The 71,514-nt window shown below is 42.7% G+C and overlaps 3 protein-coding genes and 1 non-coding gene across 7 annotated transcripts in view; 3 read left to right on the top strand and 1 right to left on the bottom strand.

Annotated features, from left to right (window-relative positions):
• The window catches only part of RAB40B (RAB40B, member RAS oncogene family), a 47,288-nt gene extending 33,571 nt beyond the window's left edge, over positions 1-13,717 (bottom strand). The window contains exon 1 of the mRNA XM_034789870.1: positions 12,705-13,717. Within this exon, the coding sequence (XP_034645761.1) occupies positions 12,705-12,846 (142 nt within the window). The 5' untranslated portion in view covers positions 12,847-13,717. The remainder of the gene's footprint in view (positions 1-12,704) is intronic.
• A 19,344-nt stretch (positions 13,718-33,061) lies between these two features.
• Positions 33,062-47,654, top strand: FN3KRP (fructosamine 3 kinase related protein). The gene is made up of 6 exons (XM_034790081.1): positions 33,062-33,303; positions 37,460-37,611; positions 42,951-43,042; positions 43,535-43,617; positions 44,432-44,554; positions 45,721-47,654. The coding sequence occupies exons 1-6, from the start codon at positions 33,163-33,165 to the stop codon at positions 46,057-46,059; spliced, it is 930 nt and encodes a 309-aa protein (XP_034645972.1). The 5' UTR covers positions 33,062-33,162; the 3' UTR covers positions 46,060-47,654.
• A 12,034-nt stretch (positions 47,655-59,688) lies between these two features.
• On the top strand, positions 59,689-70,089 carry FN3K (fructosamine 3 kinase). Of its 4 annotated transcripts, none has more exons than XM_034790244.1 (6): positions 59,689-60,079; positions 63,795-63,946; positions 64,469-64,485; positions 65,945-66,027; positions 67,383-67,505; positions 68,170-70,089. In XM_034790244.1, the coding sequence occupies exons 1-6, from the start codon at positions 59,939-59,941 to the stop codon at positions 68,506-68,508; spliced, it is 855 nt and encodes a 284-aa protein (XP_034646135.1). In that variant the 5' UTR covers positions 59,689-59,938; the 3' UTR covers positions 68,509-70,089. The 4 variants fall into 4 exon arrangements, with proteins under 4 accessions (XP_034646135.1, XP_034646137.1, XP_034646134.1 ...); XM_034790246.1 differs by having other exon boundaries at positions 59,693-60,079; positions 64,469-64,560; positions 68,134-68,268; XM_034790243.1 differs by having other exon boundaries at positions 59,695-60,079; positions 64,469-64,560.
• LOC117887835 lies at positions 60,820-60,942 on the top strand. Its single transcript, XR_004648217.1, has one exon. It is a non-coding gene; the product is annotated as a U6atac minor spliceosomal RNA (small nuclear RNA).
• Positions 70,090-71,514: the final 1,425 nt, after the last annotated feature.

Genomic DNA, 71,514 nt, shown 5'->3' with positions numbered 1-71,514 from the left:
ATACTATTTGCAACAACGGATGGAAATGTGATGTTCAAGTTTATAGTGTCCTTTTAGAACTACAGAAAATTAGTTTGGCTTTCCCCACAGCAATCATAACTGAGCCACATTGCATATATTTAATCACACCTACCCAGAAACCAATGTTGCTAAAGTGACGGTTGATACAATAAATAACAATGTTAGGAAAAATACTGCGAAACTTACTTAGAAGAAATAAGTTAAGACAGTATACGCAAAGATGTAAAAACCCTTTGTTCAGGCATTTGTCAACTAACATCTAGACATGCAAAGGTTAAGTATAGGGACTCTGGAAACCAAAGCCATTTTTTCAAGTATGCAAGGGGTTAGTTAATTTAACTACTAACTTCAAAACCATCTAATTACTTCCTTTTTTACGATATATTCCATCCTAATGGTAATCACAAACATTTTTAGCAGAGTCTTTTCCGTCTCCTACAATAAACAAAGTGAAAGATTGGATTTAGAATACAGGCTTGGTTTCATCCTTATGACAGACGGACAAGGTTGTCTCTCCACAGATTTAAAATTTTTATTAAAGCTAATGTTAAAATTATATAATACACAGGTTGAGAAAAGAGTGTCTGTACATCTGGGTATAGTGCTTAAATTATCCACAAATACAAAGTTTGTTTAAAAAACTCATAGGATACATATAGTACATAATCTGCAATAACCCCAATTTAGATAAATTTAACAATATACTTTGGATATTAGAAACTAAAAACTCAGGTACATCACTCATGAAAAGTTATACAGACAGTTAGTTGTAGAAAGCAAATATAGGAATGAGTGTAGTCCCTTAGTAATTGAACATTTAGGATTGGGTTGTCTCTTAGTAGATACAATACGTTAGAGAAGTATGTTAGTTACTTGCACTTCAAGAGTGCATGGCATTTTTACAGAAGCTACTGTGGTTAACAGGCAGATTTAAGGCATTGAAGTTCACACTATATGAATAGGAATATACTGCATATGTGAAGAGAGACCCTAGTTACTGGTGCTATGGGAAACATAACTTTGAATCTTCTGACTTTGGGGTATTCAAAATCTCAATATTGAAGCTGCATTAATGTAGTGTGCATTTATGAATTAGGATCACAGGAACGGCTACACAAACTAACCAGTCATCCACTTACTCTGGTCAATGCTGAATGCTCCAGAATAAGTAATCAAATTCTGTTTTGTATTAAAGAAACCAAAGTGGCTTTTTTATTTCATTATAATTTTATACTGCTCTTCCCTAAGAGAAAACAGACCTAGGTAAAACTTTCCAAAAGCACTTAAATTAATTAGGAGCCTAAGTCCACTTTCAAAAATGAACTAGCCACATAGTCACCCAAGTCCCATTGAAAGTCTATGAGGCTTAGAATCTCTAGTAATTTTTTACCCTGAGTCTTGTTACCCTCGTGTTGGATAGCAGCCCTCCCAACACAGGCACTCCATCCAACCCTAGTTGCTTGTTCGGAGAGCTTTTATATAAAATTTCTGCTAAAAGAATCACTCTGAGCTCACTCATTTCACCTCATGGCGTAGGTTACCAGCAGCCTTGAAACCAAAATTTCTTCACGCTCAGGCAAGATTTTGATGTTCACTTATGATTTTGAAGCAATATTATTTGTCCATCTAAACTGTGTACATTTTCTACCCTTGGCTCACCAATTATTGCTTAGTTACCATCCCCTTTTGAAATTGATTACATTTATTTCAAACTTCTGTCACATTTGTTAATTATATGTAGGGTGAGAGAATTTGCTTCTACCATGTATTTCAACATCAAAAGCTGTGAACAACTCAAGTTGCAGCAAAGTGTTAAAGTCATACTATAACCAGCAAGCCAATTTCTCATGAGAAATAAATAGCTCTCCCATTTCCCGGTCCGCCCCAACAACAAAACTCAACGCCCTTTATCACAGCTGTGTCTCTGCCTACACAGCAATCACAAATTACTGTGCTTGCAGAAGGTGCTTTTATATGGAAATTAGGGTATTTACATTTCTAAATCTTGCCCCTCCCTGTCACAGTTGCCAAAGACTCACCTTCTTCACCCTGCAGAGACTGCCCTACTGACCTCACCAATCTCCACATTACATGTACCTGAGAACTCACCAGTTCTCTAAGGATTTGCCTTTTTGGTTTAAAACCCATGTTTTAATGAAAGCGGCACAAATACGGTACTACTGGCTAAAGACAGCTGACAAATATAAGCCCATGACCAGTGTACAGACAGATTAACAGCCTAATTAACATGTCAGACAGGTATGTAATTATACCAAGAGTGGGTAGTACATGTTATAGCCCGGGGCCTTTATACTTCAGCACATTGGATCCAGCTTACATAGCCCCTCCAAATTCTGCTACCAACACAATTTTCTCTCTCCTCCCTATCCCAGTCCAGATGAGACACCATCTTCTTGTCCACTGCCACATGCTGTTGTAAAGTATTAAGACAGTTTAACTATGCATGAGATCTTAACTCTCCTCTCTTTCATGAGATATGGAAGAAAGGGAAAATTGTGACAGTGGGTGGGTGGAGCATTTTGTGAGTTAGCGTGTGTGGACCCTAGGTGAAAGTTTAAAGTCACTCATGTTTAAAGCCACAAGCCTCCAAATTAAAGGTGAGGCAGAGACTATGTCTACGCTAGCACTTGTGTCAGTAAAACTTTTGTTGGTCGGGGTGTAAAAAAAATAACACACCCCTGATCGACGTAAGTTTCACTGACAGATGCACCAGTGTAGACAGTGCTATGTCAGCAGGAGACATTCTCCCACCAATATAGTAACTGCCACGTGTTAGGGGTGGTTTAATTATGCCAGTGGGAGAGCTCTCTCCCGTCAGCACAGAGTGGCTACATGGGAGACCTTGCATCTGCAGCAGTACAGCTGTGCTGCTGTAAGGTCTCTAGTATAAACATAGCCAGAGATTGACTTTTTGTTCTGTGTTCATACACTGTTTAACCCAATGAGGTCCTGGTCCATTACTGAGGCTCCTAGGTACTATTATAATAAATAAAGGTTTAAAGGCTATCAATTCATATTCAAAACTATGCAGAGCCAATTTTGTAGATCTCATTTAAACAAGCCAAACATTAAAGTAGTATGTATTTGGTTATAATTTATGGCACTGAATTTAAGACTGGGCATTATGGGTTGTTGTATTATTACATTATACTACTTACAATTTTTCTTTCAATACTAATAAATAAGCCATAATTAAGATGTATGAATACGGGGCAAGTTAGTGTTAAACTTCAGTCTTAACTCTGGAACTGAGTGTTTTCTTCTCAGTCATAATTCTGCATTAACACTAGTTGGCTAGACTATGATACTTATGTATTACAACAGATGAAAACAGAAAAGAGAAAAAACTATTATTTACTTGTGTATAACCCACTTAATCACTAAACAGTTTTGGGTTCCCAATTGAAAAATTCAGCCACCTGGGTGGTTTTCACAATAGCCAACCAAAAAGAAACATGTTGGGGCTATTATATAAGGAGATTCTCCACACCAGGTAAAAGTGCAAACGTTCTTTAAAAAAAAAAAAAAAAACTAAGGCAAACACACCCAGCTCATATTGGGTAAATATTTAACCCAGTATTATTTCTTCCTCACAATTCTCAACCTGAGTTCAAGAAAACAAACAATCCAGAGAATCCGAGTAAGAGCCTGACACAAATAAAACATTCTAAGGCCTTGTCTACACTGCCACTTTACAGCGCTGCAACTTTCTCACTCAGGGGGGTGAAAAAACACACCCCTGAGCACTGCAAGTTTCAGCACTGTAAAGTGACAGTGTAGATAGCGCACCAGCGCTGGCAGCCATGCTCCCAGCGCTCGTAGCTACTCCCCTCGTGGAGCTCTCCCAGCGCTGGTAGCTACTCCCCTCGTGGAGCTCTCTCAGCGCTGGTGCTGTGACTACACAGCCACATTAAAGTGCAGTCACGTTGCTAGTGAAGACGTAACATTAGTAAGTTGATTTCTGCTTTTCAAGCCAATGATCTCAGATATTTTCCATTCAGAGTTCAAATCTGAAAAGAAATGGGCTCCAGCAACACATTAAAAATTAGCCAATACACTGGCCCACATTCAGCCTGACTCAGAGTTCAGTCCTGGTTGGTTTAATGGGACATGGTTAGATTGAAGTCTGATTATTTTTGTAAAAGTTCAAGATACTTTCAAATAGTGTACCTGTTCTAAGCCCCTTGCCAATTTTGTGTTTTTACAGCTGCTTTTCCCCCATGTTTTTCGCTGTCTTGCAGCTGTGAAAAACCTACACAAGCAACAGGGAGACTGATTGCACATGACAAAAGCTGAAATTGGCTACATGCAGAGAGATGTTGAATGCACAAAGTAAACTAGGGGAAAAAATAAAACTACTGTATTTTTCTTTAGTGTCTTTCAGTTAAAATAACCTTAGGTGCTACATGTAATAATAGCAAATGAAAGTCACTTGTGTGAATTTAGTAACAGAATCTGAGATAAGAAACACTACACCAGTGTCAGATTTTAGCACCTCATTATTCTTCTAAAATACTACATCATGTAGAATATATTTGATCAAAGACACATTTCATTTTGAAAAAGGTAAGTTAGGGGAAAAGTCAGTTAAGTCATAAAAACGATATTCGTGAAAATCAGGTATTTTAAAGGTTAATCGTTTAAATTAAATGATCCACTTAAACAAACTACCATGTTTTTGAAGGGGGCACAGACAATATAAGCCTACTGATCAATTTGATTGAGAAGCATTCGTCTAAAGATCCTGTCCTATGCTGAAATATGGTGCTGTGGCATACATCTAATGTATCGAGGAATAGATACTATCACACCGACGTACCTGAGCTACACCATGTCAGGCCAGACAGATGATCAACAGAAGAGTCAAAGTGGAAAGAACGTGGTGTGCAGTGAAGCAACAAAAAAAACTAGTCTCTGCACAAGGCTGGAAGAGATATGGGTCCCTGTGACTACCTGGCCTAAGTAGGATGAAGGTCTGTCTTCTATTTCCTTTAGTAATGAAAGCTGAAGATACAGACATGATTCCGTTACAAGGTCTGTAAAGTCTATTGACCTCCATAACAGCTATAGATTCTCTGCTAATTGAAGTCTCTAAACCACAGGATTTGGGGACTTCAACAGCAGAGTCAAGGGAAAGGGATGGGACGGCTTTGTGGCCTGCGTCATGCGGGAGGTCAGACTAGATGATCATAATGGTCCCTTCTGACCTTAAAGTCTATGAGTCTATGAGATTGTGTCATGTTGCTTGAAGCCTGGAATGAGGAAATGCCAAAGCCTTCTTTGCCACGTGGCTTAAGGAAGGTTCTGGGAATTGGGACATCTTGAGTTTTCTCTCTGTGTTGCTGCATATCAAATTTTGGAAAAGACCAATTAGGCTATATGCCTGAGAAATAAAAATTGAATTAGCAAAAAAGTCTGCAATCTTCAAAATATGACAAAAAAATTTCAAACTAGATTCCAGTCCTGTTTTGAGAGTAGAAAGAATTTGTAGCAACTAGTCTAGTTCCCCAACCCATGCAGGTGCCAACTGCTTGCACCCGATAATTTATTAATGGTAACGACACCTAAATGCTGGGCACTTTTCAAACATTTAGAAAGGATGGTCCCTGCTCCGAGGAGCCCATGATCTTAGGACAGATGGAGGTTATGGGAATAATAGACAGCGTGATATGAAATTAAGGAGAAAGGAGACAGTGACTGAGGGAACAGAGCAAGAGGGAGAGACAGTCAAAGCTCATAGATTTTAAATCTGATGTTCCATATAGAGAAGGATTTAGGAGGAACACAAGTTTCGATGAGAATTACATTAGCTTTTCATGCCAAGCAGTCTTAGTGCAAATTCAGTTTTCTCTTTTCTAGTATGAAAGCAAAACTAAAAATACAGTGGATAAAAACTAAATGCTAAACACCAAAATATTGGTCAACCCAATGACAGCAAATCTGAGATTTCATGTTTCAGTTTAAAGGCAATTCTCTCTCTTAAATTTAATTCTGAAGGATAATTTAATGACACTCAAAAGCAGATTTAAATTCCTATAAACCCAAATTTATAGAATTTCTCATAAGTTCTTTACTGGGTGAGACTGCTTTTTTGAATCTAGTTCAGAGTCAGTCTACTGGGAATTGCAATTCTGATTTCAAGGAGGATTTGGAAAATCTACCAGACATATATTACCCCAAGAATTAAACCTATTAACTAGCCCTCACTATCCCTGACTCTGGGAGAATGGGAGATTTTCTACCAAGGAGTTCTTCGTGGACCATACTTACATGCTCCATCTTTCATGCCAACCCTTTGCTAGTATGGTTCTGATAAAGCTCCCTTCTCTTTCCTTTCCAGAGCTCCCTGGTTGATATGAAGGTGCAGAATGAGGGCTTCTTCATTATTCTACCCCTTCCTCAGCCTCAGGGTTGCTGTGAGGGGAGGGGAGGAAAGGAAGGGGATTTTGCAATCCTGCCCCAACCCCAGCCTCCTCTACAGTGAATTAGAGCCTGCATGCACTAGTCTGTTTTCCCATATTGTAGCAACCATGTAAAATTGTTACATGGTTGCTACATGTCTCATTTCTTTTTTCTAGTTAATAAACTTTTAGAAAGTTTATTACAGGATTGGCTACAGGCATTGTTTTTGGTGTAAAATCTAGGATACCAATTGATCTGGGGTAAGTGACTAGTTTCTTGGGACTGGGAGCATAGGCGGTGCATGACTCCCGCATTTGGGGAGGTTAGGCGGGAGCGCCAGAAGCTTCCTAGAAGTGAGGTTTGTGCAGTTTGTCTGGGTGGCAAGATGGACTTGAGAGTCTAAAGGGACTGTCTGTGACTCCATGGTATGACTGTTATAATGACCCAGGAGTTGACATTTGTCACTGGGTTGGTGAAATCTAATTATAGAACACACCACTAGTTTTGGGTGTCTGCCCTGTTTTTGACAGTCTGTCCTGGGATAGGCACTCACAGGCATGAACCACTCCAGACAGCATGACAGATATGTCTGCACATTTTGCATCTGTTCTCGCAGGATCTGGTGCTGCTTTGACTGATGTGTCCTGGTCTGTGTGGAGCTTGCTTCTGATGAGGAGTCTGACAATGTATTAGGGGTGGATAGGTGAAAAAAAAAACAACACCCTATCACCTGTGGGTGAACACTTTGCACAAAGTGACCACTCTATCAGTCCTCATCCTCAAAGGAAACCTGCACAGCACTTTCAAAAGATGATCCTAGAAGCTTAAATTCGTAACTTTGCTAGACATTAAAAATCATGTTCTTAATAAAGACACAAATTGTGGCTTATTACAACAATCTTTAACCCACTAATCCCACTTTTTTTGTCCTGTGACTGCACAGGTCTTAATGGCCTAATTCACCTTGAATGGTCCCTTAGAATATGCACTAACTATTTATGTGAAACTATCTGTTTGACCTAGTATTTAGCCATGACACTTTCACAGACCTGAGGAAGCATTCAATGTAGCTCAAAAGCTTGTCTCTCTCACCAACAGGAGTTGGTCCAATAAAAGGTATTACCTCACCCAGTTTGTATCTCTAATATGTTCATTTAACTCTGCCACTATGAGCAGCAGCAGAGGCACCTGAGTCCTGCAAACTCAGAAAGACATCACTGCATTCATTTACATTTGGAAAGGGATCTATGCAACTATAGTGGCTAAGAACATCTTTTTAATAATGAAGATTTATGTTCTGTAGAAATTAAGGCTTAGGTCCACATTCATTCATGAGTGGATTTCTCTCTTTGTGCCCTCCCTCATAAACCCTCATTTCAGATGCAAGGGTATTAGAGTCATACCTAAAATACCCATAATGCAACCTTTCATTTGTTTGTGAGTCGCTGAAAATGTCAGTCATGAAAACTGTCCAATTACAACATCAGCAACATATAATTTACACTAGTTCATGAGCAAGGCTCTGTGTCAGAACATTGATGTTTAGGCAACAACAGAGAAGCTCTCCTTTACATAAAAAGGGTAATAAAAAAAAAATAAAGACGTGGACTAAGATTTCTTTACAATGGTTTTAGTAGTTTCTTGCTCACAGACACACTCCTGGAAAAACTTTTAAACTCAACCCAGCAGGCTGCATCCACAACCCCGCTAAGCAATGCTCATAGGAATTCAGGAGCATAAACTGAAAGCTAGTTACATAAGTGGAAAACACTGCAGTTTTATTTACCAAAGATCGTTCTAATACAGCACAGGCAGAATCAGTAATGTATTGCCATTCAAACCATTTGCATTTATTCCCCCAGTTTTAGCAGCAAGTAGATCAGTTCTAATAGAGCTTTGCTTTCTTTCAGAGTACTGAGAAAGGAACAGCTACCATGACTTTTAGAATTGGTTTTAAGTTTGAAATTCCCCACTAATGAAGAGAGAAACATTTAGGATTGCACTGATGTAAACAAATGGAATGCCTCTTTAAACATACTGCTAAGGTAACTCAGAATCTCACAATACATCTGTCCTTCAGGACAAAGTGCAAAGACAGACCTCAGGGAAACTAAACTTACTATGACTACTTAACTACAGGTGCTCTAACTGACCTGTGGACCATGGGTGATCCGCAGAGAGCTGGCTGCTCACATAATGCCCATCTTCCCAATCCTTAAAGAAACCACCCTTCAGCCCACTTCTCTTGCCAACTATTGCCCCAACTCCCTTCATCTTTAAACTTATCAAATGTGCCATTACAACCAATACCTCAACTTCCTTTCCTCCTGCTCACTCATGAATCCCTTTGACTTCTGTCCTCGCTACTACATTGAAACTGTTCTCAGAATTTCTATTTATTTTGCCCAATCTCAGCCTCTACTCCTACCCTCATCCTTTTAGACCTCACATCTGCTTTTGAAACTGCTAATCACATTTTTAAAACCTTGGTCTTCCCTCATCCACCATGACTTGTCCTCACTTGGTTCTTCTTCTTCTTCTACCCCTTTAATCATACCTTCAGTGTCCCATTTGGAGTCCCCTCCTCCTCTATCCATATGAGTCACATAGGACTTGATATATGACCCCTTCCTATTCTCATTTTACAAGCTCTCTGGGCAATCTCATCTGCCCATCTGGTTTTGACAATCTTATGTCAATGACTTACAGCACTCCCCTGTATCTAGTGTTGGACTGCAGCCTGTCTCTCTGACATCTCTTGAAGATTACATGGTCAACTTAAACCTAACATGGCCAAGACAGAATTCTTGACCTTTCTTCCCACACCCTTCCCTTGCTTTTTGTTCTGTTACTTTTGCCATCAATGCCAGCCTCTTCCACCCATGTCATCTTCATGCAAACCTCTCCATGCCTTCGAGCACACCACCTTTACCCAAGGAACATCCTCTTTGAGCTGATCCATCAGCTAACCTCTCTTCCCTCAAATCCAATCTCAGGACTCACCTCTATAGTTATAGGACCCACCTCTATTACTTATCAGCCTATTATACTCCAGGTGCTTACAAACTGATTGTTTAATAATTTTTCCAATATCTTTCCATGTATCAAAGTTACCTGACTGCTCTATAATTCCTTGGGTCCTCTTTGTTCTCCTTTTTAAAGATAGGTACTAAGTTTGCCCTTCTCCAGTTCTCTGGGACCTCACTCAACCTCTATTAGCTCTCAAAGATAACCATTAAAATAGTTCCACGGTTGCTTCAGCAAGTTTCTTAAGTACCATAACATGAATTGCACTAGGCCCTGTTGACTTAAATACATCTAATTTATCTAAATATTCTTTAATATTTTCTTTCCCTAATCTGGTTTAAGTTCCTTCCCCCTTGTTGTTGCTAATAATCACCAACCACACTCCTTCTTCAGGCCCACCTCTTCAAGCATTCTCTCCTTCTTAAATCCAATAATTCCTTCACTCTCCTTCTGATTTATTACCCTTTTGTGGGCACAAACCACTGTGTTTGTTTAATCTTTATAATTTAGAGTGTAATTTCTCTGTCAAGGTGTCTTATCTGTTTGTGAAGTGATATGTAAACTTACTGCCTTATGTGCATTTGTGTATGATTATTATTAATCATAAACAACGGATTTCGAAATGTGTTCAGAGTGCTAGTGAAATGCTGCAAGAGAATATTTGTATTACTTGATTGCCAGGATCTCTACTCACAGGAAAGCTACGCTAGTTATATTATACAATGTAGAGAATTTTTACCAGCAAAACAAAATCAATGGAAGTTTTACATAAAACTGACTGATGCAAGATTGGTGACACTGGGTGCTATTTCAACATTCTCTCTTACTTACATTAAGATACATTCAGGGACGGAAGTGTTGGCCCAGTGTGGCCTTCTGTATGTAAAGACACAGTATACAATGAGTGCTCTTAGGGAAAAAAAATGCTGTTTTTGCCTTGGTTGAATAGGTATTATTATCTTAGTATTTAATATCCCAAATAATATGTCCTGATTCAAAACCCACGGAAGCCAATGGAAAGACCCCTACAGACTTCAATGCTTGGTGTATCAGGCCCATACTAAGGGCTTGTCTTCATGTACAGCACTGTAGCAGTGAAGTGTGCCATTGTAGCACGTTAGTGAAGACACTCTTATGCCGATGGGAGAGCTTCTCTCGTTGACATAGTTACCTCCTCTCGTGCCGCGCCGGTGGATTAATGATGCTGACAGGAGAAGCTCTGCCGTCGGTGTAGTAGCATCTTCACTAAAGAGCTAGAGCGGCACAATGCACTGGTGCAATGCTGTATAAGAAGACAAGCCCTTAGTATGGGCCTGATACACCCACTGAGCATTGAAGTCTGTATGGATCTTTCCATTGGCTTCCATGGATTTTGGGTCAGGCACATATTATTTGGAATATTAAATACTCAGTTCTCCTCTTGTCATAGCACTGTCTACACCGGGGGTTAGGTCGGTATAACTGCATCACTCAGGGATGTGGATTTTTCTCACCTCTGAGTGACGCAAGTTATACAGATACAAGTTTGTAGTGTAGACCTGAGGTAAGATAATGGTAGTCATTTAAGGCAGTCAGCAAATTTGCAAGGTGACCACTGCAGTTCTAACATATAACATACCTTTATAAAAGAGCTAAATTGTGAAGCGGAGTTGGGTTCTATCAAAACAAAACATCAAACAAAAAATCCACAAAGGACATCTCTTTTGCCTACACACAACCCATCAGAATTCAGTTTTGAATCAGTTTATGTAGCTCACAATTCTCTGCTTTGCAAATATATCTGGTATTGATGGGGGCTCTTCAGTCTCATTCCTTAAAAGGTTAAATGAAGGAACAAACTACAAATAGAAACTCCATCTTAGAGGGCCACTGTTCTGATGTCACAAATTTTTTATACACCAAAAATATAAAACTGACATATGGTAACATTTCATTGCAACTTATAAGTCTTACATTACCGATTTGAGTGATTTTAAAAGTAAGGGACAAGGGAAGAAAAGGGCAATCCACCTTTTTGGCTTTTTGCAATCAGTGCATCATTTGCTGACTACTCATTTTAGAATAAGTATTTTTGTATAAGAATTTAAAAAAAAAACCACTTTTGTGATGCACGAAAATTATAATGAGCACATCCTTGAATCTCTGTTTAGCACACAATCCTAAAATATTGACTCTGTATGTTTATTTCAACAGTTACTGGGTTTGCAACTAAAAAAAATAATATATATCATCTTATTTAGTTATACTTTTTAAAAATATATACCAAAATGCAACCATGTTAAATATGTGATGAATTTGTAAAAGGGAGGTTGGTTTAGAGTGTTATAGCCCGTCCCTTAAAAATGGTTTGCTTTTAATGGCAACACTTCCACAGAGGAACAAACACCCCAAAAACATTCTGCTGCAAATGACTAATTTATAAATAAAGAAGACTCTACCAATGCTCAACGCCCCTCTTTACTTATTGGTCACAGGAAACACGGAACAGAATGTTATTAGGACAGCTTGGGTAGAGTGACAAGATATCATGATTTTATAGGGACAGTCCCGATTTTTGGGTCTTTTTCTTATATAGGCTCCTATTACCCCCCACCCCCTGTCCTGATTTTTCACATTTGCTGTCTGGTCACCCTAACATTGGGTAAGATGATCCCTACTTCTTTGACCAGTGATCTCTACTTGCTATTGATGAAGCATATCTCTCAAGTCTTAGCTCCCAAAGTAGTTTCGAAGTAGAGACTTGCTGGCATGGGATTTGAAACCAAAATAAATAGTGATTCTACTCCCCTCTTCAAGAGCATAGGTGCAGGAAAACATCACACCTCCTCTACTTTCCATGTACCCTTCCCATTCTAACTATGCCTGGGAACATCACAGTCATATCAGGAGAGATATGTGGAGGCGGCCGTTTCAAACGTGTCAGGCAACTGTCAGTCTAAGGATTTAGGTGCACCAGATAGTACCTCTGCCTCCCATTCAATTGTGAGTTCTCTAATTCACAATGGAATTTGATTGCTGGAATCTGGAATAGCCTAATTGTGCCTTTGAGCACACACAGTTAAAAGGGAGGCAGCCAGCAGCAGACTGAAGCTCCAGAAGAGAAGTTCATCATTGTCATAGGGAGGGGAAGCCTAGCAGCACTGAACAACGGAGGCTGGGAAGGGAACTAGTGGGAAACGAGTTACCATCTCAAAAACCACTTGCAGGAGTGGTTTAGCCTTTGTCCTACTTACCCATGTTGTACCCATAGGGTGATTCAGTGGCTCCATCCTGCAGGCTAGCCAGGATCTCACCTTTGCCCACGTCGCTGTCCCCCACCAGCAGAAATTTCAGCAAGAAGTCATAGGCTTTCACTGGGCTGCCCACGTGGCTCATCCTCTTTTTCCCTTACCCCCCGAAAAAAATCTCTCCGGCGAATCAGCTCCCAGAGCCCATCACGGGAACCCAGGAGGAAAAAAGTCACCGTGGGAGCAGCAGCAGCAAACAGCAACAGGAGACAAACAGAGGCATGTTCAACAGCACCACCGCTCAGGGCAGGCTGCAATGGGGCAGGGGGCGCCAGCCACGCACGGAGGAGGTAACAGGTGGTGCAGGGCTATATACTGCGACATGAACACGCATCTGGTGCCAGGGAACGGTCTCAGACTGCGTGACCCTGGGGACATTCGCTACAGCCCAACTTCGCACAGGCACGGGGGCCGGCTGCTGTATCACAACACAGGCAGCAGCAGCAGCAAGGGAGATGCGGGCGCGCACTCTCTGGCGCTGGGGGTCCAGCACCCCCACTAGCGGGGGGTAGTTACTGAGCAACGGGGACACCCGTCATGTCATGACAGAGTAGAGGCAGGCGTCTATCGCTACAGGAGAGGGGGTGGCGAGCTATCAGGGAGACGGGCCGCTATCCCAGGGGGCAGCCGCGGGGGGGAGGCCTATGGAAGGGAGGAGGCTCCTGTTGTCGGAGGGGTCACGGGACAAGCCCGGGCCAGAGCGGGATCCAGTCGCGGGGCTCCAAAGTGCAAGTGCGCGACGCCCCGTCACGGCACCACCGCCTTGGCTCCCCAGGGGATCGGGGGAGTCGGTGCCCAGCCCGGGCTGGAACTCGGTCCCTCCGGCCGCGAGCGAAACGCGGGTCTGGGTCTCGCACTGCTCCTGGTCGCGATCCTTGGTCCCCGCTACCTCCCCTCAGCTCAGCGAGTTCGGCACTGCAGTGACCCAGACTCTCTACCCCCGCTTTGCCCCAGCACGCAGCACCGTGACAGCAGACCCGGCCCCACCCAACTCGGCTCCCATTGGTGCCTCAGGATCCTGGTCCCCGCCCATCTCGTCTTCTATTGCAGCACTACACTAAGGGCCACGCCCACCCCTTTTTCCATTGGGCAACGGATCTCCCAGCCTCGGCCGCCTCTTCTTCTATTGGGCTATCGAAACCCTCAGCCCCGCCTTGCTCTTTCTCCATTGGGGGCAGGGGATTCGGAATCCTGCCTCCTCTTCTTCCCATGGGGGCACAGCGGCTCAGTTGCTAGGCTAGTTCTCCCGCGCTATTGATGCTGTCGCCCGTCAATCACGGATTTCCACGCCCCCTGCAGGAGCGGGGCGGCCTGTTTAATTGAAAGTAGAGTTTTGGGAGTATTTAAACTGGAGCAGAGGCCTTGGGTTCGAATCCAGATCCCGCCCCTGGGATCCCAGCCTACTCCCACGACAGCGATTTGAGGCTGTAGGGGGCTAAGCCAACTCCCAGCAAAGCTGGGCCTCATGCATCTGAAGGGTTTGTACCTGCAGCCATTGGCTTCAATAGAGCCCTGCTCCCAGGGCTGGGCTGGGCAGTGCTGTGACCACATGGGCAGCTGGCCCTGGCCATTTGAAGTCTCCAAACAGCAACTGTGGCATGAGGCCTGGGCAGCCATTGGTCCTGTCAGCCCTGATCCTGTGGGTATGACTCCTGAAGGGCTGGGTACTGGCTGCTTTTCTGAGCGCCTCCCCCCAGTAGTGTCAGGTCATTTGAATGAACAAGCCCTAAGAACAACATAACAAGGAGCCCACTGGTTTGGGGAGGCAGGAGACATAGGCTTTCATCTTGGCTCTGTTAACCCAGGCTGCTGGCCTGCTCACATCAGGACTGAATGAGACCCAATGGCTCTCCTGGCTCACACCTCAGAAAGCGCATGTGAGAATTCAGCGTGTTGGGATGTCAGCACAAGAGGCATTTCTACCTTTCTAGGGACATTGGAAGGGCTAATGAGCAGCAATGTAGCCAGGTCAGGCAGGAAGTCGGAGGAGAGGTAGCTTCAGGCCCATCTAAAATTTCAAAGTAGACATTACGAAAATTCATTTTTTTCACTGACAGAGTTTGTCTAGAGATGGTTCCCCTGGAGGCTAGAATTATTAATTATTTATATAGTGCTGTAGGTGATCCTGGCACAAATAAGCAAGGTCTCTCTGTACAACAAACGTCTATCTTTGGCTATAACTGATTGCTTGCTTATACACTCAAATATGAACACACCAGAAATGCATCACTAAATTAAATAGAATAGCAGGGATTCTATGTAAATTATTACAAATAATATTAGTTCTTAGACATAATGCTGTTTGTCAGTACACTAAGGTATTCAGTAGTTAGAAATTAATGGTTTCATGGAACAAAAATCTAAAATGGTGTTTAGCTCATTGCTATGGTCTGGCACTGAAGAGTCAGCACTAAACATAGGTGAAAATGGGCACAAATGGAAATTGGAATGAGGATTTTTAAAAATGAAAGTTGTTTAAAGTTGCCTGTAGCCATATTCCTTTTAAGTGTGATTTTATCAGATCTCACAGGCTTAGGCTGGGCTGAGCCTAGGGTGACCAGACAGCAAGTGTGAAAAATCGGGACAGGGGCTGGGGGGTAATAGGAGCCTATATAAGCAAAAGACCCAAAAATCAGGACTGTCCCTATAAAAGCGGGACATCTGGTCACCCTAGCTGAGCCAATCATGAGCCAGGAGACTGCCAAGCAAAATCTCTATGTGGCTGAAAAGAGTGGTTGTAGTACTCATTTTGGTTCAGTACTGAACCAGTATCTCACCAAGGTACTACAAGACAGTATGGTATTGGAAGTATCCTGCTGTGGAATGCGTGCTCATCCTCCTTCTTTCCCCATCAGTAATATAAACTCTGCACATCTACCATTAGAGGTTAGCATTAGTGCAGCTAGATTAGTGTCATTAGACCAATGCAAAAAAAAAAAAAAAAAAAAATCAGCAGTAGACCAAGCCTTACTGTTAAAATTGTAGTTTTATATGGTTTGTTTGCAGCATTTCATAGCAAATAAGTACAGTTTTGATAAATCACATGTTCATAAAAAATCCAGTAGCATTCAATATAAACATGTTTTTCTAACATGTAGGACAAATATAGAACTGCCTAGATGGCATAAATATATATTTTTAAAAGCAGGAAGACATACAGTAGCATTAGAGGTGACATTAAGATAATAAGGGCTTTAGTAAACACAACAGCATAATGCTGTGCAACTACAAAATATAACAGCATACAGGGCCCTTTGAACTGGAAAAACAAGCAAATCTTGTTTTGCTCTGTTTTGTTGGAAACCTAAGCATCATTACCAAGAGCATATTGCTGTTGGGAGCAGCAGCAAATACAGCCAGTCAGGGTTTACTCTGGGTCATCTCCCTTATCATACTTTTTATTGATAACAAAAGAACTTTCTTCACTGCTAAATCCTGTGCACATAGGTATAGCAGAAAGCCAGTCTATAGGAGTTGTATTTCAAAGCTTCACCCCAGTCCCATACCAAGCTATTTAATTGCTTGTTTAACCCCTTTGGATTAGATGCACCCAACCTTTGCAATGCATACATACACCTAAAACAGCAACTTGTCAAGAGCACAGGGTCTACATTTTGGTCTGTTTCTGGGCAGTGCTGAGTGCCTTCATCTTCCATTGATTAAGGTGGAAGTTGAAACTATCCAGCATCTTACAGGACTGGGCCCTTCATTTGTAAATACATAATAGGATTATACCATTATACTGATCATGTAAATAATTGGTTTAAATGGATTTTACTTCTAATTTACACCTTTTTAAATTAAAGAAAAATCTAAGCTACTTTGACAGGAGATAGGTGTGTGACACACTAAAACTGTCAGATATAAGTAACAGCAGAGCTCTGTAAGGTCTTGAAGACAAGGATGAGAAGTTTAAACTTGATGTGGTGAAAAAGATGGAGCTAATGGAAGGATTCAAAGGAGTGACATAGACTAATAGGTTTCAGGGTAGCAGCCGTGTTAGTCTGTATCCTCAAAAAGAACAGGAGAACTTGTAAATTTGTTAGTCTCTAAGGTGCCACAAATAGACCAATAGGTAAGTGAGAAAGTTTTAGCAGCCCCATTTGGAACAGAGGAGAGCATGTAGGTGTTGGGGAAAGGGGTGATTTACATTTGTATAGCACATATAGTCTAGTGAATGGTAAGGGTTAAATTAAATTAATGGAGATATACTTATCTCCTGGAACTGGAAGGGACCTTGAAAGGTCATCGAGTCCAGCCCCCTGCCTTCACTAGCAGGACCAAGTATTGATTTTGCCCCAGATCCCTAAGTGGCCCCCTCAAGGACTGAACTCACAACCCTGGGTTTAGCAGGCCAACGCTCAAACCACTGAGCTATTCCTTTCAGGTTAAAAATTAAACATGCAACTTTTTTTGTAATATTTACAAAGTACATGAAATTCACTGTGCATATACATATATCTTGCTGTGTGTATCCATGTCAATCTCTAGGTGCATACAAATGTGCAGCTGTGTTGCTTGATTTGCAGAAATAGGAATATTCAGAGGTATTTTACCAGCTTTCCAGTTAGTAACATTCAGTTAGAATTATTTAAAAGAGAGATGTTACTGTATAGCACTCTTTGCTCAAGTTTTAGCCCCAATCAGAGGAGCACAATTGGAAGCTGAGGTCTGAAAACTGGCCAACTTAAATTCACAGCAACTTTTGTTTTCAAACTTTTTTTTTGTTTAAATATACGTATATCAAACTTCCATAGGAACTTCTAAGACTGTCACGGAATGGTTCAGAGTCATTCACAATGTGAACATAGCACAACCAGAAATATTTGTGTTTGTAATATATGTACTTTATTTCTTTGACATGGCACAGAATACTGCACTCCTATCTTTCATTGTAAATCAGGAATTTTAATTTAGTGTAATCACTCAGATGATAGTTATTGCTCTGTGTGCTCCATTCATTACTTTATAGGCTCAAAGTCCTTCCAAGAGTATTGGAAATTTGTTTTCTGCAATAAATTCTAGTTTCAGTGGTGTGATAATGTGATCTTTGGCTTAATGCATGAGCTAACCGTGGAACTTCATCATATAGTAGCATGTTGCTGGAACTACTGCTTATATATATATATATATATATGTGAGACGTGTACTTTTTTTCCCCCAGCTGCTCTCTGTGTCAGATCATGTATTTCTAATTTTTAAATTTGAGCTAACAGACATATACTGCTGTCTTGGTAGTTTTCAATCTTTTTGCTCTGCAGGCAACATTCGGTGCTGGCTAGAGCACAGCACTGGAGAGCAGGAGACTAGTGTTCTAATCCCACTACTAACACTAACTTGTCTTGTGGTCTCAGGCAAGTCATTTTGGTTCTCTGTGCCTCAGCTTTCCCATCTTTAACACAAAGGAAAGAAATTACTCAACTTCTTTACATAGGTATGGTCTGAGGTTTAAACCACAAATGGTTGTAGAGTGTTTTGAAATCCTCATATGGAGAGTGTTATACAAATGCTAAGTATTAATTATGATAAATTATATACATTACATGTAACAATTGTGCGTGTGTAGTTTTTTTTTTTTTCATATATAGTGGTAAAACCTTCATGCTGGTGGTAATCTGTTCATTCCTTACATTTCTTCAGGTTTCGTTATGGCAGACAGCTAAAGGAAGGACAGGAGCTAAATTCTTGAAGTGGTAGAACTGATGGTTAAATTGTACTTCACTGGATTTTTAATGTTTGTTGGGATTGTTTAGCTTATTATGAAACACTGTAAGAATATGAAAATAAAATATTAAAAATAATCATTTTTATAACAGGGAATGGGAAACATAGTGGGTGGGTTCTGTTAATCTGTTCTATTCCTTAAATTTGCAGTGGTTGTTTTTCAATTGTTTCTAAGTTATAGCAATAAAACTTACACTTTTCAAATGTTTATTTTGATATCAAACTATGAAGCACTGGAGTATTTCCCTTTTCCTGAATATTTCCACTTACCTTTGACATTTACTTGTAATCATGTTAGGAACAAATGCTTGGGACGAGCCCAGGTTTGTTTTGCACAGCAGTTCATAGTTACACTTTATACAGGAACTAGTGGACTAGGAATACGCCCACAGTTCCTTAACCCATTAGTTGTTCAAGTAGATGTAAAAGTATCTGCTAATCCACTTTAAAGTATCATCATTGCCTGGTTAGTAACAGTTGAAAATAATGGTTTTAAAAACAGGAAAGGAAATAAAAAAATTCCCCAGATTATATATTGTTTTTTATATAGATCAAGTCTGAGTTGCAAAAAATGAACTACCTACAGTTCAAGATAAAGGAATAACTCACAAACATTGGTTTCCAAAAGTGACAGCTTTGCAATAAATCCTTTGGTTTATTTTTTTCCTTTTGTTATGAAAAACTTAAACAACTGTCCTGTTAATTACCATGTGCAGTTTCAAAACAGCAGTCTCCCTATTAGAAGTGAGTCAGAACATGAAGATTTTATCTAAACTTCTCACCAAAATGTGATTTGGAAAGAATGGAACCTAATGGGGCGGGGTTTGCCACACATGAAATGGACCATGGGACCAATGCCCAAACCAAACTACTCTAATTTAGATTGGGGGCCAGGGACTGAACACAAAGGGGTGGCAAGGTGATTTCTCCTCTCACCAGTTTCTGCACTGACTGCACCTCAGCGAGATCGATCTTCTGACTTTAGTCCCACTTTCATTAACATTCTGCCTAAACAGATTTTTGCCCCAGATCCCTAAATGGCCCCCTCAAGGATTGAACTCACAACCCTGGGTTTAGCAGGCCAATGCTCAAACCACTGAAGGATCTCTTTGGAAGGCTGTAGAGAGTTAGAGTGTTACTAAGGCCTGGATCCTGCAAACAATTATGCATCTGCTTAACTTTACTATGTTTGCAGAATCAGGGTGTAAGTGCTGAGTCATTTGATTTTCTGCTTGTTTCATTTACTCTTGTTTGCTCATAGAGCTAGTCAGAATCTATAGCTACACTAGAGAGCTTACAGCGGTGCAGCTGCACTGGATCAGCTGTGCTGCTAGTGCAGAGGTTCTAAGCCAATGGGAAAGAGTCTCCTGTTGACTTAATCCACCCCCAATGAGTGGTGGTATCTATGTTGGCAGGAGAAGCTCTCCCACTGATGTAATAATGGCCACACTGGTGCTTAGGTCAGTGTAACTTACATCAGTCAGGGGAGTGGCTTATTCACACCCCTGAGTGACATAAGTGGTAGTGTAGCTATAGCCTTTTTTTAAAACCAGATTTTTCCTTTTTTTTTTTTTTTGGTGAGAGGTACACTTAAAGAATGATGAAAACAAGCATTAACAGCAAATCTGTGACCATGTTAAATAATTTATTTCTGGAATGGAAATTCCTACATCCTTCTGGAACCACCATCTATGGATGGGGGGGGGGGGGAGTGGAGCCCAAAGCGTATTTGCCTTACAATGTTTTTTCAGACTCCAAGTCTCTATTTGTGTGAATGTATGTGTGTGTGAACACAACCCAACCAATAAAAGGCTCCAAATGCCAATTACCTTTTCTTTTTTTGTACATACTGTCAAGCAGTAAATAGAAATTAGCAGCTGCTGCAGTGTTTTATTCAGGATGTATTAACTGATGACTCATCAAATAATTCACAGTCCAGGGTACCAGTTGTCTTCTCCTCTACAGAGGGAAACACTATTTTAAACAGAAAGTTAACCACCAAGGACATCACAGGAATGCCAACATGTATCAAAAAAAAGAGAGAAGCTTTGATGAAGAACTCCCTCCAGGGCTTAGAGAAGGGCAATGTTTAATTTTTAATGAAAGGTGCTGGAGCTGAATAAATTTGTTTACATTCATAACTGATGCAGGAAGCCCAGAGGTGCCAGGGCTATCAACTGCCAAGCCTAGAGGCGCTGTGGCTCAGCCCTGGCATCAATTAAGCACTGCAGATGGGTGTGGTCTCAAGAATCTACAGCAAACGTTTTTTTAAATGTTCAAAATCAGGAGCAAGCAATCTACAGAAGAGGAAAAAAATGATTATACACTATGTCAACCCACTCTTTTCCCTCCACAGCATGGCCTTGTGTATCATTAACTTCTTCTTTCTCATCAGGAAGAATCTGCATTGTATTACTTTAACATCAGTATTTGGTTAAGATTTATTTTGATACATCTTTATGAGAAGATTGGAGATATGGTCTGATGGTTTCTTTAGATTCTTTTCAACATGTAATTAATGAGGCTACCACTACAGCTTTGGCCAATAGGCAAGCACTTGTTATACCCACAGCAACCCAGTTTGTCCCCCCAAATTTTGAGCTAACTGCACTCCAATCCCTTACGATTAAATATTGAACTATTCTTCAGTACAGCTTGCTATACAATTATTTACTGATGGCATTATGGAGGAGTGTATTGCAACTCCATAATTAAGACCGTCAGCAAAGTGACTCAACACCAGCTGGAGCACTACCTCCTGGTTAGGAGCAGCATTGAAGAGTTTTGTCCTACTGCTCAGGTCTACTAGTGGTCCTATTTTGCATTGTGACTCAGCCTTCCAGCTGGGTCACCTTTGGTCTCACCACTTTTGGGGTAAATCAGGGTTTTCATCTAGTACTCCCAGGCCCTCACACACGTTGATAGACCTCATCCAAGCCCAATAATGCTTCTAGCCTCTTGTGCCTGGGATCTTCTGGCTAGTCTTCCCTGTGAAGAGGTAGGGGAACCCATCCCTCCCTCCCTCTACCGTGGGTTCAAGCCCAAGGATCCTTGTAGCAAGTGATTAAGGTCTGTTTGGTCAGACCTCTTGCTTCTTCCTGGGACTACTTCCTACAGTACATCTACTCTCTCCTCAGGGAACTCATATTCTCAGCAACAGCTCAGCCCCTAGTCTCAGTCCTCAAGGTAACAAGTGAAAATAAACTAAATTAACCCAAATAAAAAGCAGCTCCACCTTTTCTGTCCTACCTTGAGCCTCCAGCCATCTGTCCTAGTGTTTGGTTTTTGCATTCAACCTAAGCTAGCTTGGTGCTCTACTATATTCCCTCCTGAGAGCTGAGGATGAACACTCTGTTCCCTGCCCCACACTAGAGCTTTCTGAAGTGAGCTTCTTGCTTTTGAAGGCTCCTCTTCCAAGACTGGCATGTCTCACAGGTATGAGGTTGTCTGAGCCCAAAGCTATTCTGTAACCTCTTCATGCCTGGTGCAGGGTTGGTACACCTGTCACAAAACCAAATGGAATTTCCATTCTAAGATGCATTGTCTAGCTTCCTTTAAATTTTGGTTGGAATAACCAATTTGTTTTCAAATTGCTTGGCTTAAAAGTCAGGCATGAGCGGAATTTTCCCTGAGAATTTAGGAAGTGCTACTTAAATAAAAATTACTCAAGGTTTAAGTTTTTCCCCAGTCTTGTAATTTTGCAGCCCATGTGTTCTTCAAGCTCCCAGTGTCAAACACAGAGGCAGCATCTCAGACACTTGACACTGGGCATTTCTCAGGTTAGTTTTATTGAGCGGTCATATGTCCTTATGGCTTGGAGCCATAGAGAATACGGAGAGATCAGACTGAACAAGTTAGTTTAAGTATCCTGGAAAGTGCCCTGCCTGTTTGGTACTATTCTTTATAATTCTGCAGAGGGGAAGCCAGGGAGGAGGGGAAGATGTGTGGATTGTGGAAGAGACACTTCCCCATGCCTCCTAGTGCTCCCTGCCTCTGTAGAGAAATTCCAGGGAAGTGAAGACTGATTCCATCCTCCATTCTTCCTGCTGTTTCCCAGGCTCCATGCAGGGGGTCCAGACTTCCTCCACATTATCTCTTCTCCTCTCCATAAGCCACAGTAGGCTCTTCAACCTACTGTGGCTTCTGGGGAGGAGAGGAGATAATGCAAGTTGTTGGGCTTGATAAAGTCACTTACGTAACAGGGAAGCATAATTCTCTCCACTGCAGGAATCACCAAGAAATTCTCTGGTCTGTGATATACAGCAGGTCAGACTAGATGATCAAAGTGGTGCCACCAAATCTAGGAAAGCCATTCAACGTTCCACAATAGGCTCATCAAGGTTTATGATCCTAATTAGGCTCATGGGGTGGCCGACAAGTTGGGGGTAAGGTAAGAAGCAGATTCCTGGGGAGTGAAGTATTTCTACCCTTCAGGGGCGGCAGGTTTGTACAATTTTTGCTGGTGCCCAGAACGGGTCCAAGTCCCATCCCCCCACACCTGCCTTGTAAGCTGATACATATTTTTGTAAATAATGTAAAAATGGATTGGAAACAGTAAGCGTTTAACAGTTCCTATATTGCACAATGTGGGGGGTGTAGGGGGATGAGGGCTCTGGCTGGGGGTGAGGGCAGTGACGGAGCTGAGGCCAGAAAGGAGGACTCCACAGTCCCCCCAGCCCTCTCCCCCGCAGCAGCACACTCACCCAGCACCGTCACTGCATGTGCTCCTAGGGGCTGGGCCCCTCTCAGGTCCAGGAAGCCCCTTCACCTCCCCTGTGGTGGGTGCCGGGGGAGGAGAAGGAAGGCTGCTATCATGTGTGTGCGCCTCCTCCCAGGAGCGGCGCCAGGGCTTTGCCGCCCTAGGCGGCAGCGCTCCTCCTCTGAGCATTCGGCGGCGGGGGTCCTTCCGCGCCGCGTCTTCGGGGCACTTTGGCGGCGGGTCTCGGAGCGAGTGAAGGACCCGCCGCTGAATTTCCGCTGAAGACCCGGAGCGGAAGGACCCCCCACCGCCAAATTTCCACCGAGGGCGGCAAAATGCCACCCCCCAAATCCTGCCGCCCTAGGCGACCGCCTAGGGTCACCTAGTGGAAGCGCCAGCCCTGCCTCCTCCCTCCACAGGTGGCGGCTATGCTGCCGCCTCAGCCTGCTGCCGGCACCACTCCCTTTTGTAGCTGGTAGTGGCCGGCGAGGGAGCGCAGCATGGCTGCCCACTGCCTAGGGCACAGGCAGGGATGCTCCGGGGAAAGTGTGCGGAGAGAGACCCAGCCCCAAACATTGGTGGAGCTGGGCCCCTGTGTCCTGAATTTGCTGAAGCTTGGGCATTACGGGCCCATATAACTCACTACTCCGCTACCCTTCCAGGGGTGAAAGTAAGCCGGTACAGCGTACTAGTAAAAAGTGGCCACCAGTACCGGCCCGTACTCAGCTGATGTTAAAGCGCTGCTGTGGCAAAGGACCCTGCTTAAAACGCTTCCATGGCAGTGCTTTAATGTCATTGCCCCTTTTGCCCTACCCCCACCCCATCCGCCAACTGGGGGCGGGGAAGGGATGGGACAAAAAGAGCATTTGCCCTGGGGCTGTAATTTAAAAGGTTCTGGGGCTCCGGCTGCAGCTGCCGCTGCCGCTAGTACAGCAGCAGCCAGAGCCCCAGGTCCTTTCAATCACCGCTGGAGCCCTGGGCAGCATGGGCCAGGCAGTGTGGATGGGCTGGCTGGATGACGCTGACCCACAGCCCTGCCCCTTCCCCCCGAGGCCCCGCTCTTACCGGGAGCCGGAGCCGGCCCCCGAACCAGTAAGTGTTGACTGTTACTTTCACCCCATATCCTTCCCATCTGCCAAGTACTCCTGCTGCCCCAGATCCTTGTTGCAGAGGGCCCCAAGCTGTGAAGAAACTATGGCATGCTCCCCCTACATTGGGCCCCAAGAGCATAAACATTTCCAAATTAAAAATAAAAGAAAAATTACGAGGATAAAAACATTGCTAAGGATGAGATTACATACCAGTAACTTTGAGGTTAAAAAAACATTAATTACATTCTGGCTTTAATGTAGGAAAGATGAAAAGAATTAAATATGCCTAGTTTAGCTAAGCTAGTCCAAAGCAAGAAGGTAAGTTTCTACAGATACTGTATCAGAAGAGTTTTCACACAAAGTAGGGAAGGATTTTTTTGTGTGTGGTGAACCAGGAATAATGGGGTTAAATTAAGAAAGGGAAAAATAGGCTGAATATCAACATGTCATCATGACAGTAAAATGTAGTCAAGTATGGAACACTCTCCCAAGGGAAGCAGTGGGAATACCATCACTTGAAATATTTAAGACTAAACAAAATACTAGAAAATAAATGGAAGGGTGCAATCCTGCACGGGCAGGGAGATGAATGGAAGATCTAAAGCAGCGGTTCTCAACCTTTTGGGACTCATTACCCATTTGTAAATGTTTATGGCCTGTTGCAACACAGTAAACAGTGTGGGGGGTGGAGGCCCTTTCAGTCCAATCCTGCCCCCGAGGGGATTGGGTGCTGCTTGGCACTCACCCCACAGTGGGCTCCTGCAGCTTCTGTGCTGTTGGGCTGGCTGGGTTTGTCTCTCCACTCCAGACAATGCAGCCTCCGAGGTTGCAGTGCCGCTCAGGTTTGTCCCTGCCCCCCTGACTGGACCAAATTTGTGTGATTGGAGTTGTGACCTGGCTCATGGGGTTGCAGTGCCACTTACTCAAATTCGGCCTATCTGGATTCCTGTCATCATGACAGCGAGGCTAAACCTGAGTGGTGCTAGACCCCAGAGGTTGCAGTGCCTTGGAGAAGGGAGGCAAGCCCAGCCAGCACCCTGGGACAGGAGCTGCCTATGACCCTTGGAAACATTCTGGTGACTGTGATGGGGTGAACAAACCTCAGACTGGGCAACAAGGGTTTAAGGGATTATTTTGGGCACAGCCAGTCCCACCTCACCACACCTGAAGCAAATGCTCCATCTGGTGGAGGAATTAAAAAAATACCAGGAAACAGCTCATTTGGTGGTAGACCTGCAGTGGGAAGGTTGAAGTCTCTAACAAAACTAGTCCAAAGGGCCATCCCTGAGGAAAGAGAGGACCTATTCCAGAAACAGTCAGAGAGGGAAGTATTCCCCTCTCCCTTATATATGGACATTAGCATGGACTATTTATTTTCATGGTTTCCCCAGCAGAGGAAAGTCTTGGACTGAGTTGAGGGGAGGTTGTCCTCTCTAGAAAGTGGCCTAGAGAGGGCAACCATAAGCAGCCTTGGTTGCCAGGCCACCCTGGGTCAGAGCCTGGTGGAGTTGGAGGTCCTGCACTCCCCTAACAACCACCCTTTCTCCCTCCCCTCCACTCCTGCTGGTCACGGGATTGTGGCCCTGACTGTTCGGCCATGCTTCCTGACCAACTGCTAAGTGAGGATTGTTATACCAATCTAATTTGGAGTCCTGGGTGGAGAAACTCTGATTTAAAGGATCTTTTCCACTTCTAAATTTGGCAATTCTTAGTTGCCATAGAAAATTCTTTGTGAAATAAATTAACGAAAACAATTTCAGTAGGAAAGGAACGTTATCATTCTGCATAATTTCAGACAACATATTGCTATAGCTGCTCTGGTTAGTTCCTACTATTAGCAAAAGATTCTTGTTGGAGAAATCTAATATATTATTCTGTAATAACCAGAAAGCACTGAATCCAAATATTTTTAAAAGCACAGTATTTTGCTATTATCTTGTTTCACTGACATATTTCCCTACAAACTGTTTTCCTCTACATGTGCTTTCTTTGCACTTATATTAGGAAAGAATCTAAACACACCCTAGGGAAACAAGTTGAAAGAGAACCATTTTCACATTCTGTTTGTGAAATAACACTCCAAAAGAGGAACAACTGTTGGCAATATTAACTAGACTAGCGTGGGTACCTGCCCAGTGTGGACCAAACAACCAGGAAAAGATCCAAAATTATTTGGCCTAGTCATTACATTGACAAGGGGTAGGGGATGTGGAAAAACAGTGGCTCCCCTTTGGTCCTTATCTCCTGCTGGGCCACGATTCCCTCTCCCCTCCCTCTGCCCCACACGCAAAGCAGTGACTACTCTTTAGTTCACATTTTTTTCTGGGGTTCAGCTTTCTCCCCCATGCAGTCTGTAAAGCACAGGGCAAGGGTGTATCAGCACGAAACACAACCCTCCCCTTTTGCAACTGGGTGCGGTTTCTGCCACGCAACGTAGCAGTTTGGTAAACTGTTTGTTAACTTGCTACCGCCTGTCCATGGGGTTGCGAATCAGGAGGGGATGGGGTATGTGGTCAAAAACGATCCCGATCTGCTTCCTGACCAGAGTGGCCCCTTTCATTGAATTCGTGAAAGGGGAGGTAGGGTTTGTGGGTATAGAGCGTGCCCCTGAGCCCAAGTTGAGACCACAGTGGCCCCTTTTCATTTTTTCCACTGGTTTCTCCTTGCTTAGTTCCAATGACTGGGCTGCTCATGCACCTGTCACTGGTCCAGGGATGGTTGCAAAACGGGAGGGATGGGGTTTGTGGTGGAAAACACTCACGGTCTGCTTCCTCTGGGGGATGGTTGCAAAACGGGAGGGATGGGGTTTGTGGTTGAAAACACTCACGGTCTGCTTCCTCTGGGGATGGTTGCAAAACGGGAGGGATGGGGTTTGTGGTTGAAAACACTCACGGTCTGCTTCCTCTGGGGGATGGTTGCAAAACGGGAGGGAGGGGTTTTGTTCAAGCGGGGTGTGTGTGTGTGTGTCTTGCAGACTGGATACTGTGCCCTGATTCCCCAAGAAGACCGTTATTATCTGTGACTGCAGAGATCTTAACACAGCATTGAGCATAAAATGAGCTTTAACAATATGTTGTGACTACTTACATTAAAGAAATCCAGTCCACCTTGGTTTAGGAGAGAGACCACTGATTGACCAATAAGAATCGGTTGTTGCAGATCCCCATAGTGCAATTTTTTTTTCTTTTCCATTGTCAGTGCAGCTTTTATTTTGGTGAGTTTTGCACACAGATGCAGAAATGTGGACTTGTGCATCCAAAAGTTCTGCAGCCACTGGTTATGAGCCCAAGCCTTCATTGTTTCAGAAGATTTTTTGCCCTTGGGAAGGATGTAAGATGACACCATATAATACACTACACTGAATATTTGTGAATCAGCTTCTACACACAAGTCCAGCACACAGGCCTTGCTGTCTTTTCACTGCAGTCCTTGATCTTGGTGACAAATCTGTAGAGAATTACTGGAACCATAAACTCCCTGAACATTAAATCTCACCAAATGAGGGTCAATCCATCCTCATCATTATATCTACCCATTATACTCCACACCCGTACATAGCCACTATATGAACTTCATACCCTCATATCTCAATGACTGTACTTTGACCCATCAACCTTTTACCCCCAATCGGGGATACTGCAGATTATGTATTCCTTATGCCACCTGATTTTAAACCAAACTGCACCATCGATAATTCTGTACAGTATTCCCTGATAACCATAAACTTCTATGCTCAAACTCTGTTCACTTTTTTTTTAAATCATCTTAATAAAAATTTTAAATCTGTTGAAACTGGTCTAGGTCTAGGTGAGAGAATGTCTCAGGGCCGCCCGGGGGTGGGGGGGAGAGTGGTGCAATTTGCCCCAGGCCCCGGGGGCCCCGCAGGGGCCGCCATGAATATGTCGGAGGCTCCCCCTGCATCCGTCTTCCCCCATCCCCCGGCGTCTCAGTGCGCCATGTCCGGGAGCGGCCCTGGCGTGCTGCACTAAGCAGCTGGTATACATCCCATTAAAGCATTTAATGTTTTTAAATAATGTACTTAGTGTATTTTCAAATTATTACAAAGCAAAGCAATTTTTGGGGCTCCTTCCATAAAAAAAAAGTTGCAATACTATAGTAACGTGTATTTGGAAATGTAAAAAATAACCAGTGAAATACATTCAAAAATTAATTTGTAATAATTTGAAAATACACTAAATCCAGCATTTGAAAACATTAAATGCTTTAATGGGATGTAGACATTTGCAGTTACATAATGGGCTGTCGCTGGGTGATGGTGATGGTTGGTGCAAATGGGCTGTCGCTGCCTGGGGGTGGTGCTGCTGTTGCCCAGGGCTCCGGGGGGAGCTGGGCTCTGGATTGGGGGGCGCCTGGCTCACAGGGGCTGGGCTCAGGGATGTGGGGAGATGGGGTCAGGGGGTGTTCAGCTCAGAGGGGCTGGGCTTGGAGCTGGGAGTCATGGCTGTGGGGGGATGGGGTCAGGGGGTTGTCCGGCCCCTCCCTTACCATGCCGCTTACCCCCTCTACCGGAGCCTCAGCGTGCCACATCCAGGACGCCGGGGGATGGGATGGGGGAAGACGGAAGTGTGGGGAGTCTTCGACATACTCCGGGCCTGGGGCAAATTGCCCCACTTGCCCCCCCCTCTGGGCGGACCTGCTGAATAGTGGTGACTGGGAATGGGCGGGGGAGGGAGGGAGTGTAGCAGATGACAATTTGAGGTGAATATTCTCTTGGCCAGATTCTACTGGGTGTATGGTGCTGTGTGCTATGGACTGGAGCAAAGTGGCTGGTGAATAACCAAGAATCTGGTTAATAATTATTCTCTAAATTCAGCTTTCTTCTTTCTCTCTCTGTGAATTATCACTAATTCAAAATAGTGGTGTGCAAGTTGACTGGATAATGATAATAGCATAATCTCTTGTTAGAACATTGTAAACCCTACTACCTGATTTTTATATAATACACTCACTATACATAATACAAGAAATCCCTGATGTTAGAACCTGGCTATGCCGCTGCTGTAGGGGGCTCATCACCCAGCAGCTGGGGGCCACCATGTGGGCTCGGCAGGGCTGCTGGCCACGGGGCCAATGGGTGTGGGTGGGATCTCAGGAGTCATGTCCCAGGGATATGCCCCACTCCCCAGCACTGCTCCAGCTCTGAGCTGTCTCCACTGCCACTGCCTGGGACCTGTGGGGCCCCACCTGCCTCCCCAGGGAAAGAGCCACCTGGGATTGGTGCAGAGGCTGGGCCAGTCTCAGCCAGTCCCAGAGGACAGCTGTGGGAGGGGGAGAGTGTGGGAGGCTCAGCTGGGTCCTGCCAGGCATGTGGGTCCTGAGGGAGCCTGGCCCGGGTAGGCCCTGCTCCTGCTCCAGCCTGGCTGATTGCACCAAGGGGCCGGAGTTATCCTGCCCCAGGACAAGCTCTGGCTGCGCTGCCGGCTCAGTCTGGCAGACACAGTCACCTCCCACCAGGGCCGGGTATTGTGGCTGGGGGTTAGGGTGTGGGAGAGTAGGTCTCTAGTGGGTCTGGGGGGGGTGCTGTGCAGTGGGGGGTGGGGAGATCTGTGTGTGTTGGGGCACTGGGAAGTGTGCAGGGGTCTGGGTGGGGCACTGTGCAGTTGTGGCAGTGGGGCGCTAGGGGGCACTGGGCAGTGAGAGGATCTGGGGGGGGTTCGGAGTGGTCTGTGGGAGGGCACTGGGCATGGGGGCTTGTGGGGGTCTTTTCACGTATTCACACACAAAAACGTGAAACAGCGCGCCTCAATTGTCCAATAGATCAATTTGGCACATTAGCCAGGAGAAAGCAGACAGTGAGTGTTTTTGACCACAAACCCCATCCCTCCTGATTCGCAACCCCATGGAGCAGTGACAGGTGCATGAGCAGACAAGTCATTGGAAATAAGGAAGGCGGAAGCCAGTGGAAAAAATGAAAGGGGCCACTCTGGTATGACCTTGGGCTCAGGGGCATGCTAGCCAGGAGGAAGCAGATCGATGAAAGGGGCCACTCTGGTCTCACCTTGGGCTCAGGGGCATGCTCCGTACCCCCAAAGCTTACCTCCCTTTTCACGTACTCACACACAAAAACGTGAAACAGCACGCCTCAATCATCCAATAGATCACTGTGTCACATTAGCCAAGAGGAAGCAGATCGATGAAAGGGGCCACTCTGGTCTCACCTTGGGCTCAGGGGCATGCTCCGTACCCCCAAAGCTTACCTCCCTTTTCACGGACTCACACACAAATACGTGAAACAGCGCGCCGCAATCGTACAATAGATCAATTTGTCACATTAGCCAGGAGGAAGCAGATCAACCAAAGGGGCCACTCTGGTATCACCTTGGGGTCATGGGCCCGCCCCGAAGGGGAAGAAGCATGATGGGAGCACAGGGCCGGGCTGGCCAGTGTGCATCTGGCAGCTCCTGGTTTGTAAACAGTGCCATTGTACTGGGCTGGGTGGAGCAGGGTTGTCCCTGCCATGCCATGACCCATCTCCCATTGCCCCCGGCCAGCCCGTCGCTCTGAGGACTCTGCCCCCCATGCCTCATGTCCCCATTTCCCCCCTTGGGGATCACAAATATGTTTAGCACCAGGCCCACAAAAAGTTAATCCAGCCCTTTTTGGGGTGCAGGCTCTGGGATGGAGTTAGAGTGCAGGAGGGTTGCAGGCTATGGGTAGTTTGAGTGAGGGGTGCAGGCTCTGACCTGGGGCATGGGATTGGGGTACAGGAGGGGGTGCAGACATGTGGGCTCTGGGAGGGAGTTAGCAACTCAGCACGTTATATAAGAGAAATGAGCTGCAGTGATTTCATATAGGCATAGAAACTGATAGAAGACACTTTTACATATTCAAAATGTGAGAGGCAGAGTTGGAGGGAGGGAGTGTCTGTACAATATTTCATCGCATTCATTCTCCTGGCTGGATCAGTAACGTAGCCGTGTACAGGGCCGCCCAGAGGATTCAGGGGGCCTGGGGCAAAGCAATTTTGGGGGCCCCTTCCATAAAAAAAGTTGCAATACTATAGTAACATGTATTTGGAAATGTAAAAAATAACCAGTGACATACATTCAAAAATTAATTTGTAATAATTTGAAAATACACTAAATACATTATTTAAAAACATTAAATGCTTTAATGGTATGTATACATTTGCAATTACATAATGGGCTGTTGCTGGGTGATGGTGATGGTTAGGATGGGGTCGGGGGGGTGCCCCACCCCTTACCATGGCGCTTACCCCCTCTCCTGGAGCCTCAGCGTGCTGCGACCAGGAGCGGCCCCGGACAGCGTTGGAGCCACCGCGCTGCAGTGCGCCAGGGCCGCTCCCGGACACGGCACACTGAGACACCGGGGGAAGACGGAGGCGGGGGGCAGCCTCCGACATATTCGTGGGGGCCCCTGCGAAAAATTGCCCCACTTGGCCCCCCCGTCTGGGCGGCCCTGGCCCTGCAACACTTGTATAGGATAGAGAGGAGCTGCGGTGATTAAGCTTTGACAGGCTAGGAATTGGAGGCCTATGCCTTTAAGACCCCAGTCCCAGGAACCCGCCCCCTGCTCCAGGGCTGACATGCAGTGTCCCTGTGAAAACAACAAAAACAGCCTCTGCCCCCCCACACCCCTAGATTAGCGAGCACAGTGGGTGGCTCATCCCACGGCGTCACTGTTCCCCCTGTCCCCCTCCCTAAACGGGGGTTTTGTACCCGCACGGGGGTCTGGCAGTGTTCCCCCCCCCCCCCCCCCCCCCCCCCCCCCCCCCCCCCCCCCCCACCGATTTTTGCCCTTCAGCCCCTCTTCTGCCGCTAGCTACAGTAGCTTGAACCCCCCCAGGCCAGTAAAATTCTGCCCCCTGCTCAGACCCTGACAGCCCCCCGCTGCGATTTGCCCCCCTTAATCCTTTTAAACCCCCCCAAAGAGGAGGCAGCAAATCGTAAGTAGAAGTAAGGGCAGAGAGAGGGCAGTGGCTACAACGAAGGTTACTGGGCATGCTCAGTTCGAGTGAGCATGCTCAGTACACCCAAGGTAGCGAAACGGGAGCGAGAGCAGTTTGTGCTGACCTGCTCTGGCTTTTTGGCCACCCCAAGCAAAAAAAAAACACACACCAAAAAAACGGGGCGGCCAGAACAGTAAAGCAATAAAAAAAAAAACTGTGGCGTGTCCGGAGCGCGGGTGCAGGGCGACCGGCTGGGGGGGGAGGAGCAGGCGGGAGAGAGAGAGAAGGGGGCTGCCAGGGCTACAGCAGGGACACTGCCGCCTGCCGCGAGGGCTCCGCTCCGGTGGGCGGGGAGGGAAGGAAGAGGACTGCCCTGGTTCTCCGCGCCGCCGCCCCCTACAGGGCGGCCGGAGCAGAACAAACACACAAACAAAAGCAGCCGTGCCGCCCTAGGATTGGGCGGAATGCCGCCTCGAGCAATCTGCCGCCCCAAGCACCAGCTTGCTCAGCTGGTGCCTGGAGCCGGCCCTGGGAAAGTAGCAACCCCTTCCCCCACCCACAGCACCTATCTGCCCTCCAAGTCACTGACCCCAGCATCAGTCCCTATCTGGCTGCCCCAATGCAAAGCCGTTTCCCCTCCCCCTCAGCCCTTCTCTTCTGCCCCACAGCAATGATTCCCCCTCGATCCCTCTCTACCCCCCCAATACAAAGCCGTGGTCCCCCGGCGCTGGCGGCTCCCCCAGAACAGGCAGCCTCGCGCCCTAATCCCCAGCGCCCTCCCGGGGACTCAGATCCAGCCGGTGACTGCCTAGGCGGCTCAGGCGGTTGTCACTGCGCATGCCCAGTGACAGCAAGGGAGGAGGCTCCTGGCGCCCTAGCGGCCGGGCTGCTGCAGCTGCTCTGCTCTGCTCGGCGCGCGCCCCGCCCGCCCCGGCTCGTGAGGGCCGCCAGGGGAGCAGCATGGAGGCCGCGCTGAAGCGGGAGCTGGGCACCTCAGTGCTGCGGTCCACGGGCCACTCGGGCGGCGGCTGCATCAGCCAGGGCCAGAGCTACGACACCGACGGGGGCCGGGTCTATGTGAAGAGCAACTCCAAGGCGGAGGTGCAGGGGGGCTGCGTTAGCAGGGGGCCCGAGGCTCCTCTGGGCTGGGTTAGCGGCGGGCCCGGGGCTCGCCTGGGGGCTGGGTTAGCGGCGGGCCCGGGGCTCCCCTGGGGGCTGGGTTAGCGGCGGGCCCGGGGCTCCCCTGGGCTGGGTTAGCGGCGGGCCCGGGGCTCCCCTGGGCTGGGTTAGCGGCGGGCAATTGGGCAAAGGGGCAGGGGGGTTCCCTGGGGGCTTGCATACTGAGCAGGGGTTTCACTGGGAGCTTGGATGCTCCTGTAGTTCTTTTGGGTGATGGGACTAATTGGAGGGCTGTTGGTGCTAAAAATGAGCTGGCTTCACCTTTCAGGATTGGCTGGAGAGAGCATTGCTTAGGCTCGGGTGTAAGAGTGAGTAGTTGCACAGCTGGCTGTACCACGCAGGAGGTTGCTTAGGGGCAGCAAAATGCCTAGTAATTCCTGTGTGAAGGACCGTGCTGGGTGGATGTTTGCTAGCCTGCCTAAGGCAGTACTATTCCAAGAGCTGGTTTGGGGCATAGTTAGGCTTATGCCACATGCTTGGAGATACAGACTCCATCTTCTGGGTGGGATGGAATTAAGTATCTATCTTCATTGACTGCTAGGGTGGGTGGCAGCATCTGGTGGTCCTTGAGGTGAGCAGCTGTATCTGTATCAGGCACCTGGCAATATCAGCTAGCCATAGACTGCAGCACAGTGGTATATTTAATATCCTTCATGATAACATGGCAATGGTAATGCTCGCTACAGATATTATTGTGCCCCATCACTTTACTACAAAGGTCTGAAATAGACTGCTTTATCCTTTCTAATGTATTGGGGATGTAATCATAGAATTATAGAACTGGAAGGGACCTCGAGAGGTCATCTAGTCCAGTCCCCTGCACTCAAGGCAGGACTAAGTATTATCTAGACCATCCCTGAGAGGTGTTTGACTAACCTGCTCTTAAAAATCTCCAATGATGGAGATTCCACCACCTCCCTAGGCAATTTAATCCAGTGCTTAACCACTCTGACAATTAGGAAGTTTTTCCTAATGTCCAACCTAAACCACCCTTGCTGCAATTTAAGCCCATTGCTTCTTCTCCTATCCTCAGCAGTTAAGAAGAAAATTTTTTCTCCCTCCTCCTTGTAACAACCTTTTATGTACTTGAAAACTGTTATCATGTCCCCTCTCGGTCTTCTCTTTTCCAGGCTTAACAAACCCAATTTTTTCAATCTTCCCTCATAGGTCATGTTTTCCAGACCTTTAATCTTTAATTTTTGTTGCTCTTCTCTGGACTTCCTCCAGTTTGTCCACATCTTTCCTGAAATGTGGCGCCCAGAACTGGACACAATGCTCCAGTTGAGGCCTAATCAGCGTGGAGTAGAGTGGAAGAATTACTTCTCGTGTCTTGCTTACAATAATCCTGGGTCCTGTACTAGTCAGTATTTTTGGATAATGGAGCAAGAGTATGCTTATAACGTTTGCAGATGACACTGAGCTGGGAGGGGTTGCAGGCACTTTTGAGGATAGGATTAGAATTCAAAACAACCATGACAAATTAGAGAACTGTTCTGAAATCAACAAGATGAAATTCAGTACTTCACTTAGGAAGTAAAAATCAAATGCACAACTACAAAATGGGGAATAATTGGCTAGTACTGGTTAAAAGGATCTGGGGGTTATAGTGGATCACAAATTAAATACGAGTCAACAATGATGCAGTTGTGAAAAAGTCTAATATCCTTCTGGGCTGTATTAACAGGAATGTCATATGTAAGATAGCGGTACTTGGCACTGGTGAGGCCTAAACTGGAGTATTGTGTCCAGTTCTGGGCGCCACATTTTAGGAAAGCTGTGGACAATTTGGACAGAGTCTAGGGGAGAACAACAACAATTATAAAAGCTTTAGAAAACCTGATGTGTGAGGAAAGGTAAAAAAACAACAACAACTTAGTCTTGAGAAAAGACCAAAGGGGACCTGATAACAATCTTCAAATATGTTAATGGCTATTATTAAGCAGATAGATGGTGGTTGATTGTTCTCCATGTCTGTTGGTTGAAGGTTGGACAAGGAGTAATCAGGTTAATCTGCAGCAAGGGAGATTTAGGTTCAATATTAGGAAAAACTTTCTAACTTCAAGGATAGTTAAGCTCTGGAATAGGCTTCCAAGGGAGGTTGTGAAATCCCAGTCTTTGGAAGCATTTAAGAACAGGCTAAACACCTGTCGTGGTGTTTGGTCCTGCCTCAGCGCAAGAGGCTGGATTAGATGATTTCTCTAGGTCCCTTCCAGTCCTACATTTCTATGTTTCTGTGATTCTTTAGGACGTAAGTCAGTCTGTAACTGCCTGCACTTAGGAAGAAACTTCCCTTATGGAGCAGGGTTTTCCATAATTGTGTTTGTGGGGTTTCTTGCATATTCTTTTGCAGTATCTGGTATAAGCCATTGTGTGAGACAGGATAGTGCATTAGATGAAACGTTGGTCTTATACAGAATGTTAGTTCTGTGTTTCTGTTGGAAGTGAGGAAAATTATAAGAGGAAGATATTCTAAGGGTACACTTGATTTAGGCCCTAGGTGGAAGGAGAACAATGGGTATATGCAAGAAAGCACGCACTATTTACCTGTAGTACAACAGCTGTCCACTATGTCTGTTCCCAGTCTTTCTACCCTTTCCTGCTTGGCTGTATGAGCAGCAGGGTAACAATGTCACTCAAGTATGCTGAGGTCCCAGCTGGAAAGGTGATGGAAGGGCTTGTTGTCTAGTAGTAGACTTAGAGCACCTAATAGTGATGGCAACCTAGTACTTCCATTTGGGCCTCAGTTAATACATACAACATTCTGTTTGGCAATAATTCTTTTAGCACATTTGGGAGTGCTTGAGAGAACTAGGAGCAGGGTGGTGCTGAGTAATAAAGGAGAGGTGTTGTTTTCAACAAAAAAGTCAGAAGACCTGGATTAATTTGCTATTCAGTTGGCGACTGTTTTCTATGCTTTTGCATGTGTCTATAAATGCAGAGTGCTGATGAAAGCAAACTTCACCTGACTGTATTATAATGCTGTGCTGTGTATGCAGCAATGTGCTATATCAGCAGTTGTATTATAAATGTTTGTTTTTAGTTATTTACTCTATCAAAATTTGCAACTGGTTTAAGCCTGGCATAATATTTCAGGCAGAGATACAAATGCCTACATTGGTTAAATAAAATTGTAAATCATAAAGTATTGAACTACTTAATAGATAATCCAAGAATTCTTACTTGCCTCCAGTCTGGGGAGTTTGTAATCAATGCCCACTGCAGTTTGTCCTGTGACTTTTATTCCTGTATCTGTCCCCAAACTGTTCTGTTGCTATTTTATTCACTAGGCAGTTATATTTAATTAGTTTCATTAATGCTTATAACATAGACTGCAGCTTGTCTAAGAGACCTTTTGTCCAACCCTTTCTCTCTTTGAGTAGTATTTACTTATGTGATTAGTCCCATTGAAGTCAATGGAGAGTAAGTACTACTCAACATGTATGGCATTGGCAGAATAAGGACCTAAAGTTATAACTTGACGAGATTCTCACTTGAAAGAACATCACAGCTGCAGGTTAACCACAAAGTCATTCTTTATATTTCTGCTGAGAACACAAACTTAAGGGATGGCAGCAGCTATTTTAATATTTATAGCTAGACTTTTAGGTAGACTGTTAATTTTGTGCAAAGGTACATAGAATACCAACACCTAACACCGTCCTTTTAATGTATCTATTGATTGTATCCATTTTTCTACTCAGATGCTGCACATCACGTTAACACAGTATTTTTGTCAGCAGTATGCATGTGAACTCTGTTCCATGAATGGAGATGGAGCCTCCGATGTGTGACCCAGGCTTTGATTCAGTTGTTGAGTTATTTGCCTGACCCTATAAAATGCTAGAAGCCACACTGCTTCTATAGGGGCAGGTTTATGGATAGGATCTTTTGTAATTCTGAAATTATTATAGGTCAGACTTAGCAGTGTAGGTATCACAACTCTGGACCGCAGGTATCTTGTACCTGCTCTAGCAAAAAACAAGCTATTCTCTGTTTAAAATGTTTACTTGGGGAAAGACCCTTCATTTAGCCATAAAAGCATTCAAGGGGAGTGACGCTTTTCCTTTGTATTTGACAGGCCAGAAGAATGTTTGAGGGAGAAATGGAAAGTTTGTCAGCCATCCTACAAACACAGACAGTAAAGGTGCCCAAACCCATCAAAGTTATAGATGTGCCAGGAGGCAGCACTCTATTTGTGATGGAGCATTTGGAAATGAGGAGTCTTAACAGGTAAATTCTAATTGTGTCATTGCTTCTTGCTGTGACCAGAAATTTAGATTTAAGGGAAACCATTTAAATTACTTATTTTGGGGATGAAAATCCATTTTGATATGTTGTTTTTTTTGCTAGATCTGGGACAGGAGGGGAAGCTGCACTCTGTGTATGGTGCCCCTTAGTATCTCACAATACTTTTATACGTGAATCAATCATAAACTGAAGAGAAGCTCCAGTTATTGGGAAGAGACAGGTAATAGTTATGGGGGATTCAATCATTAGAAACATAGATAGCTGGGTTTGCAATGACCGGGAGAAACATATGGTGATTTGCCTGCCTTGTGCAAAGGTTGCGGATCTCTCGAGACACCTAGGTCAGGGGTTGACAAACTTTTTGGCCTGAGGGACACATTGGGGTTCCGAAACTATATGGAGGGCCAGGTAGGGCAGTCTGTGCCTCCCCAAACAGCCTGGCCACTACCCCCTATCCGCCCCCTCCCATTTCCTGCCCCCTGACTACCTCCCTCAAAATCCCTGATCCATCCAACCCCCTCCTGCTTCCTGTCCCCTGACTGCCCCAACCCCTATCCGCACCCCTGCCCCCTGACAGGCCCCCCAGGACTCCCACGCATATCAAACCACTCCCTGTTCCCTGACTGCTCCCTGGGACTCTCTGCCCCTTTTTCAACCCCCCCCTCCCTGCCCCCTTACCATGCTTCTCAGAGCACCAGGACTGGCAGCCATGCCGCTGCGCTGCCCGGCAGGAGCTCGCAGCCCTGCTGCCTGGAGCGCTAGTGGCACAGTGAGCTGAGGCTGCGGGGGAGTGGGGACAGCAGGGAAGAGGCCGGGGGCTGGCTAGCCTCCCCGGTCAGGAGCTCAAGGGCCGGGCCTTAGTTTGCCCACCTCTGACCTAGATAGACTTATGTGTCGTGCTGGGGAGGAGCCGGTGGTCATGATACATGTAGGTACCAATCACATGGGGAAAGATAGGAGAGAGGTCCTGGAGGCAAAATTTAGGCTGTTAGGTAAGAGATTGAAGTCCAGGACCTCCATGATAGCATTCTCTGAAATGCTTCCAGTTCCATGTGCAGGGCCAGTTACATAGGCAGAACTGGAGGGTCTCAATGCGTGGATGAGACAATGGTCTAGGGAGGAGGGATTTAGATCTATTAGGACCTGGGGAAACTTTTGGGAAAGGGGGAGCCTATACAGAAAGAATGGGCTCCACCTTAACCAAAATGGAACCAGATTGCTGGCACTTATAATTAAAAAGGTCGTAGAGCAGTTTTAAAACTAAGGGCTGGGGGAAAGCCGACAGGTGCAGAAGAGCAGGTAGTTCAGACAAACACATCCCTTAGGGGAGGATCTATTAATGGAAATTCTCTGTCGTCGAAAGGAGGAGAGGATGGAAGATGATAAAATACGGGTAGGATCTGATGAGAAACAGTCTATTGAAAAAGAGTCCCATTCAATTACATCATGTAATGACAGACAGCTAAAAAGTGACAAGTTTTTAAAATGCTTATATGCAAATGCCAGAAGTCTAAATAATAAGATGGGTGAACTAGAGTGTCTTGAATTAAATGAGAATTTTGATATAATAGGCATCACAGAAACTTGGTGGAATGAGGATAATCAATAGGATACAGTAATACCAGGGTACAAAATATATTGGAACGACAGAACAGGTCATGCTGGTGGGGGAGTGGCACTATATGTGAAATAAAGCGTAGAATCAAATGAATTAAAAATCTTAAATGAACCAAACTGTACCATAGAATCTCTATGGATAGTAATTCCATGCTCTAATAATAAGAATATAGCAGTAGGGCTATATTACCGATCACCTGACCAGGATGGTGATAGTGACTATGAAATGCTCACGGAGATTAAAGAGGCTATAAAAGCCAAAGACTCAAAAAGTAATAGCAAAAAAAATTTTAAGTACATCAGAAGCAGGAAGCCTGCTTAACAACCATTGGGACCACTGGACGATTGAGTGGCTAAAGGAGCACTTTAGGCAGATAAGGCCATTGCGGAGAAAGTAATTGAATTCTTTGCATCAATCTTCATGGCTGAGGAGTGAGAGAGATTCCCAAACCTGAGCCATTCTGTTCAGGTGACAAATCTGAGGAACTGTTCCAGATTGAGGTGTCATTAGAGGAGGTTTTGGAACAAATTGATAAACTAAACAATAAAAAGTCACCAGGATCAGATGGTATTCACCCAGGAGTTCTGAAGGAACTCAAATGTGAAATTGCAGAACTACTAACAGTAGTTTGTAACCTATCATTTAAATCAGCTTCTGCACCAAATGACTGGAGGATAGGTAATGTGACTACAATTTTTAAAAAGGGCTCCAGAGGTGATCCTGGCAATTACAGGCTGGTAAGCCTGAGTTCAGTACTGGGCAAACTGGTTGAAACTATAGTAAAGAACAAAATTGTCAGACATATAGATGAACATAATTTGTTGGGGGAAAAGTCAACATGTTTTTTGTAGAGGAAAATCATGCCTCAGGAATCTACAAGAATTCTTTGAGGGGGTCAAGAAGCATGTGGACAAGGGGGATCCAGTGGATATAGTGTACTTAGATTTTCAGAAAGCCTTTGACAAGGTCCCTCACCAAAGACACTTAAGCAAAGAAAGCTGTCATGGGATAAGAGGAAAGGTCCTCTCATGGATTGGTAACTGGTTAAAAGATAGGAAACAAAGGGTAGGAATAAATGATCAGTTTTCAGAATGGAGAGAGGTGAATAGTGGTGTCCCCCAGGGGTCTGTACTGGGACCAGTCCTATTCAACATATTCATAAATGATGTGGAAAAAGGAGTGAACAGAGAGGTGGGAAAATTTGCAGATGATACAAAACTACTCAAGATAGTTAAGTCCCAAGCAGACTGCAAAGAGCTACAAAAGGATCTCACAAAACTGGGTGACTGGGCAACAGAATGGCAGATGAAATTCAATGTTGATAAATGCAAAGTAATGCACATTGGAAAACATAATCCCAACTATACATGTAAAATGATGGGGTCTAAATTAGCTGTTACCACTTACAAAAGGTATCTTGGAGTCATTGTGGATAGTTCTCTGCAAACATCCACTCAATGTGCAGCAGCAGTCAAAAAATGAACAGAATGGGAATCATTAAGAAAGGGATTGATAATAAGACAGAAAATATCATATTGCCTATATATAAATCCATAGTATGTCCACATCTTGAATATTGCATGCAGATGTGGTCACCCCATCTCAAAAAATATATATTGGAATTGGAAAAGGTTCAGAAAAAGTCAACAAAAATTATTAGGGGTATGGAACGGTTGCCATATGAGTAGAGATTAACAAGACTGGGAATTTTCAGCTTGGAAAATAAATGACTAAAGGGGGATATGATAGAGGTCTATAAAATCATGACTGGTGTGGAGAAAGTAAATGAGGAAGTGTTATTTAATCCTTCTCATAACAGAAGAACTAGGGGTCACTCAATAAAATTAATAGGCAGCAGGTTTAAAACAAACAGAGGTATTTTTTCACACAATGCACAGTCAACCTGTGGAACTCTTTGCCAGAGGATGTTGTGAAGGCAAAGACTATAACAGGGTTCAAAAAAGAACTAGATAAGTTCATGGAGGATAGGTCCATCAGGGGCTATTAGCCAGGATGGGCAGGGATGGTGTCCCTAGCCTCTGTTTGCCAGAAGCTGGGAATGGGTGACAAGGGATGGATCATTTGATGATTATCTGTTCTGTTCATTCCCTCTGGGGCACCTGGCATTGGCCACTGTCAGTAGACAGGATACTGGACTCGATGGACCATTGGTCTAACCCAGTATGGCTGTTCTTATGAAGATTTCAGAGTAAGAATTGTGGGAGTTAGGGAAAAGAACTATGAGATCATCTTGCCATGTGATTTTCACCTTTGGGGGATATGAAGCACTGTTTATTGTTTCTTCTATAGCACAGGAGGGGTGTACATTGCACTTCCAGATAGATAAAGTTTGTGTCTTGAATATTGATAGCTTAAAATCTGAGGGTCTGATTGTCCCCTTTCCTGGAAGAAAACCCACTATGGAGGTTGTTCTCAGTTGTTCCATCAGGGAGCTGAGTTGCGCCCTCTTCAGCCCTCTGGGCTTCTGCAGCTGGCTTAGAGAGCCCATCAAGTAGCAGGGCTGCAGAAATGTAATAGTGTTTGGTCGCGCTACAGATCCTCCTTGGTCTGTGCTGGGCTCAGGCGATAGAGATGCATGTCTGCTCAGTTTGCTCACTCCTCCTCTTCCCCCCTGCTGTCTTGTCGGATGCTCAGGTTCATGGGGAGCCCGCCGTGAGGTCCAGGGAATCAAAGGGATCCTGCTGCAAAGGTGGCTGAACTCCCTTTCTGTGAAAGTTGGGGAGAGATGAGCATGAATATGACCCTTGATGTGCTAATTTCAGAGGTATGATCAGGCCCCGTGTTAGAACAGGAACAACGAGAAGAGATGACCATGCACTGGATTCAGGGAGATGATGTGGCAGGTGAAGACTAAGAGAGTGAACATAAGGTAACTTGGGAGGCTAGTATCTTGAGTGTTACATGGTAGGCTTCTATCTTGTGGGAGGAGTTGCAAAATTTTCTAGAGAATATGAGCTTGTACTTGGAAAAAGTCTAAGAATGGAGGGTTAGAATGAGAGGGCAGGGGAGACGGATATGAGCTCAGAAGTCAAGAGGAGCAAATTCATATGGAGTTTTAAGCAGAAGGATAACTTTCAATTCTGTTTGGAGATAGATAGGAAGCCAGTGAAGGTGCTACAGGAGATTTGGTCTTGTTTCCTGGAGGGTGAGAGCAGTCTAGCTTTAGCATTCTGGTCTCTGATGTTGAGAGCAGAGGTCTCGGAGAGCCTTAAAATTGCAATAAATGAGGCATGAAATGATGAAAAGAATAGACACTTTAGCAGAGGTAGAGCCCAGGAAAGAGTAAATCCAACTTATCCCCTGCCTCTAGAATGTATCTGGAGGTACAAAAACTAATAGGCTATATGATTCATGATCTTCTCACAGGCTGATTATTAAATGTACAGGCCTCATGTAGAGCTAATACATAGCAGAAATGTTGTGTTGCAGTAATTACTTTGTATTAGGGTTTCTGTCACTTTCATTTCAATGTCACATTGTGAGAAATAGCCATTGTGTCCTAATAAATGCAATTTTCAGAACTTGTTGGTCTTAATCCTCAAAAGGATGTCTTTGCTCCAGATAGAGCATGTGGAAAAGTTCTCAGCAAATGTACATGAGTAATTCCCTGCATATCAAGATGTGAATTCACTGCTTACTATATGATTCAGTGATGCTAAAAGAACTTATTTTGGTTTCTTAGGCATTCAGCAAAGCTTGGAACACAGTTGGCTGATCTCCACCTTCACAACCAGAAACTTGGAGAGAAGTTGAAGAAAGAGGGGAACACTGTTGGTACAGTACATAGTTGTCTGTAAATTTAATTACATTAAGCTAGTTAACAGATAACCTGTAAAACAGGCAGTTGCTAAAATGACCTTGTTATTTCAGGAACATGTATTTGGCTCCAATAACACTGTCATGCAAATAAACTTGGAACAAATTCCTTTTTGTATTTGAAACAAGATTCACAAATAGCAAAAAGCTCTTTATCTCTTTCGTGGGCAAAATATTTCTTAGACTTGCTGTCCCCACTATTTATTCCAGATCATTACCTACAAAAGCTTTGTTTCAGAGGTGATCTATCACCAGATGGTGTGATTAAGATTAAAACTTAAACATTTCAATCTTGTCCTAAAGTTAACTGAAGGTAGTTTAATAAAGATACTGCAGGGTAAGCTGTCTGCTACCAGCAAACTACTATATCTCCATCTGATTTAAAGCCTACCTACACTGCAAATACTTATAATCTTTGTAATCTATGTTTTTATTTTTTTGGTTTGCAAGGTAAAAGTGAGGGGCAAACAGACATCCAGTTCGTGGATCGATTTGGCTTTCATACAGTCACCTGTTGTGGCTATCTCCCACAAGTAGGTTCTGCTTAAGTCTTGGAACTTATTTAACCTATTGGCATTTCTGTTGTTTTACGTTCTTAGGGATTTAAATGTAACACTTTAAGATTTTGCTATACATTTTTCTAATTGTGGAAGAGCAAATGTTTGGATTGTAAGAGATGAGTTTTTGCTTTGTTTTGGAAAACACAAAGGGCCAAGATTATTCTAGATGTAACTCCATTGATTTCAGTGGAGTTACACTAGGAATTAATATGTTCCAGATAGCTTGGAAAGCAAAAGCCCAAGACAGGGTTTGGTGCTACAGGGTTTGGGTACCTGTGATATCTCTGCTGTTGCTTTTATTCAATGAATGAGATTTTAAAGAAGACTTGAATCTTTCCTGAACACTGGTTAGAATAGACAACTGAAATAGTAACACCTTGCACTAGACAGACATCAAGGGTATGTCTACACTACCCACCGGATCGGCGGGTAGTGATCAATCTATCGAGGATCGATTTATCGCCTCTAGTGTAGACGCGATAAATCGATCCCTGATCGCTCTGCTGTCAACTCCGGAACTCCACCATGGCGAGAGGCGGAAGCGGAGTGACGGGGGAGTGGCAGCCGTCGATCCCGCGCCGTGAGGGCGCGAAGTAAGTGATTCTAAGTCGATCTAAGATACGTATTCTCGTAGCTGAAGTTGCGTATCTTAGATCGCCCCCCCCCCCCCAAGTGTAGACCAGGCCTAGGCACAAATTGTTTTATTTCCTCAAAGGCTATATTTAAAAAATGCTACCCTGTCTTATGTTGTGTGTCCAATGCCTAACCTCTGCTCTTGCTTTTCCAGGTGAATGACTGGCAGAATGACTGGGTAACTTTCTATGCCAGGCAGCGAATCCAGCCCCAGATGGATATGGTTGAAAAGAATTCAGGAGACAGGGAGGCAAGAGAACTTTGGGCACAGCTTCAGGTAGAAGAGCTCCCTGTGACTCTTAATTTATTGATAGCTAGGTGTGGGTTAGTTGGTTTTTCTTTTAATAAAGAAATTAGCTCCAACCTTCTGTTGGAATGTTTTAGGATTTTGTGAGAAAGGAACATATATTCCCAAAGACCTACAACACCCTTTATGTGGAGGTAGAATGGCTTCATGCAGTGTCCCCCAATGCTACGCTCTAAAGCAAATCCGTATAGGCTAGCTCTTTGGGTAGTGCTTTGCATTGCCAGTCAAGAGATCTTAGTTCAAGTTCACAACGCCTATTCTCTGGACTGGGAGTGGTACGTGCTTACTACCTGAAACACACATAGGGGAATGCCATGGGTTACTCAAGAGCACCACCATTTCATGTAAGAGTTGCATTCAATTTTTTGAGTGGATGCACTTTTAGCTATTTTCTCACTATTTTGTGGAACATAAGAATGGTCATACTGGGTCAGATCAAAGGTCCATCTATCCCAGTATCCTGTCTTCCAACAGTGGCCAACGCCAGGTGCCCCAGAGGGAATGAACAGAGCAGGTAATCATCAAGTGATCCATCCCCTGTCACCCATTCCCAGCTTCTGGCAAACAGAGGCTAGGGACACCATCCTCTACTCATGGATAATAGGAGGTTTCTTACCCCTTCTTCCAGTGGAGCAGTATCTTTGAATTTTGTTTGCAACTGGCTAAATTTGGCGTACTGAGTGAATTTTTAACTTTGGACTTTATAACACTGAAAAGCAGTTATGACACATATTGAAGTTAGGAAGAAATGACAAAAATACAAGATGGAATCTTTAACTGAGACATTCCCCTGTATTGCAGGCTTGGGGATGGGATATATGATTGGATGACTATGGTCTTCAATCACTAGTATCTATGATTCTGTAAAAGTAGAAACCATGTTGATCTCCCTCTGAAGTTTTTTTTATTTTAAGTGTCAAAAGGCACCAGTCTGTTTTGATTGGCAGTTAACCAGCTAATTTTTAAGAATGTTGAATTCATATTTTGTAACCTTTGTGTGTGTGTGTGTGTGTGTGTGTGTGTGTGTGTGCTTACTCTGGTGATTTCAACATCTGCTGTCTAAAGTAACTCACACCCCACCATTCTTCATCTTGAGGCATTTCACTGGTAACTCTTGCTTTCTTTTCCCTCCCCAGCTGAAGATACCCAGTTTGTTCTGTGACATGGAGATCGTTCCTGCTCTCCTTCATGGGGATCTGTGGGGAGGAAATGTAGCCGAGGATGACTCTGGCCCCATTATTTTTGACCCTGCCTCCTTCTATGGTCATTCAGAATATGAACTTGCGATAGCCGGGATGTTTGGTGGCTTCAGCAACTCTTTTTACTCTGCTTACCACAGTAAAATTCCCAAAGGTCCAGGGTTTGAGAAACGACTCAAACTGTACCAACTTTTCCACTATATGAACCACTGGAACCATTTTGGATCAGGGTACAGAGGGTCTTCTCTAAACATCATGAGAAACCTGGTAAAATGACTTCACTCAAGCAGAGTATCTCACCCCCCATTTAGGAAAACCCACATTTGTTGGTGAGGCAATTACGATAATATTAAAACAGATACTTGACCCTCTCCCTCTTTGCACAGCTAAAGATCTAGAATCAGAGAGTCCTGCTGAATCCCAACTGTGGCATTTTCCATCCCTTTAAGATATAGTCACTTGTTGCAGGAATAATTTATTAGTTTGCTATCCAAGGTGGTGCTAATTCCAGAGTTACATGAAAGAACTTGCAGGGTCAGGGTGTTGTACAATTCTGTTTTGGCAGATTGAATCAGAGAAGAAAACTCTTGAGTGTAAATAACTTGGAAGAGGTCCTATGACCGAGACCAACTGTGCCACATATTGTTAAGTATTTGCACTTGCACATTGACTCAAAAATCAACACGAAAAGCTTGGTGAAATGGAAGGATGGCCTCATTGAGACTTTTCTTTCTGGTTGCTTGTTCGGGCAAATTCTTTTAAGCCATGCATTTCTAGGTACAGCTACCAAAGCAATAGCATGTTAACATGAAATCCAGAAAGGAATAAAAAGTGATCAGGGCTACCATGAACAATTTTAATATGGTTCAAATGGGTGGAGTCCTCTGCCCATCCTATTGCATAGTACTGTGTACAGACTTCTCAAATGTTTCATGTTTTGTGTGACACCATGTGTTTGGGTTTTGTTGTCTGTCCCATGTCTGCTAGTCAACCAGCTTCTAGCTAGAGCGTATTTAGAACTGATACCATCCTGCTTTTTGAATGGATCTGTTTGATAGGGTTTCCTGTCCTGCTGGATGTCTTCAGGCAGGGCTAGCTGCATGTACACTTCCTCTGGGGAGGTACTGCTGACTGGCACACACAACTGACTGTCATTTTTGTGGTTGCCATCTCCCACAAGTAAAGAGAGGGCAGTTCAGTGCCATTAGATCGGTGGGTAGTTTCCACATAATTTGTCCAGAATTCACACTGCAGGCGCCATGATGTCATTTTTTGTATTTCCGAGAGCCCTACAAACTGCACTACTTAGCTGTTGGCACTCGGCATTCAAGACCAAGGGAAGTCAAACGTGGACTGTTGTTGCATGTAAGAGCATCTCACCACTTAATATCTGTGTCACTAAAATTTCTTCAAAGAATTAATGCAGGAAAACATTAGGTTGCAGGATAGTAGCTGTTCCATGTGTGCTTGCAGGACAGTAACACTAAAACAATAGCTCTGCTGTCTAGTTGTGGGCTTCTAGTGATGTTTTGACGAAAGGACACCAGGTAGGTGAGAGAGATGCATGATTCCTTACATGCATGTTAAGTATATGGGAGTGATTTTTATTGAACTAAAATGTTTTTCACTGGATTTAAGTTGGTACTCTGATTTGCTGAATTTCTCTAACTGCTGGTTTTGCTGTGAGTACTGATATGAATTTTGGTGTCTACCAAATATATTTGCTGAATATTTCTCCTCCCCTAATCCTAGTAGTAGTTTCACTGGCTGTTAATTGTTGGCTGAAAAAAAAAAAACCCCAACCTTGCTTGGCAGCATAGGTTTTTACTCATCTCCTGCTGTTTAAATAAAATATTAGTTTCCTAATTGATTATTGTTGTCTGTCTCTTGTCTGTATGAATAGCTTGTGGCTTACTTTCACGACTGGGAAGCTGCTCTAAACTCCTGGAAAATAGGTAGGTCCTATATCAGGGGTAGGCAACCTCTGGCACATGTGCTAAAGGCAGCACGTGAGCTGATTTTCAGTGGTACTCTCACTGCCCAGGTCCTGGCCACCGATCCAGGGGGCTCTGCATTTTAATTTAATTTTAAATGAAGCTTCTTAAACATTTTAAAAACCTTGTTTACTTTATATACCACAATAGTTATAGAAAGAGACCTTCTAAAAACACTAAAATGTATTACAAGCAGGAGCGCCACCAGCTTTTCTGCTGCCCTAGGCAGCGGAAGGTCCCACCCCGAAATGCCACCCCCCACAGAGGCGGCGGAAGGTCTCGCTGCTGAAATACCGCCGCGGTCGCCACCCCAAATTGTAGTGCCCTAGGCGACCACCTAGGTTGCTGAATGGGTTGCGCCGACCCTGATTACAGGCACGCGAAACCTTAAATTAGAGTGAATAAATGAAGACTCGGCACACCACTTCTGAAAGGGTGCCGACCCCTGTCCTATATCCTTCCCAATAAAAACCCAGTGTGATGGTTCTTGGGGCACCCAGGACAGTGAGTTATTGTGTTACTTCCTTCCTTCAGCATTGAGGTAGTCTTGCACGTGCCAAGGTAGGTGTCAGCTTCCTAACACCACCAGCTCTGTCATTCAGGCCCTTTCCTGTGGGCCTTGCCTTGCAGGTTAGCAAGAAGCACACCCCAATCTCTGAGTTTCTTTGAAGTGTTCCCCTGTGGTATACAATCCCTGACACTGGTTACTCACAGAAATCACAGATCCTCTGCCCCAAAGGTGCAGTGTACCCCAGCTTTACCTTGTATACTGTTCCTGTGTAGCACACCGCACTTGTAATGACACAAAAAGAGGTTTACTTAGGAAAGAGATTCTACTAGAAACAAGAGGGAATGATGGAAACAAATTGTTACAAAACAAAAGAATAAAACGTGAACCTGGGTATATACTTACTAACTGTTAAACCTTTCCTAGCTAATAAAGTAGGTTCTGCCCCTCTACTCCCAGTTCAGTCTGTTACAGAGCTAGCTGGCTGGCTTCATAGCAACCAGGATCGAATTTTTCACATGAACATCCCTGCTTCTCAAGATGTCTCCTCAATAAAAGGATCAAGAGTGCCTTTCCCCACTCTGTGTTGTACTGAAAGAGGCTTTTGTCTTATTCATAGGCAGGGTGATTCTTTGTTGGTTGTAATTTTCCTTTTTTTTACCCTGAATGGTTTTGATTGTTTGCAGTTGTCTCTGGGGGTTTTCCATTTAAAGCCTTGGGATGGATCAAAGCTAGACATCTGGTTCTGGCTACCCAGGGTAGGGTGACAACTTCTTCCTGCTTAAATGTGCCATCACAGAGACATTATTCCCTGATGACTAACTTTTATTTCAAGTCCATAAAGCATACTTTCAGTATATTATTACTCAATTATTACCTGTATGTAGATTTCACAATGATTATGAATCTTGACACATTGTGATGTGGCTGGTGTAGTGAGTTTGTCAGGTCTGAGGTGTTGTTTGCACAGAACAGGGGACCCTTTGCCAATGATTCTGTGTCACACCCAGATCCTGCTTTTACTCAAGGACAAAACTCCCATTGACTTCAGCTGGAGCTGAAGTAAGCTCAAAGAGAGCATATTTGTGGAATCTGTCACTGAATAAATTAACCTAGATACAGTGTAGTTGGGGGAGTGCCTGTCCATGTTGCCAGATAGAAACAAACATGTCAATGTCACTTGCACTAAGGGGGTGATATGTTGTCATGCTATTACTCCAGCTGGTTTACAACATCCACACAAACTTGATGTTTGCTTCCTGGGTAGTGGTGGGGGGCAGTAATGATGATTGTTAGGCAGTGGCCAATGTGGCCGGAGCCCTCACTGTTCACTTCCAGACTTTCATGTTAAGGGTCATATTATTTCTGGGTGTTGTTGGGACTCAACCGCAACGCGTTTCTAACGTGAGCACTCTTTAACTTTTGTTTACAAATCTCTTCAGCAAATTGGGATTTTTTTTAAGAGTGTCTCAGACTGATAGCCTGCAACCAGAAGGTCAACTCTGATCTGAAAACAATGGCAGATTTTGGATCAGTCACTTTCCAGAGCGATAAAACTCTCCAGAGCGAGTAGCCCTCCCACATGCAATAGAATTTTAGAAAAAAATGATTATAGTGTATCTAGGCACTGAACAAAGATTGCAAATATAAATGGAGATTGAGCAAATAGAAATAATCATGTTGAAAGCAATAAATTTTTTCTAGCATTTGGTTGCTTTTCTTTAATCTACATTTTGCTATAATTAAGGACCAAAGTATATTATACAAGAATATACATGACATGCAAAGTGGCATCAGGCTCTGCTGTACCACCAGTCCTTGGCTGCAGTGCTTCCTTCACCCTGTAAGTGACAGCAGAGTCCCAAAGGGTGGCTAGAGTCTCTTCTGTAGAGAGGCAGCCAGTGGGTTTTCTTAGGAATTGCTATGTCCTAGAAGGTGAAAAAGTGTGATCAGATATTTTCTTCCCCAATGTGTAATTCTACATTACTGTGTTATAACTCTCCTCTCTCCTGCCCTCTTTTACTACCCTTTTCCTCCTCCCCCCCATGCTCCTAAGTTCTCCCGTTGCCTCCTATCTCCCTCCTACATGCCTGATCAATGTCCTGCTCCTTCCATGCTTCCTTCAGCCTTTCTGCAGTCTGACACTAGGGAGCCTGGTTCATTTTGCCTTTACCCTCATGCCATGTTTCCTGGTTCTATACCCCCACTTCTTCTGGGGCTGTTTCCAATCCATGCCCTTGCCCACTTTGCTCAGCAGCTGGAGACAGAAAATCAGTTGAGATGTATAAAAGTTGCTCTTTATACTAGTACACTTCAAAATAACTTACCTTTTCACATCCACGCTCCATCCTTTTTTTTTTTTTTTTTGCAAGTAAAAGTTGCTTCTCAATAAGGTCACCACCCCCACAGAATCAGCATTTTTAGGCCAAGTCCTTTTGGAAATCCACTGAGAAAAGTTTTTTAATTTTTTTAAGAAGTGAACAAGTAAATTTTCAAAAAACACAAAATTCAAAATGAACTTTTGGAATTAAACTCCCTAGAACAATTCCACCCTGGGGTGAGATGTGATCTGCACAATTGCAGAAAGTTAAGCTTCTCTAGGAGGAAGTTATAGTGGAGGAAAGAAGACTGGGCTTAAAAAGGGAAGCTGGTTTCAACCATCAATCCTCAGGACTACATGCTCCTCAGGTTACAGGCTGCTATCCCTTCGTATTAATAACTGGAAGAAGGGTAAAATGTGTTCTGCAGATCACGGCTGTGAGGGTGGAGTATATATATATATATAAAGTGTGTTAAAAATAGACCTATGGTTTTGAATGTCAGGCTGAGATGCCCCATTACTGACGTATCCACATTGTGGAGTCATGCAGGGACCCTGGCAAACAGATGTGTGAAAAGCTTGTGGGCAGGGGGATGGCTTTTAACTGTATATAACATTCATAGAAATATAAGGCTAGAAGAGACCTCAAGAGGTGATCAAGTCTAGCCTCTGCATTGAGATAGGATCAAGTAAACCTAGACCATCCCTGACAGGTGTTTTTTCCAACCTGCTCTTAAAAACTTTCAATGATGGGGATTCCACAGCCTCATTAGGAAGCCTATTCCAAAATTTAACTACCATTGAATTAGAAAGTTTTTTTTTTATAGTTGCTGTTTTAGGGTGGGATTTTCGAGAACTGATTGGAGTAGAGAAAGGCCAATGCTAAGTCAAAAGTAGAGAGAGGTCAGTAAAGAGTGTGTTTGAAAGTCCTGCCTATAATATCACTCCCTAATCCCAGGACCTCATCTCTCTTGGTCACTGACCTGCGGACTCATCTTTATCCCTGGTTTTCAGTTTGATTTTTTCACTCACACAGACCTCACCCACCATCACAGTTGCAAAAACTGCCTGGGTAGGTAAATTTTGCAGTTCCATGCTGCTTTTCTTCATGTACTTCATCTCTACTGTTCTGGTTTCAGAATGGATCCCACTCAGTGATCTTGTTGGCCACTGGTTGTTCTCGTAGAAATAAGTAAGACTGGTTAAATCCAAGTTTAATGAGCTAGTCTGCCAGATGCTTTTCATGAGAGGAGGGAAAAAAAAACTTTTCTTCATGACACCAGACTGCCTGTATCCTGCCACCAGAATAACTTCTCTTTATTCTTTTACAAAGCAAAAATATAGTCTCTTACATTCAAGAGAGTTACCATGTTCTTGGTTTAAATCTTCCATCTCTGAGCAGGGCCCAAATTATATGCTGAGCTATAGCCTGCACATCTTCAGTGAAGTCCAGGGGGGTTACAGGATTAAAGGAGTGCTGATTTCTTTGGCCCTGAAAACTTAGACGAATAATTGTAAAGGCTCTCCAGCACAAGCATGGATTTTCTGATGAGAAATTGTTGCCCCATAGGCTCATACAGTTCTCAGTAGTGTGTTGATGGCTAGTCAGCTTTCTTATGGTTCTAGAGATCTTTGTTATTCCCAGGAAGAAAAATGCATCCCTCTCAAATAGAAAGTAAAGGGGCCTCTGCATTCTTTCTGAGTGGCCCTGAGACTTGTGCGAAGAGGCAATCTTTTTGCAAACACTTCTAGAGCTGTCATTGCAATTAGAGCTGGCCAGAGGACAATTGTTCTGTTTTGTGGCTACTTTCAACTCGTTGAAATTTGTTGTTGTTTTGCATTGCAATGAAAATAAAACCTTTCAACAGTTTTTGCAAAACAGAATTGTTGAAACATCCATTTTCCGATCAAAAAGATCAGAGTTTTTATTTGGGTCTCTCTGTGGAGTCAGAGCACCCTGGAGCTCAGAAAGTGTCCCATCAAAATTGATATTTCTCAATGAAACATTTCAGCTTTGATGAAATGACATATTTTGATGAAAATCTGTTTAGTTGGAAATGTTCTATCCAGCCCTAATTGTAACTAAGTAGAGGTTACTAGAGGTCAAAACCAGATTTCTAAATATGATCTCACACACCTGTTTTACTAAGATTACAGTATGTACCTAATCTTCTGCTCCTTGATAGGACAAAAATGTCTTCAAATCAAATTGGCAGGTTTTTTTATTTACTTCAACTAGGTTAATGTTGCAAGGAAAATGGCTCTGCTAGGATGTGGATGAAAATAGTGAACATGAAAGACAGCTGGAAGAGTTGTTTTGGGCCTGTCATTTGAGCTTTGGTTTGGGAATACAACAAAACAGACAAACCCCCGATACCACAGTGAAAAAGGATCTGTGCAAACTCCAGCTGGTGGGGAGAGCATCAGTTCTTGAAACGTATCAACCTGTAGCAGTACTATATACGTAGAAGTGGCTGAAAATAGAGAACAAAATGTTTTCCTCCATGCCACACATTTATGCATAAACTCTATTCTCCCTTCCCAAAGACACCAAAGCATCAGAGGAAAGTATCTGTTGCTTATGCTGCTGAAATACATTACCTGGTAGTGTGACATTTAATTTCCTGCAATTCAAACAGTGGCCATTCCTCTCCAATCAGTGATTTATTTTATTTTATTGTCCCCGTTTATGTAGGTCACTGGAAGATACTGTAGACTTGAAGACTGGATGTTTTCCTGGCTTCTCTATCCTACAAAACCAAATGGAAATCAGAAGCCCTTTCTTGGCAGGGGCTCCTTTTTAAATATAAACACGGACTCTACATCCTGAGCAGTAGAGGTTTCAAGTTTTAATGGGCTAGAAATTATTTTTTTTTTAAATGACAAGCATGGAGGGTTTGGGGCAAATTTGTTTATACTACAACTACCCCTGATCAGAGACAATACAAGTTCACAGCGATAGGGCATATCAGACCTGAAACGTGTTTTGTAAGTGGTTTAATGACTTGGATGTGTCCCGAGTTTCCTCTCACTCTTGCATCTACAGACTTGAATGGAATTACACCTGACTTTCACTGATGTGAGATCAGAATCAGGCTCTATATCACTACCCATCACAGCCATGATAATACCTTTATTTGTTTCTTACAGTGGATTGTGTTCTGCCACCCTTACACTGAGCAGTGCCTTACTCCCCAGTGGGATTGCCTGACAATTTAAAGTATTACTCTACCTTAGTAAGGGCAGCAGAATTTGGCCCTGAATTTGCTGCTTATTAGTGATAAGTTAGTGTAGTGATTTTCCCAACCAGAGAGGAAAAATAAAATAGTGAATATCTACAGTATATATCTAAATGCAAAGCAACACTTACGAGTTTCAAAAGCAGCCTTTAAGGAAAATATACTTTCTATATAAGCAAGCTATATTTTATGTTTTAAAGGGTCATTCAGCAAACTTCAAATCATTATTAATATTCAGTGCAGCCATTTGCTTTCTAACATTAAGTGATAGCCACTAGAAGGGGTTACTACAGTTGCTGTTTTCTGTTCTTTCTAGAGTTGGCCTATTCTGCACTCATTTATTCAAGTGCAACTCCACTCCGAGCAACTTCAGCTGGGCCCAGAGTTTGCAGTTTGATTTTGTGAAGTGTTGTGCCTCTGTTTTATCTCATAATTGTAATTATATTTTAATTAATTAATAATCATACATCTTAATAAAAGAAAAAAGTCACCCATGCATTTAGAGGTATAAGTGAACAATATGGTATTAATCTATAATGTACAGCACAGAAAATACTTCCGACATCCACTCAACAACATTAAGAATATATTTCATGTATATTTTAGCTATACGTAAAATAAATTAGCCTTGTTCTGTGACCTTGTAAGCCATATAAAAATCACCCTAACCTGCAAGGTTACTTTGTGTTTTAGAAGACACTATATATCCCAGTATATGAGATTATGACATATGCATCTGAGAAAGGTGGGCAAAATTAATTACATTGATCTGGTTTAGTTCTTTGGAAAATTTATTTTTGTATTCCTACTGAGCTCTTATTCCATTGGAACATCGCTGCTGTTACAGGCACTTAGTCCATGTTGTCAGAATTAATCCATTGGCAGAAATGGTCACCAGCACAAACTAATATTTCTCTCAATATGATAAGAAATGTAGTTCAGTGGAATCATCCCCAAGAGTGCTGATTCAACTGTCAGCTTGAATGGCTGTAGCCAATACCATTGAAAATAAGCACACTTCTGGGCAGCAGCCCATGTCCCTGGGCTTTGCAGTCACTGAAACTGCTCCCTTTTCTGAGGGGGTCTTTTCCCTTTTGCCATGGCATACCAATTTTAGCTTTATGCATCTAGCCATTTGCCTTGTTCCTCTCATCTGATTACCATACACTTATGAGGCATAATACTTACACGTAAGCTTCAAAATGTTTGGTTGAGGGTGGGGAGAACTAAACTACTTACGTAGAAGGCATTACATCTGAGCTGAGCAAAATACAAGAGACGAAGTGTTATAAGTTCTATTCAAGTTCTTATACTGCCCTCATTATCACACTCAGCAGATGTATACACCACATGCCTATATAGCAAATTAAAACCTACAGCACTGGGGCCTCTCCAGATCTCAAACAAGCTAGTGTGTTTTAGTCTGTCATTGTATGTGCGTACTGTACAATAATAACCCCTCTTACCTGGCCTTTGTTTATAAATGCCAAACAAAGTGAAAAACGTAAATACATGTTGGGAGGGATTGAGGGAGGGAGGGGCGGTGTGCTTGCTTGCTTGAAGTAAAAGGGGTATGTATCACTGTTATGAATGTCATTCTTACAGTAGAAAGGCCTTTTTGAAGAGGAAGGTTCTGGAGTGTTTTCCTAAAGCTGGTCTGACTCTGGAGTCACATAATCTCTTCAGGGAGTTTGTTCCATAGCCAGATCCTTTGAGTGAGACTGCCTTTCCCCAGCTCTCATGCACTTAGTCCTGGACTTTGTGAACTGCTGATGCTTTGCTATTTCAGTGTCTCTAACTTCCAGGTACATGGACAATGTGCACCCTGGTGCAGCCACTGGAATGTCCCTTCTACATCCCTGTTGAACTCCCAATACGTAGAAGAATATTGCCATGTTCCACTGTACTACAAACAACAATGAAAGGGTTAAAGGAATGTGTTGTAATATACCTTGAGACTTTTTCCCTTCTCCCCATTGTCTGTCTCAGTTCTTTGTCCTGGAATAATGAACAGCTGGTATACATAGCTCCTGGCTGCTCTGACTGATGGATGCATGGCCCTTCTGGACCACTTCTCAGGAATTGCTGGAAAGCCTTTTTCCACCACTTGCTCAATACAAACAGGTTGCTTGGTGATTGATCATGAAGCATCATACTTTGCAGAGCAACCTTTAGATTTCTGTGTCTCAGGTGAGCTGAATGATATGATGTAACATCACGTTTGTATCATAAACTGACTTTCAAGCTACTGAATAGAGCCAAGGCCCACCACCCTTGCTACAGATCAGTTTTCTGTTCAGGGCCAGTTAGAACATCATAGGCAACAGCAATAGGCGACGAACAGAACTACAGCAAAAGAATAAATGGACAGAAATCAGACGTCAAGAATTAGAACATTCAAAAACCAATCGGAGAACACTTCAACCTCCCTGGTCACTCAATTACAGACCTAAAAGTCGCAATTCTCCAACAAAAAACATTCAAAAACAGACTCCAATGAGAAACTGCAGAATTGGAATTAATTTGCAAACTGGACACCATTAAATTAGGCTTTAATAAAGATTGGGAGTGGATGGGTCATTACAGAAAGTAAAAACTATTTCCCCATGCTAATTTTCCCCTACTGTTACTCACATCTTCTTGTCAACTGTTGGAAATGGGCCATCCATTTTTTTTCTCCTGCTGATAATAGCCCATCTTAATTGATTAGTTTCGTTATAGTTGGTATGGCAACATCCATTTTTTCATGTTCTCTGTGTATATATATCTCCTACTGTATTTTCCACTGCATGCATCCGATGAAGTGGGTTTTAGCCCATGAAAGCTTATGCCCAAATAAATTTGTTAGTCTCTAAGATGCCACAAGTACTCCTTGTTCTTTTTGCAGAGCTACAGAACTTGCAGGAAAACAAAACAGCTTGTACCTACCTGCAGCTAACTCCACTCCAATCTATGGCAGCATAATCCAGAGGATAGACTCTGAGTTTTGGAGTCCAGAAATGGTCCAATAAATAACCCCTTCTCCCAGCTCCTCACGGCTCCCCTTTAATTTCCCCCTCATATTTCATTGTTGTTTAAATGTTAGCCTTTGTGATCTGACCGTGGTGCTTAACTGCTGATGGGACAGGGCTGGGTTTACTCCAAGGTGATTATTTTCAGGCACTTTTGTTATTAAAAACCCATCTGGGTCATTTCTGAGTTAGTTTGTTTCCAGTGTATTAAATCAGGACGATTTAAACATGTTGATTTAAAAAAAAACAACACAACTTAATAATAGGTTGTGAAGCCTTTCACCTCTAGGTTATCCATTCAATTCCAGCCCAGGTCAATAGCAAATATCATCTCATGGATGTTCCATAACTTATGTGAAATAATTGGATTATCTCAGACAAGTTCTGAGTGGATACAGGTCCACAGCACAAAAGGACACTACAATTGGTAGCAATTGGAAACCTTGTTAGAAATCTCACCAAAGAAGCCAAAGACTATTTGGACTGTGGAAATGGAAAGTGAAGTCCAGAGCAGGATTCAGGAACAGTCATTGCAGTGTGGGTGAAATGTGCCCAGCTGCATCCTTTGCTATGCCTATTCAGTGGGTAGAGAGAGGATTTAAGTCTCTAGGCTTGACAATCTGACACTTTTCACTGGCACCATTTGACGTTCTCTGCTCAGTGTCCCCAACCAGTTCCCCTATTTTTCCCTATAACCACACTCCTATTCCTACCATTTTTTTAGTGGTCCAAAACACTCATTTGGTTTCCATATCATTGTGGTCCCTCTCCTCCTGTAAGGGAAGGGCCATAGTTGTTCCAGTGGTGGAGCCTTCTTCAGGGTCTCCACACGCTCCTGGAAGTCAAACAGACTGTCCCTTCATTAGCCACACATCACAGCTAAGTGATTTTTTAAATGCCCACAAGGAACAGTCCAGGATCCAGGAAAATGGAAAAATAAACTGTTAAATTTTATTGGTGTCATAACTATAAAGGGAAGGGTAATAGCTGTCCTGTGTACAGTACTATAAATCCCTCCTGGCCAGAGACTCCAAAATCCTTTTCCCTGTAAAGGGTTAAGAAGCTCAGGTAACCTGGCTGGCATCTGACCTAAAGGACCAATAAGGGGACAAGATACTTTCAAATCTTGGGGGGGGGGGGAAGGCTTTTGTTTGTGTTCTTTGTTTTGGGACGGTGTTCTTTCTCGGGACTGAGAGGGACCAGACATCAATCCAGGTTCTCCACATCTTTCTAAGCAAGTCTCTCCTATTTCAAACTTGTAAGTAAATAGCCAGGCAAGGCGTGTTAGTTTTCCTTTGTTTTTCTCAACTTGTAAATGTACCTTTTACCAGAGTGTTTATCTTTGTTTGCTGTACTTTGAACCTGAGACTAGAGGGGAGTCCTCTGAGCTCTTTAAGTTTGATTACCCTGTAAGGTTATTTCCATACTGATTTTACGGAGATGATTTTTACCTTTTTCTTTAATTAAAAACCTTCTTTTTAAGAACCTGATTGATTTTTCCTTGTTTTAGATCCAAAGGGGTTTTGGATCTTGATTCACCAGGAGTTGGTGGGAGGAAGGAGGGGGGATGGTTAATTTCTCCCTGTTGTAGATCCCAGGGGGGGGTTGGAACTGATTCACCAGGAGTTGGTGGGAGGAAGGAGGGGAATGGTTAATTTCTCCTTGTTTTAAGATCCAAGGGGTTTTGGATTTGTTTTCACCAGGGATTTGGTGAAGGTTTTTCAAGGCTTCCCAGGGAGGGAATCCATTGAAATGGTGGCAGCCGAACCAGAGCTAAGCTGGTAGTTAAGCTTAGAAGTTTTTCATGCAGGCCCCTACATTTGTACCCTAAAGTTCAAAGTGGGGATCCAGCCCTGACAATTGGTCTGAAAGTACAAACATCTTCTAGAATAACGCTACTGATGTGATCTCAGTACTAGCATCCTGCACTGAACAATTTCATTCTAGTAAACAGGAACCGTTGACCCTGTTGGATGTTGGTCAGCATCATAAAACCTCTCCATAATTTGGAACAATTAATCTCTACTGTCCATTTCTGCTCAGGTGAGGCCCAGTACTGAAATATCAGGGATTGCTGCCCCTCAAGATGAAAATGTGTTGTCAGAGTTTGTGGGGACCCAGGATCTGGAATAGCTACAGAGGTTGCAACTTTTAAGATTGAGATTTATTGGCAGAGCTGTGTTGAGGTCCAGCACTGGCATAGCAGAGGATGACATCTCTCACTCAGTACTGAAAGTTCAACTCTCACTTTGATGCCAGCCTCCATCACCCCCTTGTTAAATTTTCAAAAAAGAGTCTGATCCTGAGCATTGCCTGAAAAATGCTCAGTTCCATTAACCTCCATTGTCTATAAAAAGGTTTGGTGGCATTTGACTCCAATTGAGGGCAATGGGAATCTTTCCATTTACTTTAATGGGAGCAGGGCCATGCCCTGAAGAAGACATGCGGTCTAATGTGTGACACAATGGTTCCTAGTCTATACAAAGCAAGCACGAGCAGGGAAAGATCATTGTTTTTTCCATATCCCAATTTGCTGATTTGTGGTTATATTGTGGCCTTTGAGTCTCCTGATCTTAAACATTTACATGTACAACAACACCACCACCAAACTCTGCCTCTTGTACAGTCTTTCATAAAACATAACCAGTTTATGTTATTGTGTGTAGTTTTCATTGCTGAGCTCCCTCTGGTGGTTGATGATTTAAACGTTATCTCTTTGGTACTCATGTGACCAGGGGGGAGGCAAAGAAGAGGTCAGTCCATACTGATTATTCAGCGAGAGGAACTACAAATACCAGAAGCTCTCAGGACAGCCATCGAAGGACCCCAGGATATTCCAACAAATTCAATATTTCCTAAATATCTATTTTTAAAAAAACAAGTAAAGCTCTAATCTCCAGAAATAAACATTTTGGGGAATTATTGACTGATTTGATTTTTCTATCAGCTGTTATTTTTCTCTTTGGTGTGTGTCAATTTCTACCTCATAGCAAAGACACACCAAAAAAGGAAGGACCCAGACCTTTAATCCTGTTTTGCAGTGGATTTAGGAAGAATCAATTGCAACAGGCTGGAATTAGCCAATGGAAAAGCTCCTAAAAACCGAATTGAAGACCTCCATTCTGAAGGCATTTGGGAGCTCAGGAGGAGGGTATATTAGCAGAGGGCAGAGCTATAAAACTGACAGCGGGCGAGTGTTTGTGAAAATCAATCACAAGCCTCAGGTTAATGCTGATAATATTGCTGCATGTTCACTGCAATGTGCTTAATTGTCTGGAGATGTTTGTTGATGATTGTAAATTGTGCGTTTTCAAGACTAATGTATTTTTCTCATTTTAAGAACTGAAATCTTTTTAAAGCACATTTTAGACAGCAGGCCAAGTTAATGTTAATTTGTAATGCTGTTGTAAAGCAACTTGACATTCCTTCACAATACCAGGTGCAAAAGAACTTACATTGCTGCATAAAAAAGCATAGAGCAGAGCAGTTGCCCTTGTGCTTAGAATTTGTTATTGGGCCAAATACCATCCCAGAAATGGCTATTCCCACACAGGGCTGGGGAACAGCATGAGCTTCCAGTAGCAGAGAACATTCTTTTATTGGGGAAAGGGTTTTGTTGAGCATCTGCAGTGCTTCCTGGCACCATGGCAACATAACTCCTACAGGAGATATGCTCCCATCGGCTTCCGTATCCATCCTTGCTTCTCAATCCCCCTTAAGAAAGTGGTTTCACTTGATGTAGTGGAAACTGAAATATGTTAATGCTGACAGTATCAGGAATCCTTGAATGGTTGTGGGAGAAGGAGGGACTACTTCCTAAACTCCACTTCCACCCATTCTGATCTCACCCATAGAGTCTGTTCCCCATGGCATGGGGAGGAAGAAGGGAGTGTGCCATGGTGCTGGCGAGCCACCATCCTGGATCTTCTAATTTTTTTAATTATTTTTTATAATTATTTAAATTGTGTCATATGAAAGGAGAGGAGGTTAGCACTCACCTTGATAAGAGTGGGAGAGTTGTAGTGGCCTTTTCATCACACATATGGTTAAGGCATTCCCACTTACTCATAGCACCTAATCACTTTTGGGAAGGATGCCTAGAGCCCTGCATACGTATCCCTTCTTATGTTTTGTACAATTCCAAAATAATAAACAATTGTTTCATGTTAAGGCAAAACTAAAAAAAAAAAAAAAAAATACTTGAACTAAATCTCCAGCTCCAAACACCCTATAAGTTTGGGAATATTGTTATTCAACTGTAATGTTTGTGGACTGGGTCGTCTGCTAGTCAGAACAAGACTATCGGTCAATTTACAGTTGAGAAATGGGAGTTTAGGAGGAAATGTGTGGAATTCAGATGCACAGAGGAGCTGAGGGAGATCCAGCCTAGGGACAACTGCTTGACCACTGTCTGCTGGCTGATTTTTAACACAGAAAGAAGAACAGGAGTACTTGTGGCACCTTAGAGACTAACAAATTTATTAGAGCATAAGCTTTCGTGGACTACAGCCCACTTCTTCGGATGCATCCGAAGAAGTGGGCTGTNCACACACAGAACCATCTGGTAAACCTAAACAATTGGGATCTGATGACTTAGCCTTCTCAGACTCCTGGCTAAAACATTCTAACTCAGCAAAATGTTACCAATCACTTAAAAAATCTCCTAAATGTGATAGAAACAAAAATCCAAAGATGCACATTTAAACTGATTTCTTTCTCTTCTCCTGGCTGAGGCAGTCTTTCTATTTTTCTGAAGCAGACTCCACCAATGCGGCACCGATACCTCTTACCTGAAAGCAGGTTCCAGGGGAGTCTATGGCAACTCGGTGTTAAAAGACAGGTTTCAGAGTAGCAGCCGTGTTAGTCTGTATCCGCAAAAAGAAGAACAGGAGTACTTGTGGCACCTTAGAGTCTAACAAATTTATTAGAGCATAAGCTTTCGTGGACTACAGCCCACTTCTTCGGATGCATCCGAAGAAGTGGGCTGTAGTCCACGAAAGCTTATGCTCTAATAAATTTGTTAGACTCTAAGGTGCCACAAGTACTCCTGTTCTTCTTTTTGCGGATACAGACTAACACGGCTGCTACTCTGAAACCTGTCTTTTAACACCGAGTTGCCATAGACTCCCCTGGAACCTGCTTTCAGGTAAGAGGTATCGGTGCCGCATTGGTGGAGTCTGCTTCAGAAAAATAGAAAGACTGCCTCAGCCAGGAGAAGAGAAAGAAATCAGTTTAAATGTGCATCTTTGGATTTTTGTTTCTATCACATTTAGGAGATTTTTTAAGTGATTGGTAACATTTTGCTGAGTTAGAATGTTTTAGCCAGGAGTCTGAGAAGGCTAAGTCATCAGATCCCAATTGTTTAGGTTTACCAGATGGTTCTGTGTGTGCATGTGATAATTAAATCAGCTATCAGCTGATTGCTGTAAAAACCTTGATTAACACAGTACAACCCCGTAAGAGTTTAAAAATTCTTTAAAAGATAATTGATATATAATTGGAAAAAAGTCTCCAGGCTATCTAGAAACCTGTTTTATTCTTCATCTTCCTTTTTAGGAAAAGATTAATCTTTCCACAACCCAAGGAACTTAAACAAGAAACCCAAAATTATATTGCACATGCAATCTCTGTATTCCTTACTAATACCTGTACCTGCAGCTTGTTGCATGTAAATGGGTTCCTCCATCTGTGTGGAGCCCCACTGACCTCAATAAGGCAATCACAATAAGTAGTAGGATTGGGGGCTAAAGGCCTGATCCTGTCTATAATCCTTACTGAAGCAAAGTGTCCATTGACCTTAATGGGGGTTTATCTGTGTAAGGAGTGTAGGGTTGGGCACATAGGCATTTTACAATAAGGAAGAGACTGACTTTCTATACTGTTATTAAGGATGGTCCAGTGCCTAGGGCAATAGTTTAGGGTTTATGAGATTTGGGTTCAAGTCTCTATTTTGCTACAGACTTCTTGTGTAACCGTAGGCAAGTCACTTAATCTCTCAGTTCCCTATCTGTAAAATGGGGATATTAGCACACCCTTACCTCCCAGGAGTGTTGTGTGGATAAAGATTGTGAGCTGTTTAGCTACTACGGTAATAAGAGCATGTGAGAACCTAAGACAGACAAACCCTTTCCTTATCCTCCTAAAAGAGAATAAAAAGTAACATAAAAGTGCTCAGATATTTCTATTCCTGAACCCAGCAATCAAGTATGCAGCAAGCATCTACCAGAAAGGTAACATTTCCTTACAGAAGAAAATGTGGGGGCTGCAGTTTTCGCTCAGTGGGATGTTTGAAGAAAAAGGCTTTAATTTTCCAGGACATACTCTTAGCTCTTCTGTTACTAAATAAAGGCAGACCAAAAAATTCAGCCATTAATTTGTATTTCAGTATATGGGAAACTGATAAGTCTGGGTTATTTCATTTAAAAATATACAATTAAAAATGGGTGGAAAGAGTAATACTGTCACTTTGAAGGTCAAACTGTTCAGCAGTACACAGACTTAATTAATATGATCAATCTCCATCTAGGGGCTTGCTGCTTGGTCACAGTCTAAGGATTTACTCCTTTATTTCAAGTGGCTGGGGTTTGTACTTTTGTTGTTGAAAGTTTTGGGTTCTAACCCCACTGATAACCCTGCTGTACCTAGGTAGGAGGCCTGGCCAGAGATTAACTACACATAGATGCTTTGAGCATTTACAGTGGTAAGTTGTGTAATGTGTTGTACTGTGCTGAACTTGCAAGAAAAGCAATAACAATACAATCAAACAAATCTATCCTGGCTGGGACTGAAGCCTTGCTAATTTGCTGCTACATTTTATTATGAAGGATGAATAGATTCACAGATTTATAAACAACAAATATTTTCCAATACACCTATTGCAGAAATCACATAATTTAGGCCAAGGATATTTGCCCCAGTGAAATTCTTGTTTCTGAACAGGCTAGAACAATGTTTGAAGGTGAAATGGCAAGTTTAGAGGCTATCCAGAAAACCAACACCCTGAGGGTGCCCCAGACCATTAAAGTGATTGATCTTCCAGGAGAGGGTGCAATGTTTGTCATGGAGTACCTGAAGATGAAAAATCTCAACAAGTATGTCTGAACTTCATACTTTGTTTGTTACTATGATTTTGAGAGAATCTGCTTATAATGCTCTTGTGTCGGTGAGAATCTCTGAAAGAGGCTATTGACTATCTTCTGCAAATGATATCACTCGTGAGTCTGATAATTGTAAAAATAAAAAGTAAAAGTGAAATTCAAATCAACAATCAAGCTTCTAGGCCAAATTCTCTGCTGAATTTGGCCCTTTATCTCTTTCAGCAATATGTGGTCTATACCTGACTGTTCACATTTGTCAGAGTAGCTTTATTGACAGATAGCAGCCATGTGATATACATTTCTCAGACGATTAACTTGTCTTTGAGAGGTGCCTACTGTTGAGTTAACCTAGTCCATTGCTTTCTCTTTTTCCTGATTTTTAAATTGCCTCCTGCTGTAGAGTTGCTCCTTGCTTTCTCTTGTCTTTAATTCTTTCTTATGTAATAAATGGTGTTTAAAGGCATATTTTAAATGAACAGATAAAGAATGTATGGTTTTGTTTCTCTGATCTTACAGACACTCTGCAAAGGTTGGCGAGCAGATAGCAGATCTTCACCTTCACAACCAGAAACTTGGAGAGAAATTAAAAAAGGAAGGAAACACTGTTGGTAGAGTATAGATTTAAAGTACTAGTGCAACACTGTGATAATCTCTTCTGGATATCACACAATATTTAATACATGTAGCATTATAATCCTTATTAATGGAGAAAACCAGTCTAAAGGGCCACTGTCTGCTAAAATACCAAATATATATACAAAGTATCTTTTGATCCATAGAACACTAAACTGAAATAATTTGTAACTCTTTACTTTTCCGCTACGTTGCTAAATTAAAAAAACTGACAATAATAAAAAGATTTCTATTGGTTTTAGTTTTTGTGATTTTTTTTTTAAACAAAATAAAAAAATTGGGTCAGATTTACCTTTCAGTATCTCTGTAAGCCTTTCATCATCATGTACTATCAAGATATAATCCTCTGAAGGTTTTTGAACCAACAAAGTAAAAAAACAACAACTATTAAACATGTCTATAGGTCAGGTACAGCTAACTTGTTATTATAACATGTAATACCATTTAATAAAAAATATACAGAAATTCACATTTACTTACACTAGAGATATTTTACAACTCACACTTGCAGTAATATACATAGCACTTTTTATTAAAATAATAAAGGAATGTATCCTTAGCTTACTAAAGAGACAAATTAGTTCTGCTGAGTATAACTGTTCTTCTTGAAGGCAAAGTTAATTCAGTAGGGTTCTGATCCAGTTTCCACTTAAGTCAATGGGAGTCTTTTCAATGACTTTTTCTACAGCTTGATCCAACTCCCACTGAACTACACATGAAGCAAAGCAAGATCATTTGCTATGTCAGGTTTAGTAGTATTCAAATCTAATGCCCAGATTTTGCACCTAGTTGGGTTTGCATGGTTTCAATTGATTTCTGGGGAGGACAGAATGTGCCCTATAGTGGTATGCCTATTACCAAGTAATTACAATATTTGTGAGTGAGGTGGTAGATTGCTGATCTGTCTGAAATAATGTACAGTATGAGACACAGAGTCAGAAGTTTTGGTTAGGAGGCAGCAGGGTAAAGTGGTTAGAAAATGGTGAGTACAAATCAAGAGACCTGGATTCTGTTCCTGATTCTAACACTGACTTGCTCTGTGCCCTTCATCAAATCAATTAACCTAACTGTACCTCAGTTTCCCTAGTTGAAAAATATCGTAGGTTTATTACTTCCATCTTTAATAGGTCTGTGATCCCCCAAAGAAAAAAGTTATATATACACATGCACAGAATTAGTACTATTAGTGTTTTAAAGTATTTAGTTAACCTATTGTTTAATTATGTTTTTTCCCAATTTTTTTCTGCCTAGTCATATCAGAACTGGATTCATAAACCTATTGCTTTTGCAAAGTTCAGGATTGGAGGGGAAAAAAAGCTGGTTTGCCCTTTGGACATGATCAGTATTTTTGTTTGCTAGGTAAAGGTGCAGAACATTCTGAATCTCAGTATGTGGATACGTTTGGATTCCATACAGTCACATGCTGTGGCTTTATACAGCAGGTAAGTCTCAGCTCTGTGAAAGTTATTATTACACATTAAAATCAAACACAAATTCTATATTCAGTGGCTTGTTTTAACCACCAGTTTTGTTCTCACTGTTTAATTTTCATCTTAAAAGTTTTTAAAGTATAAACAAAACATAAATTTTACCTCCGATGTGGGAGAAGATGGGGTTTGTTTTCCTGCACAGGACTGTTACTTTCCTGGACTGACAAGGTTTTGTTCCTATTTCAAAAATGTAAGAGTTCTGATAGACAAAAAACTTATTAATTACATAACCCTGTCTCAGTCACTGAGCAGTGCCTATTCTGTGCAATCAATAAAGTGGGAGTCCTGTGGAAAAAATAGTATATAATTTTTTACATGATCCTAATGCATATGCATAAGGAAGAAGAATTAAAGTTACATGGGCTTTCTTAGATTTGGCATTTCCCAACTTTTGTTTGAGCTTCCTAATATTTTTGAGTGCTTAATTTTGCAACTGTAATAATACTCCTTTAAAGTAGTTTATTTGTGTGTGTGTATATATATACACACATAAAAAAACTGGAATAATTTAACCATTACTGAAATATAGCCACTTCTGAGGTGGAACCTGGCAGCACAAAGCAAGCCTACACAGCCGTTTTGGACAGGAAGTGAAGACTACTCATTGATTCTCCACTTGCTAAGAAAAGGATCCCTTCACAAATTACTGTGCTTCCATCCTCTCCCAAAACCCACTACATAGTTCTCAAAAGGTGAAATTCCCCCCATCCAAAGGGCCAGTGGCAAAGTCTATGCAACACTTAAATTCCACTTAAAACCCTCAGAGCAGGCTTTATATGGTGCATGGGCCTTCTTCTGGCTCTCTTTACGGGGTGAATTTCAACCAAAATATTTAACTGTGCAGACCATTGAGAAGGACTTTGTAGACTACTAGTTGTCCCTGAACCACAATTTGAGAACCATTATCTCACTGAAATGTCAGGGGGAATTTTGGCCATCCAGAGCTAATATAACTTGGATAAAGGGTTAAGAGACGTATAATATCTGCAAGTGCCCAGAACCTTAAGTTTATTTCTCATATCAAAGATAGCTCCTCTGTAATATGGACTCAGAAGGAAGAATAGCCTTAAATGAATGATCAACAAAACATTTAACAGCATCCTAAATTTTTCTTGGTGGTCACCCATCCAAGAACTGACTAGGCCTTGATCCTCTTTAGTTTACAAGCACCCAGGTAGCAAGGCAACAGGCCATAGTATCAGTAATATACAGTTTAATTTTACAGATATATCAGCAGAAAATCTTTACAGTGCTGTTTCCTCTTCAACTGATCATGATCAGCTGAATCTTGATATCTTATTTTCCAGGTGAATGAATGGCAAAGTGATTGGCTTACTTTCTTTATACGTCACCGACTCCAAGCTCAAATGGATTTGATTGAGAAAGCTTATGGAGACAGAGAAGCAAGAGAACTGTGGTCACAGCTTAAGGTAGGTAAATAAATACACGGATGTGTCTCATAGAGATAAAAGGTCCATTGTACTTATAAAAAATATACAAGAGAAATACTTCAGTGGAATTTTACACATTTTTTATGGCAAACTTTATATGGCTTTTAGTAAACAGATCTAATTTCACTTAAGGTCCAGATGCCAGAGTTAAGAAAAAAGGGTGTATGTCACTGTACTAGCCTTTTAAAATGAGAAAGTGAGTGTAATTAGGTGGCTGCTTGCTTGGTTTTCAGAATCACTGTTCTGTTCTGACACTAAAGCAACAAGTTTATAGTTATTTGTTCCATAATGGTACATCAGTGAGCACAGGAGACTCAGGATTTTGGTGTTAAAAGTTGTTTACTACTTAGAACTGTTCTAATGAAAGGAAGTTGTTCTTTATTTATTGTGATAACCTGTATTGTCTATGCCTGCAAGCAATATGACAGTAGCGAATGTGGGTACTAGTGAATCAGAATTATTCTTGTTGATTAACACTTTTGACCTGCTTCTGCATCCATTGACTGTAGTTTTAATAGGGCTTCATAATGACTGAAAAGAGACAATGACTTTTATTTATTCTGTTATTTGTATTGTATTGACTTTTATTTTTTTCCCCTTGGTCAAGTAATAGTTTTTGCTTGATTGGTCATGCTTTTTCCAGCTGAAGATTCCTGAGATGTTCTGCGATGTGGAGATTGTTCCCGCTCTTCTTCATGGGGATTTGTGGGCAGGAAATGTTGCTGAGGATGATTTTGGCCCAATTGTCTTTGATCCTGCTTCCTTCTATGGTCATTCTGAATTTGACTTAGCGATTGCTGGGATGTTTGGTGGCTTTAGCAGCTCTTTCTTCTCTGCCTACCACAGTAAAATCCCCAAAGCTCCAGGTTTTGAGAAACGAAACAATTTGTACCAGCTCTTTAATTATATAAACCACTGGAACCATTTTGGGACAGAGTACAGGGGATCTACTCTAAATGTAATGAGAAAGCTCTTAAAATAACCATTTAGAGGGTGTTCCTCAAAGAGAATCTATCACAGCCTCTTACTAATTCACATGGCCTATTTATTGATAGCAACACAAGCTAGAAAGAGTGAAACATTGATGAGAAACTCACATGGCAGATGTAAAAGACGAGGGGGCCTTTGTACACATTTGAGCCCACTAAATACTTGCAGTGGTTGTGTAATTTCTGTATCATGTTCTAGTTCACTAGCACATATCCACACTGGTGAGTTAGGAGATTGTGTACAGTCTGTTATTTAGTTGGTGAAACTCTACATGTTTGAAAAGCAGTCTGATGGACAGCCTAATCTCATTCTCCATGGGATAACCCAGTTTTTCCCACTCTTTGCCCTTCCTGCCCTATAAGGATTTTATTATGGGGTTGTGGTATTGGAAATAATCACTAATTTATCACTTCCTCCTCCTCCTCTGCTTTTCCATTTGACTTTTCTCCTCTTTCTCTATTCTCCTCTGTTCCCCTCTACCTACCTTCTAAAGGATCAGCTCCAACATCTGTTGAAGTCAGTGGGAGACTTTTTTGGCTTTGAGGGCAGTTGAACTGTGTCATAATTCATTTGCATAGTGCAGTCTATGAGTTAGTATTTCTTAAATTTATTTTAAATTAAAATTTATGACTCTCCTTTCTAAAGGAAAAATTCAGTTCAACTGATACCCCCTAAGAGTAGGTCTCTGGACCTACTGGAGAATGAAATATATAGACAGAAAATGGATTGTCATTACATAAGATGTAGATAAAAATATATTTTATTTAAAACAGCCTTTTAAAAAACATACTAAAAAACTCCCTGCAATGTAACAGACATAGCTGTTTGAGATGAAGAAATCAGCAATTCCAGATACTATATTGATTAGTACTCAATACATATAAGTTATATAGAATTAATCTTAATAGATAGTTGGGGAAACTACCCTATTCCATCATTTGCTGATTTACTAAAGTAAAGGCACATTGTCAAAATGGTGAGGTCCAAAATTTAATTATTTTATACTTGTTTGCAGAGTCCCTGTAATTATTTATGACAGGGCTGCCTTCTCCACCCTTTGCAGTACCGCAAACAGGCTGGATGCTTTTCAGATTTATAAGCACCAGAGTATTATTTATTAAGTCCCCTCCAACAGTTCATCAGTATATCCTTGTGCAGTAACATACATGTGAACATAAACTTCCCCCTTAGACTGCTTTCCAGGGAGTAAGGGGGAAAGATCTCTTAATTCTGTATCCTGTCCTTACCTGTCTCCTCCCCTTGTACTTCCTTCCTCTTCTTCTACTATTCCCTGATGATGGGTTGATTGTTCTCAGTAGCTCAGCATCCTCCTGCCTAATTAACAACCCTCTCCCAATTAAATCCACTCCAGAGGGAACAGCTAGCACCACAGTGACCAGAGTGCTGGGTTAGCTCTAGGTTCCTAGTACTCTTTCAAGTTGTTGAACAGCTTTTCTTTTAAAACAGATTCTGCTTGCTCTCTTTATTTTTAAAAACAGAATAGATGTAGGTTTCAGAGGGGTAGCTGTATTAGTCTGTATCAGCAAAAAACAACGAGGAGTCCTTGTGGCACCTTAGAGACTAACACATTTATTTGGGCATAAGCTTTCGTAGGCTATAACCCACTTCATCAGATGCATGGAATGAAAAATTCAGTAGGCAGGTATCAATATACAGCACATGAAAAGATGGGAGTTGCCTTATCAAGTGGGGGGGTCAGTGCTAATGAGGCCAATTCAATTAGGGTAGATGTGGCCCATTCCCAACAGTTGACAAGAAGGTGTGAGTATCAGCAGAGGGGAAATTTATTTTTTGTAGTAACTCAGCCACTCCCAGTCTTTATTCAGGCCTAATTTGATGGTGTCAAGTTTGCAAATTAATTTCCAGTTCTGCAGTTTCTTGTTGAAGTCTGTTTTTGATTTTTGTTGTTGTTGAAGAATGATCACTTTTAAGTCTGTTATTGAGTGTCCAGGGAGATTGAAGTGCTCTCCTACTGGTTTTTGAATGTTGTAATTCTTGATGTCTGATTTGTGTCCAAATAGATGTAGTATTAGCAGCCCAGAATTGTGAGCAGCCATACAATAACAAACCTAATTAACCTTTTAATGGAAGAAAAGAAGTGGTAAGTAAAGAAAGCAGTTATAATGAAAATCCCACAAACACATACATGAATAGGAATATGTGTTTGGGCGGGATCATGCCTGTAATTGTATTTATAATTACCAATGAGTAAAACAGAGTTAAAATGGTCAAATATACTTTGCCACTTTTCTTTTATTGTTAACACTGCTATTATGAATCACAACTTGAAAAACATCATCCTTCCAATGAAGTAAATCACAGCAGCTATTGAAACAATGTAGCTTTGTTTTATCTATTTTTGCATGCCTTTGATTTTGCTTAATTTATATAATTTATTTTAAAGTCTCAGAAACTTTGGACAGTAATCAAGTGGATTTTCTTTCATTGTTCACAAATATAATGGCAGAATCAGAAAGTTAGATTAAAAACCATACTGCTTCTGAATTCAGTTAAAATGATGCCAAATTATCACAAGTAATGAAAGTGATTATGCTTCTGTGATTGAAATGGAAAGGTGGAATAATCTTGTTTATAACTAAATTGATTGTGTAGTTATTAGATTGAGAATCCAGATCTGAGATAACAAAGTCCACGAGAGCTAATATGTATTACCTAAAATGTGAACTAAAATATATGTACAGCTTTGTAAAATGTGAAATTAAGATATGTGCACATCAAATAAAATCTAGATATTTGCACTGCATTAACAAGATCCTGATGTTTCTATATCTTGTGCTTACAGCTTTTCTGGGTTAGTGAAGTTGAAACTAATGATGGGACTGTTATTTGGGAGGGGGTGGAATTGTTGGGTAATGGGACTCTCAACACCAGGAGGCATGGCAGAAGGAGAAAGTGGAAGATTGGATGCTGGGTTCTTGGAGGGAACACAGCAATGGATGGGAATAAGGTCCTGGAA

Source organism: Trachemys scripta, chromosome 14 (assembly GCF_013100865.1).
Source record: "Trachemys scripta elegans isolate TJP31775 chromosome 14, CAS_Tse_1.0, whole genome shotgun sequence".
Taxonomy (NCBI): Eukaryota; Metazoa; Chordata; order Testudines; family Emydidae; genus Trachemys; species Trachemys scripta.
Note: the sequence above shows the minus strand (reverse complement) of the source record. Positions and strands in the feature narration are given on the sequence as shown.

Excerpts from the sequence above, each read along its gene's own strand:
- FN3KRP (XM_034790081.1), top strand. The coding sequence starts at position 33,163 with ATGGAGGCCGCGCTGAAGCGGGAGCTGGGCACCTCAGTGCTGCGGTCC. Across the intron at positions 37,612-42,950 it reads GAAATGAGGAGTCTTAACAG|GCATTCAGCAAAGCTTGGAA; the intron begins GTAAATTCTAAT and ends TTGGTTTCTTAG. Across the intron at positions 44,555-45,720 it reads AACTTTGGGCACAGCTTCAG|CTGAAGATACCCAGTTTGTT; the intron begins GTAGAAGAGCTC and ends TTCCCTCCCCAG.
- FN3K (XM_034790243.1), top strand. The coding sequence starts at position 59,939 with ATGGAAAAGCTCCTAAAAACCGAATTGAAGACCTCCATTCTGAAGGCA. Across the intron at positions 64,561-65,944 it reads AAAGGAAGGAAACACTGTTG|GTAAAGGTGCAGAACATTCT; the intron begins GTAGAGTATAGA and ends TTTGTTTGCTAG. Across the intron at positions 67,506-68,169 it reads AACTGTGGTCACAGCTTAAG|CTGAAGATTCCTGAGATGTT; the intron begins GTAGGTAAATAA and ends TGCTTTTTCCAG.